Genomic DNA, 72,089 nt, shown 5'->3' on the forward strand with positions numbered 1-72,089 from the left:
AACCTAATCAGGTTTTGAATTCAATTTTTAATTTTCATAAACTGATTGTGTTATTTGGATCCAAAAAATTTGAATGGGTTATTGCTTGGTGATAACATAGGGAAATGACCCAAATGCTTGGCAAATTGTTTTCCCTCCAAATTATTTCCTGTAGATGTTTTCTCATCTACTAAGTTAAATTGTCATCCTTGACTTCATTAGGTTTACTAATGGAAAAGTGTGTATCTAAAAAATTTCCACTATGATCTTACAGATCTTTATAGGTTTCTAATAATATAAATTTTTCTATTTTTAGATAATATTAACAAGGTTACCATGGATTTGACATTTTTTGCAAGTCTTAACATGGTTGATAGAATCCTTTTCCATGGTTGGCCAAAAATAACCCATTCTGAGAATATTATTTGCTAATGTAAAACCACTTGAGTGTGATGCACAAATCATTGCATATAATTATTGTAGAGAAACTCTTGACTCATCCTTCTCAAGATATATAAACAAAGTACCATCAAGACCCTTCCTATATAGTGTATTAGCCACAAAAGTGTAGCACAAGGTTTGTCAAATGAAATTATGTTTTTGGTTGCATGAAAGGTTAGAGGGGATGATGTAATCATAGAGGTAATTGATGATGGGGTTATACCAAAGGGAATTGGGAATGTCTAAATGAAAAATGATAAGGGAATTAGGCTGAGTAAATGCAAGTTTAACCACCTCTTCTACTAAGAACTCATACTACTCGTGTTGCTCTGGTAACTAAAGCGAGGAGGCCAAGGTGGCCATGGCATCTGCTACTATGTTCTTGTCTCTAGGATTTTTTTCAAAATTAATATGAACAAAACATGACTTAAGTGTGTCAACCATATATTTATAAGTTAATAAATTTTCATCCTTTGTCTGATATGTGTCTATGACTTGATTCATAATCAACTAGGAATCTTCGTAAACTTCTAGCACTATTAGTTACCATTCTAAAGCTAGCTTGAGGCCTAAGACCAAGGCTTCATATTCTACCATATTTTTGGTGTAGGGGAAAAGTAGTTTGTAGGATTTGGGGATGGTAACACCTAGTGGCATGATGAACAAAATACGGATGCCTGAAGTATGGTGTGTGTCAGAACCATCAAAATAGAACTTCCAAGTTATCAGATCTATTTGAAAAATTTACATATCTGGAAAATCAACTAAGATAGGATTTGAGCTATCTATAGGTGCATTTTCCAATTGGTTAGCGATAGTTTATCCATTTATTTCTTTCCTATAAACATACTCGATATCAAATTTACCTAAGATCTTCACCCACTTGGCCCATTTGCCTATTAATGCTATTTTTTTGAGAAGATATTTGAGGCGATCAATCTTGGAAATGAGCTTGACCTTGTGTCAAAAGATAGTGGAAAATCTTTTGGGAAGTAAAAACTATAGCTAGACATGATTTTTCAATAAATGAGCAATTTAGCTCATAGTTAACTAGGGTGCAACTACTCTAATAAATGGCCCTTTCCTTTCCTTAGCCATTTTCTTGTGCTAAGAGGGCTCTAATTGAATTTTTAGTTAGGGAAATATACAACAGTGATGGTTTGTGTGATACTCAAGGCACAAACAGTAGCAAATTCATCAAGTAGGTTTTGACTAAATGAAAACCTTTCTGACACAGATCATCCCATTTGAAAATTATGTCTTTTTGTAATAAGTTAGTGAAAGGAACACACTTGTTTACTAACTAGGAAATGAAATGAAAAACCAATTGAATCCTTCCTTGGAGAGAATGTAGCTAACTCAGGTTCTTCAGTGGTTGTATGGTAACTATGGCCTGTTCCTTTTTAAGATCAACTTCTATCCCTTTGGACAAGACAATGTATCCTAGAAGCTTGCTAGGTTTGACACCACAAGAAAATTTATTTGGATGGGGAGATGTTCTTCTCAAGTATGGAATTTGGCAAGGATATCATCTACATAGTGTTCCATAAAGATGTGCATCATATCATGAAAGATAGTGGTCATGACCAACTGATAGGTGGCCCTTGAGTTCCTTAGCCCAAAGGGCATCACATTACAACAAAACATGCCACATGAGTTCTTTAGAACATGCTTTATTTACATCCCAAAAATCAATGCAAATGCATATGCTACAATTCTTTTTGATATAGGCATAATGTTTGATATCCATGATGCATACACTAGGGGCCAAATGAAATAGATCAATTTCTCCAATTCTACTTTGACTAGTAGAGCTATGTGGGAATGCATTTTCTCAATTTTTTGTTTGACTAGCTTGACCTCTAGAGAAATATTGAGGTGATCAAGGATTAAAGTTGGATCTAATCTTGGCATGTCTATGTAAGACCATGTAATTTTTATTTGTTTTTCTTCAAAGAAGTGAATGAATGAGATTCTTTCCTCTATGCTTAAAGACTATGCCAAATAAATGATCCTTGGTTCCTATTCTGTACTAATGTTGACTTTCTTGGTTGGTTTGATTAAAATGGAAGATTCTTTCCTTGCAGTGCATAGGTAAGGTATCAATCATCTCATCCATGGGTGCCACAGTTGGTTTTTCACTATTGGATGCGTGACTTCCATTTTTTTCCAATTTTTTCTCAAGAATGGCTATAACTTGGTAGTGATCCTTGAGGCCATGAACTGCTTATGTTGTTCTAGTATGACTAAGAGGATTGATGTTAGACCCCATTGTGTGTATTTCTTCAGTTCTTCACAGATGAGATGGTTTGACCACAAAAAGGTCGATGAAGACATCGTGGTCACTATCAAAATGGCTAATATGGTAAGGTTCAGTTGTATCCCAGGTAATGAGTTCAAGATGGACTAGGAAGAGTGATTCATAATACAAAAAGGGTTTTTTAGGGTTCAAAGACATGACCTTATTAGATGGATCATATACTATATCAGTTAGGTCAATGACATGTGCTTCTTCTAAATTCTTAGGAAAATTAGAGATTGCGAGCAACTTGTAATAGGCATCTTTGACTTTTGCTAGAAATAAGTTAGGAAATAGGGTTTGAAACTGGAACCCTTCAATATGTTCATCATCCTCATATGATATTATGTGACATGTTTGTTCTGTAGTATCCCCTAAGTTGTTTAGTTGCATTCTGACTCTTGGTGAAGTAAGATCCAGATGAGAGGTTGATCCTTGTGCAGTGAAATCATCGGATACATGAATGTGAACAACATCACATTCTTTGTCATGGATGGAGTCTTCAGATAATGATTCAAACTCCCACTTAGTGGTGTCATCATTGTCTTTATTATTGGAGGTGTCCTTGAGCCATTATTTTGTGTGGTGTGAACTAGGGAGAGATAAATTTATATTTATTATATCAGTTTCCTTCTTGCTATTACCACCTTTGTATTTTGTTACCCATGCCTAAGTAGAATAGATGGAATCATTGTGTTTGGAAAGAGACTCAGGGGTGCTCTATGCTTTGCCTTGTTTGCTATACCCTACCCTTGTTTTGGATTTGCTGCTTCAAAACTATTCTACAAGAGGTTCAAAAATGCCTATCCCTTTTCCTAAGGGACCTTCTCTAATATATCTGATATTTTTCATTAGATTGAAACCCTTTTTGTGTAGATGGGGGGAGATGTCAATATTTTATTTACTAATTTATTTTAATGTGATTGGGGGTACTCCAATTTCCTTAACAAAATATGCATGATATGGTCTAGTGGTGGATGATGGTTTTCCATGAGATCTTGGAGAGAGTGGGGGATCAAATAAGGAGACCGAGTACTCACCTACCCCTTTGCATTGCAATTTAGATTTCCTATCAAACTCTTTCATCAACCTATCCATTTCTTCATAATGTGTCTATTTAGGGTCCTTTGGTGATGATGGCGAATGAAGGGAAGAACTTGAACAACCAACTTTCTCTTTACCCTTACTCGAAGTAGATGAGTGGTTGTTATTTCAGTTGGTAGAACATGAAGTGTTGGTCAATGTGGACTAGCTGATGACATCTATTGGGGTGTTAGTGTCTTCCTTGTTATGTAGAACAAGGGAGTTACAATATTGTGGAAAGTTTTGGTCCCTAGGTATGGTCAGGTCTTGACCCATGTATGGAAATTTAAGACATTGATGGTAAGTGGAGGGAAAAACTTGCATGTCACGAATCCATGATCTTCCTAATAGGATGTTATAAGCTAATTAAAATTTTGAGACTTGACAGACATTTTCTTTCACAACTGGTCCTACCTTGATCAATAAAATAACCATGCCTTTGGAGGATCTCTCCTTGCCATCATAAGCTTTGACTATGATTTTCTTCCTTGGATTAGCAACATCTTCTATATATCCTAGGGATTTCACTAAATTGAGTGTGCAAATTTTGAGACTTACCCCACCATCAACCAATTCTCTCTTAACCCTATTTTTGTGGATAAAGACTTCAATATACAAAGGGGAATTTTGTGGCTAGATGATAGACATGTCATCTTTGGCTGAAAAGGAGACACAACGAGGAGCTACAAGATCTCTAACCATGTTTTGAAACTTGCTTACATCTAGGTCATTTGGCACTAAGGATTTATTTATGCCTTGGAAAGATTTGCAACAAATAAAAATGGAGATATGAGTGAGAGGCTTAAGCAATTGGTTGACCAAGTTGTATTTAGGCAAGGATGAACTTGTAGATGCATGATCAAAATCTATCATAGGTCTTGGTAAAATGAATTTAGAGGCTTGGCCTTGGATAACAATATTTGATCAATTTTTCTTATTTTTATCCTTAATTATGATGACATTTTTGGTGTCAACAAATCTGGAGATCATGCCAATGGTGTTATTGTAGTGATGTACGTAATTAACCTTATTGTGAGGAGGTTTTTTCTTATTAGCTCTAGACGATTCACCCTTTTTATGGCTCATGAAAGGGTTCTTGAAGGTTGTATGGTCTTCATTATTGCTAAGATTATTCACTTTGATAGTTCCATCATTGATAAATTTTTGTATGGCCCCGTTAAGTGCAAAAAAATTGTTTGTTAAGTGCCCCATATTTCAGTGATAGGCACACATCTGCTTGCCATTCAACTACTTTGGATTGAATTGGGTTTCATAGGTTTTGGCCTTAGTGAGTACAAAAAGTTTATCAGCCAAGAAGGTTTGTAAAGCACTCTCATAAGACACCTTGATAGGTGTATACTCCTTGGATATATCAGAAGATTGAAATCTTCGTTGGTGAGGAGCTTGATTATAAGCAACTTGTTGATTAGATGTAGAGGGACTTGTTGTATTACATCAATAAAATGGATAGGCGTTATCTTGTTGAGGTGTGTTTGGATTGGTGTTGTTCATGATAGGATCCAATTGATTTAGAGGGGGTTGAGTTTAAGGTTTGACATGGTTGGCTTCAATGACCCCATCATTAGTAGTATTTTTGTTATTGTTTCTCCACCACAATTTTTTTTTGTTAGTGGACCAATTAGAGGAATTTTTATTCTATGTGGAATTATTGGAGAAACCCTTACCATCTTTAGAAAATTTAGTAATGTCATTGCTTATCAATGTTTCTTCTACCATAGCAGCAATTTCTAAGGTAGTCTTAAGGTCTTTAGGCCCTTGGAGTTGGAGCCATTAATTCATAGGTTTTGAGAGACTATTGATGAAGATGTTTATCTTCTCTTTCTCTAGTATGTCTCTATGATACTTGGAAAAATTATGTCTCCACCATTGTAGGAAGACCTTGAATGATTCATTCAAAAAAAAATTGTGTTACACAAATCAATCATTGTAACTTCACTTTCAATGTTATAAGAATATTGGGTGATAAAAATGGAGGCCAATTGGTCAAAGGTTTTAATGTTGGAGGGTAGCTTGGAGAACCACTCCATAGCTTGCCCCCCTAGGCTTCTAGGAAATAGAAAAATTAGGTAAGTTGTGTCATGGACAAAATCCATACTTAGTGTAGAGAATTCTCTAAGGTGATCTTGTGAATCTAATGTAACAAAATATTTATCATATTTTGGTATCTACATATTTTGAGAAAAAGGTGTGAAGGTAATTTTTTTATCGAATGGTAAAGGACACACCTTTTTGAGGCTAAACTCTATGGGTTGTATTTTTCCTCACTTCATCATTTCCATTTCTAATTGTAACTCTTGTAATTTTTGTGTGACAATATCTAAGGGTGACTTTTCTTCATCTCATTACAGATCGATCACATCAAAGTCTGATGGTAATTTCACACCTTGTTGTGCTAATGCTAGTATGTAGCATTCTTTGTGTATCTCAAGTATCTTTTCAATGATATCGACAAGTTACGAATTTTTTTGAAAGTCTTCAATTTTAGATTCAATGCTCTTTTCATCCCATATGTTAGATGAACCCATTTTGGCAAAGAGTTTTGAAATTTGGTTGAACAAGGGTGACTTGTGCATAATTGCATTTGGTAAACAATCTATTGGGTAATAGGTTTGATGAAATCTAGAGGTTTTGTGCATTTGATGCTTCTAGTGGCTATTCTAGCACTCACCCATATAGGTGGTCATTTTGGCTTTGCTATAACACTAGTTTTACATAGTGACATGAGAAGTGAATATGATTCCTCTAACTCTTATGCATTTTCACAATATGAGGATTTCTGTTGACCATGATTTGTTAGGAGTAACAAGCTAGGATATATAAGGAGTTTGCAAATATTAATAGGATAAGTTCACTCTCATGAAGTTAGGTAGGGAACGAATGTTGTTTCTCAAGATATTTCTAACTTGATATGCTAAATGAAGTAATGAGGGTTTTTGGATTAATAATATTACTCATAGCTTTGTTTGTTTCAAAAATGGTTTTGGTCAATGTTAGGATCTCTCGGTCTGGAGAATATCAATGGGAAAAAGTTTATCCAAATTCGTCATTCATTTGCAAATGTCTAGTAGATATATAGCCTCTGTTTTAGGTTCTTTCTCAGATGCATCATAGGATTGATTAAATTTTCTATCTCATTGATCATATGTGCTATTTCACTAATGAGAAGCGCTATTTAAATGTTCAAATGTGCTATTTTATTTATCATATGCATTGTTTTGTAGGGAAACTATGTTGTTTAAGGATTTAAATGCACTATTTTGTAGTTATACACATTATAATAGAGTTAATAAGAATCATAGGATTATCTAGATGCATTCTTTGGAGTGGTAGATGCGTTATTTTAGAGTCTTTAATTGAGGTTCTAGGTTTGAAATTGGGTTCTTGTTATCAATTTATAGTCATGTCTTTTGGAAGGACTATGATTCAAACTAGATTTTGTTATTAATTTTTTTTTAAACACATCCAATCACAATAGTAGAGGCCACAATAAATAATAAAACCACATGCACCTAGAAGATGGAAGAAAATGGCTTCCTAAGAAGGTTATCTAGAGCAGGTTACTAGTGGGTTTTATTTTTTAACCAACAATGTTTGGATTTACCTCTCCTATAATAGAGAGCTTCTCACCAACACTAAGGAGGTTTGGCACAATCCCTTTTGGGATTACTAGAGAAATGCTATGTTTTAAACATGGGTGGCTTGCATTGAATTAGGAATGCAATATTAGGAGGCATTCCCTCTTGACAACCCTACTAAGGAAACTTGGGAGGTAACCTTTCTATGTCTGAGTAATCCTACCTAGTAGAAATTAGGAAAATGGAAATCATAAATAGGTTAGGGAATTTGATCATTCTAGGAGAGTGAGACAATATCCCTATTATTTTGAACTCCCAAAAATAGAAAACAAGTTTTTTTCAATTCCAAGCCCTTAAGTACAATACACAAATGGGCTCCTAGTTTAACTATGTTTTTATTCTTTCCCTGTTTGACTATTACTAACCCTCATAGAATGTTTGGCATTCTAATCAACTTTCATGAGTTAAGAGAATAGGCCTACTTTTATTAGACCAGTAAGGTCAAACATACTAATTAGAGTAGGTTAGGGACTTATAATAAAATTTTGCAATCTAATTCATGAGGGTTTTAATCTACTTACCTATTTCAGAGCTAGCAAAGGCTAGGTGCATTTTTGAGGGTCTTCATTCACATCAAACATTTCTAGCAGCCTAAGAATTCTTGATAGCTTAGATGAGGCCTAAACAACACTAATATTTGATAAGACCAACACCATCATTATAGGCTCGTAACCAACTTTCCAATGATATTTCATTTTTTGAAAACAAAGTCTGGGTGCTCAAGTTATGAGCAAAAAATTAAACATTTCTCCTTATGGATTAAGAGGGCATGTACAAGGTTGTTGATGTAGTGATGGAATCAACAATATGTGAGCATGAATTTGATGGCCATATAATTGTCACTTACAAAAGGAAATTACTTGCCAAAAAAAAAAAGTCCAACTGCCTAAAAAAATAGGTGTTGATCCCTTGGAAATCTAGTTGGTTGCTAGGAAATAATCTTGGTCATCATATTTGTTTTGTTTTGGTGGTGGTGGTTGAAGGTTGGCCATGAGTGGTGGAGCAGATCATAGTGGTGAAAATGAGCAGTGCATAGAAGGATGTGGGGAAGAAATCAGAAGGGAAGATGTGGGTTGCAGAGGTTTTGTGGCAGTGACAGAAGAGGCTAGGGCATGGAAGGACAAATAGTAGTGGTCGCGGTGGAAGAATAGATGGTGGCGAGCGGCAATAGCAAAGGAACAATAGAGCGGTCGTAGAGAAGAGAACTATGGGCCATGGTGGTGGTACGACCTATAGTAGTGGTTGCATGATCTAGAAATTTTTTTTGTTTTTTTTTAAGAAATAATTAGGCAAAACAATAGCTCTCAAAAAAAAAATTGCTATTTTTTTAAAATTTCTTTTCAAAAATATATATATTTGCATCTATATATATATGAAAAATAAAACTCACATAACAACTAATGTAATGAACAAAAAATTTACAAGAAAATGATAAAATAATAAAGTAAAAATGGAAAAAAAATTTACCTTGTGGTTGTGGTAAAAGTGCTACTACATCAGGGGAGTGGCCAATCTGATCTTTGTGAGTTTAGAAATGTCTTTGAAAGTTTTTTGATCTTGTTATGAATCTTCTCACATGCTATAAAACCATTAGAAGATTAGGTCTACACCAAAACCAACGAAAAAAGTAGAACTAAAAGAAAAATAATAACATATGTAAAAAAAAAATAATAGATTAGCAAGAAAACTTGAAGAATAGTTTATATCTACACATATGGTTTTGGAAGAAAAATTTGGTCACCTCACTCAAATTCACCCATATAATAAAAAATGAATAGTTTTTTTATTAAAATGCTCTTTGTTAATTGTACAATATACAATGCTCATTATACAAAATTTAATCACCAAACTCATCACCTTGGTATTTAAATGTTTGTCTATAAAAAGTTTATAGTTAGCATGGTACACATGAGATCTCGTAACAATGTAGAGGTCTTCTAAAAATAATTGTGCCTATGAGGAGTACTTGAACTCACTCAAGGAGGACATGTTAGCCCAACTTTATAATAAAAATGTTTGATCTCTTAGCTCCTCAAGTACTACTACACAATCTGAACATTTGTATTCTTACTCTCATTCAAATCTATGATAAATTCTCATGGATAGTTATTTAAATTGTACCTCTCCATGTTGAAATGAAATTTTAAAGTTTTGCCAATGTTGCTTCTCACTAAATCCTACATTCATATCACTCTAAGCTTTCCTTTTTGGTGAAAATTAAGAAGAAAAAAACATAGTAATGAATGCAGCCCTATATATTGAACTAATAAAGAATTTTAGATGAATTTATTATACAAGTTTAAGATATAACTAAAGCTAACCCTAGAGTGCCCCTATATTTTATTACAAAATTGGCTCTACAGTATTTTTTAGTTATACATACTTTTACGATAACACAGTGATGAAATATAACTAATTATTGGTAATTTTAAAACACAAAAGTACACTTCTAGTATTGAATTTCCATTGTGAGATGTTGAACTAAATAAGTACCAAAAGAGAGAGAATGACAATATGCAAAACTAGAAGGTCCTAGGTTGAAATGTTAGAAGAAGCCAAAGATTTCATTACAAGTATCACCTCCCAAAATCCAATCATAGAAACAAAAAGAAAGAATTTGTAGAAATGAAAGATGGAGAAGCAGAAGAGTTGGGCAAGGTTCCAAAAAACTCAAAATTGTTAAATCTTCCAAAAAATTGAAATTCATATATGATGGATATACCAAAAGCCAAAGTGGGGAACTGTGTACAACATAATAGATGCTACTGTTAAAAAAGAAGCAAGGGTAAAATATAGCACAAACCATAACTAAGATACATGTAGGAACTAAACTTGTGTATCAATATTTCTTGCAAACTTAGATGAAGAGAAATATAATCCCTTGATAATTTTGGGTAAAAGATGCCTAGAGAATAATTGCAATCTAAGAAGAAATATCATGAGAAATTTTAATGACCCCCATTTCTTTAATGCTAGGATTATGTTACTAAGATGATGATTATGAGCTCATTTAATATCAAGCTAATATAAATAATCTAAAAAGTGTTATAATAATACTTAGCCTACAAAATAAATGTCTTCCATTAAAAAATGGACTTGTTGCCTTAACTTTACATAGTTTTACTATGGCTGAATGTCATCTATCTCATTTTCAATCTAACTACTTCTAAGAAGCTTTTTAATTTCTCAATTTTAAAACTATTTAGCATTGGATCACATAATTTTGAATCTACCCACTTCTATGAATATGTTTGAACGAAGAAGATTGGTCACATAATTCTTAAGATCCAAATTAAAAAATAAGGTTGATGAAACACTTGTGAGTCTATTTTCATATGTAATTTACATGCGGCAAGAAAGAATATGCATAGACTCATCCCAAGCTTTAACTCACATGTTGGTAATAAAAAATTATGGATTTCCTTAAGATGAAATGAGGAATTAATATTTTCTAGAAATATATGATTTCTTAAAAAATCCAGTTGTTCTAATGACATTTAATACTATCAAAATAGTTGAGAAGCTAGAGATGATGATGCTAATGCTAAAAATCATCTACCTATAACCTAAAATTCATTGTTGGTGTTCATGATATAAATGGTCGCAAAGCCATTCTTAATGTTCATGCAAGCAACAAGAAGCTAGGGAAAGATGTTTTACTCGATGTTGTTTCCATGAGAATACCTAGGTTTAGTGGTGCTTGTTCTAGGGCACCTAGATGACATGATAGGTCATCTCATCAAATTGAAGGAGATTCATTATGCAAGAACAAGGTAATGTTACATTTCAGTAAAAATGGTTTTTTCTTATTGTACCTAATTTAGGTCCTAAGTGTTGCAAAAGTCTAGATGATTAAGTTCTACGAAGCAATAGTGGAAAAATTGCATTTTCCAAGAAAAGTTGACATTTTCTACAAAATCATTACAACTAGTCTTGTAACTACTCAAACAAACTATTTATTGATTAGGGATGATGTATTGGGATTCTAATACTCTCTATGAAGTTAGTGGTGTAAGTACATGTATGCTCAACAAGGTTTTGAGACCAAATATACAAATTTTCATAGCATTTTGTTGTTGAATGGAACTATATGAATTGGGGGACCAAATAGAGCTGCATGATTTGAAAGTGTTCTAATTATATGCTACATAGAATCTGATTTCATTTTGATTAGTCTAGTATAAATCAAGTCAGAACATTTTCATTGCTAGTAGGTTAAAAAACCCTTAAATTAAGGGTTTCAAGCAAGATGTGGCCCTAACCTACAATTCCACAATTGATTTTTTATCGCCTTTTGGGATTTTAAATGTTAGGGTATGTATTTTGAGATTTCAAAGTTATATATTTTTTCCAAGTGATTCATGGGTTCTAGAAACGTGCCCTAGATTTGTAATTACTATGCATTCAGCCATGAAAATGTTGATTCTATGGACAAAACTTGGAATGGAGCCCTAAAAATTGGTGGGTGGAAAATTCTTGGAGAAAAAGGTTAGGTAAGACATCCTACAACAACAAACAAATCCTAAGGACCCATCCTTGCTCATTTGCAAGTGATCTAGGCATGACTTGGGCAACTAGGTCTATGAGGCTTGTGTAGGTTCATTGGTGTTGGAGTAGGTTGGAGAGTTGGTGCTTTGGGAATTTGTGTAACTTCTAGAAGTGCATATGAAACCATAGTTTATTTATCAAGTATAGTGGAGAAAAACTAAGTTACTCTCCTAAAACCTTAAAAAAGGCTATAAGGTGAATTAGGCCTCTTAAGAGAAAATTTGCAAGGTAGAATTGGGGGAGTCAAGAAATTGTAGAAGTCCAACCCTTGAGTGTTTCCTTGAGAGGTTCTAGGTGTTAACTTGATCCAAGGAATAGGTTGGAGTGCATTTCTTAGTTTGATCCATTTTACCATTGTTGATCCCTAGAGTCACTAATACCTGTAAAGATGTGTTGAAACTAAAGAGTTGTGTAGAAATTTGGTATTGTGTTGAAACAAGTTGGTAGGACTCTTGAAGGAATCTAGAAGATTGGGAAATGTAAGTTACCTTAATCCTTGGAGTTGGGGTTCTACCAAGATTTTGGTGAGAGCACTTTGCATCAGTATTGATCTTGCAAACCTCTTGAATGAAGTAGCAATTCTTGAAAGAAGATTAGGAAAACAATACATATCAAGTAAGAAAATAGATGATGCAATAGACAAGATTGTGGCTAGTATGAAGGGCACATCAATGACTAATGGAAAGAGTAAGAGTTTGTTGGCTTACCATGAAGTTGGTAAAGCAATTTGTGTGTAAGTACACAAAACTAAACATCTATTGGTACTTTCTTGTATTCTTTTCTATAGACCCTTCACACATGTATGGACCACAAGTTGGAAGTTTTATTCACAATAATATATGATATCAATGTGTCTTTAAGAGGCAACTAGATCTCCTTTTGGCAATTGTTATGTAATAAAGGTCAGCATAATGAGCCATGGACATGGTTAAGTTCAAAAAGTTACTCTTGTACCTTGAGGAGAAGCATGTGTTCTTACATTTTTTTTTCCTAGAGATGACCAAAGTCTTATTACCAAGCAACAAGTATTTTCTGAGATTGTAGGGGCACTTGGTGGTAGAGTTGCAAAAGAAGTCATATTTGGTGAACCTAAGGTCACATCAGTTGTAACCAATGACTTGTAGCATGAAATGCAAATGGAAAAAAAGGTATTATTTTGTAAGTGAGGATTGTAAAGCATTCCCAAATGCACATAAAATCTAGAGCTGAATTTTGTTAATCATTAATTCTAGAACTGATTTTTCTAAAATATGAAATTATATCTATCTATCTATCTATCTATCTATTATGAAATAACATCTATCTATCTATATGTATGTATATAGATACACAAATTTTGAATATTTCATTTCTCATTGCATTGTCATAAGGATTTTGTTTCACATTTCTCATTTTTGGTAACATAGGTCAACTCAAATTTTGACCTTTCTATTTGAAAATTTCTATAAGTGAGGTGTCTATTTGGGAAATTAGTATATTTTTTTCTATAACTTGTAGATGGTTAAAAGGCTTCAAATGTTTGAAATTGGTCCATGAGTTTTGTTTGACCCTTTAGTCCAAAGTGGTGATATTCTTTTACGCATAATGGCAAGGAATTCCATGTAAGACAAGCTAGCATAAGACATTGATAGAGCAATGAGACGTATTTTAGATAATGCATATGAGGTGGCTAAGAGTCACATCAAGAGTATCCATGTAGTAAAGGATAAGATTTTGGAGATCTTATTAGAAAAAGAGACCCTTTAAGGGGATGAGTTTAGGGCCATTCTATTTGAGTTTACAGAGATCCTAGTTAATAGGAATGATGTACAAGTTGCTCCCCAACTAGCATCACCTTGATGGATATGGCTAAGAAGATTCAAAAAATATATTGTAAAGTTATACAATGAAATGGTTTACAAGAACCCTTGTAGTTTTTTGATATGTAGAGAGATTGTGTGTATCTTGTTATACATGTGTGCCATTATGTAAAGTATGTATATATTTTGTTATAATAAAAACATAAATATTATTATAAGTGATTTGCAAAGAGCTGTTGGTCTATAATAAGTAATTATTTTGGGTTTGAACAAAGAGATCAAAGCTGAAGTGGATATGTTTATTCTTAAAGGGATGAATCAAGTGCTACAAAAGGCTCACAAGAAGGAACATAAACTTCAATCTTTAGTAGCTTCTAGGTGCTCTTTCTAGGATAAGAAACCTCCCTTCAAAAGGAGAGTAGAACATAGGGACTCTAGAGGACAAAATGATAACATCAAGAGAGTGTTTATAGGGCCAACACCAAACTGGAATCAAGGAAGTAACTATAATGAGAATTCACAACAAAATAGGAAAAACACGTAGCCCCAACCTCTTAGTCGACCTACTAGAGGATGTTTTACATGAAGGGGAGACCATTTTTTTAGGGACTATCTAGGGGGATTTTGACTACAAAATGTTGTCTTGTCCAAAGAGCTAACCACACCCAAAGCTTTTATAATTTCTATTAGTCCTGGATGAATTCGTAACAAGGTTCTAAATTTGGGCACATTCCACAAATCATAGGCTCTCCAGGTAGAATCATTTCCATGATTTCCAAGTATTTGCCAAGACCAGGTATGTACCTATTGTAGATGTTAAAATTTTTTTCTCTTAATCGCAAGAAAGAAAGAAAAAAGGTAAAAGAATCATGTATACACATTTTTTTAAACAACAAGTGCATTAGAAATTTTTTCTATGATAGCATAGATGAAGAAGATAAATGCCCACCTATTCCTTCTAATCCTAACGTAACACAATTCCACCATAGGAAATGTTTGAAGTTTAAATTAGAGTGTGATCTTGAATGCTATTGCAGGAAATAAAATTTGATTTGAATAATTATGTCAAAATTAAAAATTAGATAAATCTGAAATCTATTTTCCCTTACAGTTGGAAATGACGAGGTATATGAATTGATGTATATTTTATTTTTAAAAATTTAATAGAACAAAGGTTATAAACTCTCTTTAGTTATTGGCTCTAGTGGGAACCCATAATGTTAAAATAAAAACAATTAGTTTATTCTAGAATTGAATTAATCTTAATAAGCCTTACACTTCTACACCATCTACTGCTATGAACATTTGGTTGGAAGCTATAAATATTACGCTATGTACTTTTTTATCTTCATCTATCATGAATTGGCTTGCTAGAAACATCATGCACCTTCTTCCCTTAAGAAAGGTTTGATATGAAATGGGTGAAAAAATGCTTGTTGTTGTAAGTTATTGGTTGGGACATATTAAAACAAAAACTAGGCATGCCTACCACCATCATGCAATAAACCTACTAGTTAAGAGTGACTTAAGAGTAAACTATAATAATTTATAGGAGTTATATGCAATAAAAAAATGATAATACTTATAAAAAAACTATGTTGCTAATGGTTCTCTTCTTTACCATATTTATAGGTAGTACTAGATATGAAGCTTGATTTTTGATTAATGCTTTATTAGTTAGTAATATAGATGCATATGTATAACCCCAAAAAATCTTTTAAAAGTATACATAGAAAAATAGTTCTAGATATAACCTCCTATATAGGACATTTAAGGAGAATCTTGAAAGAAACTCTTACAAAAGAAATAGAACACTAATTTATTTGCAGACTTTAGTATTATTGAACCTATAATTAGGATGATAATAGATTGGTAAATCTTTCCACTTGGATCAAAAATATTATTTCACTTAAGTATAACAAAAGCTTCATTGATTAAAATTTGAACAATAATTTACTAAACACCATGTTGAACTACTAAGCAAATTTAGTAAAGAATAAGTTTGAGAAAAGAAAATGGAGAGGAATAGGACATGTGCACATAGGAAAGCCTTCACACAATTTTAACTAATTTTCAAAAAATGAAAGTTTAGTTGAATCTAGGGAAGATAGTATGGGTTACCACCTGATTCACCTGAGTGGGTGTATGATGGTGAAGAACTACTTGGAAATGAAACAAGCCTCGAGGGATCTTGAAATTTCTTGTATTCGTAGAGATACAATTAAAATTAATTATTTCTAATATATATGTTAAAGTAATTTTTTCCATATAATAAGGGTCTTTGATCAGAAAACTAATATATTTATAATGAATCTTTATTTTTTACTTAAAACAATAATAGATATATGAATATTAAAATTATATGTATTGCAATGTAGAAGTAGTCTATTCTTGTGGTTAGAGCATCCAACATAGTTGATTTAAGGAAACATGGTAAGAATATATTTAACTTATTTCAAGAAAAATAAAACTTCGTATACATAGTCCCACAATATCAAATCATAATCACCAAAAGATTTGATGATCTTGCTAGGCATACTAATTTAGAGTGTGAATGCACACAACAAATTATAAAAATAACCCCTACTAACTATGAAAGCTAACAAAGTGGTTGGATCTAGATGAGGCAGAACTAGGGCATCAAAGTATACATGTATCCATTGGAAGCATGAATCCTATCCAATCGATGATATACCTCCCATGAGATATACCCAAAATCCTCAGCTCTAGCAATAGCTCCCACAATCCTAAAAACCTTATGATTATTTAGCTCTCACAATCCATATTTCTAATAGCTACAATAGAGCGTGGAGATGGAATAATTAATTAATAAACAAAATTTTCACTATTTTGTTATTTTTGTTGATCTCAATTGGTTTTGACAAGTGAGTGTCAACACACTTAAGTTATTTACTTAGTCCATGCTAAACTAGGAATACATGTTGAATACAACATGTAAATAAAAGACTATGCCAAGTTGCAATGAGTGTTCGGTCACTCATATGCCAAGTCAGTTAATTGCCAAGCAGACAAACCATGCCAAGTGATTCAAGTGTCAAGTAAGACAATTGATGTTGAGCAGTTCAGAAACTGAGTTAGAAGTAGAAATATAGTATATGTTGAGCATCAATAACTTCATATGCCAAGTAACATAGATTGGACTTTTTTTTTATGACACAAACAACTATGTAAACCATTTTCAAGTTGACTTAAAGATAGATCTCAATCTTTTTGGAGATAAGGAAGAATCTACATGTAGATTCCCTATGCAATTATATGCAACCAATTAGAAAATAGAAAGGTTTAAGTGGTAATATGTATGAATATCAGCCATAGATTCATACCTAACCCTAAGCCACCAAAGTCTTTATAAGGAATATGAAGCCCTAAATTTTTTGTAATGAAAAAGGAGAGAAAGAAGATAACAAGGGGTGAATGATTGAATTGTTCATAGAGAATTCAAGGTGACTTCATAGTGAGAGTGAATTGTAGAATCAATTAAGTGTAGAATAAATGATAGATGATACATCATTGATGCATCATATCATAAAGGGTCAATAAGGATAGTGTATAGGTTTGAACTTTAATTAGGCAATCTAGGGCCATTCACAAGATCTATGCTAAGACATTTTGATATGTGATTTTAGTTAAATCTCCTAGGTGGAGTAGTCCTAATAGGCTATACTAAATCCATTAACAGGGTGGCATTTGAAGTGAATGACCTAAAGTCCTTTAACCAGGCACACTTCTAATAGGATCTTAAAATCCTCTAGCAAGGTGGGACTTAAGAGTCTCTATAAGCCTTTAATAGGGTAGGCCTTTCATAGGGTAGATCATGTTTCATGGTCAAACTATTGTAACCTTAATTGGCTAGAGTTTATTGCTGCAGGAGTAAATATTTGTGGGTTTCATCCCCACCCGAGTTTTACCTTCTCACTTGGAGGGTTTCTGGGTGATCATATCTAGTGTCAAGTATGTGTGTTTGATTACATATTTTAGATGCATTTTCTTTACATGTTATTTCAGTTTATATATTGAATGCATCTAATGAATGGTGAAAGTTGTATCTATTTAATGTTGGAACTTTTGATTCAACCCCCACACCCCACCTCATCAGTTTACCTTTCCATTTAGAATTCCAAAAATTGGTATCAGAGTTGAGTTCTCAAAAGGAGAAGATTTGTAGCTTAGAGAAAAAATCTTGAAATGGAAGTCTACAAACTAGGTGTTTTTGTCTCTTTAGCTTCAACTTGGTGACCATCATTTCTAACACCATATTGTTATTACTTTCACCATCAATGATCACATCACAACACTTATCTTCACATTTGCACCTTATGCAAAACAATATCCTTTTTTGATCAGGTTCATTCTCACCACTCAGTAGGGCTCTTCTATTAACTAGGACTTCTCATCTTTTAGCATCTTTAGAATTTGAGGATTTGGTTGTTGGAAATATTCAAGACTAGCTAAGTTACTAAGAGGGAAGGGGTGAATCAATAATCTCAAAAACTTTATCAAATTGAGAACTTAATTGCATAATCCAATTACCATTCAATTCATCATAACAGATCTAACTACATGCATGAGAAACTAAAAGCATAAAACATTCATAGCACATGAACACAATAATTTTGGTGACCCATAAACCTTTCAAATAGAAAGTAAAACTGGGGTGGGGATGATACCCACAAAACTCCAATACTATAGCATAAAGTTGGCTAGTTAAGGCTTACATTGATCACTTCTGATGATCTGCCCTATTAGGAGAAATTAGGACTACTAGGTTGACCTTGTTAGAGGTTTTACAAACATACAATGAAGTATGCACTTGGTAAAGAGATTTAAGAAAAGACTACTAAGTCTACGTTGTTAAAGGATTTGAAGTTGATTCACCTCTTAGGATGAAATAGTAGATCTCTGACTTACAACTCAATTGCTAATAGAGATTCTTTGAAGTACTAATCACCTTCATATGATAAATATTTCTCTACTACTCCTTATATGGCCTTACAATACACTTTGTTTGTTGTTGATTCACATTTTCATGCTTACATTCACATTATATTCATATCATCATACTTCTTCACACTTAGATATGATACAATACATTACATATATATCAATCCATTTCACATAATTACAAAGTTGGCCCATATGTAGATACTTAGGTTTTGAAGACTGACTTGCTAAAGTTCTGGTACTCAGTATCCACTGCCATTACTTGGCATCGTCATGCTTTTGGTAGAAGTAGAGGCTTGGTTCATACTAATCACTTCAATGTAGTCTCAAACTCAGTATACACTAGTGACTCGGTAGATACTGTGTAACTTGATATAAACTAAATTACCTGTTTACCATGACTACACTCGATAAACACTAATCTTCATACAATTTAGTTAACACTAGCTTCACTTGACATAAACTGCTAACTTGGTAAAAGCTGCAAATCTTGGTGATCGTTAAAATGCTTGGGTTGAATTGTTTGAATTCAGTTGGTAACCACTGGAATGCTCAGTATAAACTATAGTGTTTGGTGGCTACTGAAGTACATAGAAAACGCTATAGACTATTCATTGAGCTCAGTAGCTATATAGAATCTAAATAATTTATGTCACTAATAACAAGCTTGACTAAATGTCAACAATCCCCCCCTTTGGCATTAGTCACAAAAACACATAATGTAGTACTTAGCTTGGTATGGTATACTACTTTTTGAGATTTTTCAAAAAAATTCTTTGTAACTCTGCTATATACGCTTTTTCCTTTTGCATGATTCTCCCTCGTATAATATACAAGCATAATAAGTGTCTCTCCCTATATACACTTCCTCCCCCTTAGCATATACAATGTCTCTCCCCCTTTTTGATAGTAATGCCAAAGATTTATTCATAATTTATTTACATGGAGACACCAAAATATGAGAGAAAATTGTAATGTAGCTTTAGAATTAGTGCTAAGGTCTTATCCCAGTTGTCTTACTAAACTTTGCATGTTTGTAGAGCAACTAGCACCTCTGCAGAGAGTTGGATCATGTGATCTGCAATGAGAAATTTCTGTCAAGGATCAATTTTTTGGAATAGATAATGTGCTTCTGCATTAAGTCCATGATAGGAAGGACCATTTTTTGAATAAATAGTAGTGTAGACCAGATCCTTGCTTCCTCTCTCAACAACTCTTCCTACACATCTAATAAGAATCTTATCTTCATGTGACGTGCAGAGCTTGAACTGGAATCAAGTTGCAACTACTTTGCACTAGCCATTAGATCTTCATCAATCTTATTCAGTTTGCTCCTTACTTCCTTTGTAAACTCAGTTACATCACACGACTTTGCAAAAAGTTATGCTACATTTGTGCAAGATATTTCAAGATTAGTCAAAATTGAAGAAAGCTCTACCTGTTGTATTGCTATTTGCTAAGCAATGTGCTCAAGCACTTTATTATCAAATTTCTTCTCTGCTTTCTCAATTAACTTTTATTGACCATTGAAATCCTCATTAAACTTACTGGCTATCTCTTCCAGTTGTAACAAAATGTATTGACAAGTATCTACTTCAACACCTATAGCCTTAATCAAAATGTTCTTAGCATCATCAATAATTTTATACTCTTTGTCTCTCTCCTCTTTGGGTTTCTACTGCTTAGCCTTTTTCTGAAGAATTTCACAAAATTCATGTATTTGGTCTATAGATAGATTATGAATATCCCACTTGGGAATTTCTATCTCCTCATCCAAATCTATATCATCCTTTGTTTCTTTTCCTTTACTCAAAAATCTTGTACTTGGGTTTAGTTGTCCTTGTACTTAATACCTTAGAATCTAGTATAGAGACAATAGTAGAAATTGTAGGACTAGCAGTAAAAATCTATATAGTACCAACTAAGGGAATACTAATTGGTATACTTACTAAATCCAAAACTGATGTATTTATAGAAGTATCCAAAAGTGAAGTACTTACAAGAGTATTCATAACTAAAGTTGCCAAAACTATAGAATCCAAAACTGTACTTACTACATAAGAGCACAAAATTGTAGAACATACTGTATTCATTATTGTTGATGCTGACTCAATTGCTAAAGGATGCTCTAGCTTGTTAGATGAAGTGGTAGACACTTCTATCAGTGATGTGCTAAGCTGAGAGGTAGCAAAGAGTGATTGGACATTTGATGTGTCAGTAGTTGTCACAATCAAACTTGCTGAAGCTATCTCCAAGCTTGATGATGTTGCAAGTTTTATTCGAGAGTGAGGAAGTAAGGCAATGATAGTCATAGAAATCTTCACTAGGTCAGTCTCCTCTTCATCTTCCTTGGCTTCCTCTATAGCTTCCTCCTCCTTTTCTTCTTCATCATCCTTCATCAGCTCCTGATAATCCTGATAATCAATTGTGACAAATTAAGTGGGCTCTTCTTCATTATCATCATCTTTGTCACTATCATCATCATCATCTTTGATTTCTAATGGATACTCACTCAATTTGTGAAGATGGCCAGAACACATTTCTCCATGTGTTGGTAGCATTCTTCACAACATACTCTATATCTTTCATCCATACTAAACAAGTATTGAATTTAAGAGTCATTATATTCTCATGATCTTTCAATACCTTTTTTACCACTACATCACTCAAGGTGGGTACCAATTGTCTTAAGGTTTGTGCAAAAATGTCTTTGACAGACTGCTTGGTGTTCTCCCATCTTACCTTGATCTTATCTAAGAAAACTATAGGGATTTGTGATGCCAACTAGTCTGGAGAGAATTTCCATTTGCCCATCTTGTCCATGACTAGATCTTCAACTTCTTTTTGCTCTACTGGAGTCCTTGTCTCATACTTGAGTGCTTTAAAGTTAAGCATAGTAACACCTTCTCCCAGCACCTTGAGCCTTTCCTAAAATGTAGGAGGAGGTCAGTTGAAGATTACATCACTACCTTTCTTGTCTGCTTTATTCCTAGATCTCCTTGTAAACACAATAGTGGATGGCTTCGGTGGCTTAGTGATAATCACCTTACCTTTCTTCTTTACTAGCTCTTCTTCATTTTCTAACTCCTCTTCATCCTATGCTTCTTCCATATCTTCTCCTTTTCCCTCGGTTAGCATAAGAGGGGTGCTTAATGTTTTCAATTTGGCTAGCCTCCTCTTACCTTTGTTTACCAATTGTGGAAGCTTGATCTCAAGCTCTATTCTTGCCTTTGCCTCATCATAGGTTCCAAAGCAGGGTTTCTTTAGATCTATAGGCTCATTCACCAGGGCCTCAATGATGTCCTTGATCTCATCAATGTTAACCTCATAGGGAAGAGAATTTACCCACACAACTCTGGGCCTTACTGCCTTGATGTAGACTCTGTCACTATCTACCATCAAACAAACATCATTCTTATAGTCTTCAACCAATTTCTTTGGAATCTTGAATCTATTATTCATCTTTTCCTTGAAGACCTCAAAATATCTAATCATTATGCTGAAAAAAATTCTCACCCATTTCCAAAATATATTCATTTATCCAATACAAAACTAGCACATCTTTTCTCCATACTACCATGCCTTTTGAAGGGGAAAACTTTTGCACATAGAAAAATAAACATGTCAACAATGAACCAAATTTACATGGGTTATTCTTTGAATTTCCTTCACATCCTTGTAGGCTAGATCAACTACTTCACACGACACACTATTAAGTTAGCTTGAACTATAAATCTTATGTGTTATGACATGGATGCCAAATTTTAGTTATGCATCAGTCACACTACTAATTTTCATTCCTTTTTTGTCCCACTCAGCTAGGGTTTTCTTTTCTAGCTCAACCCCACCTAGGGTTTTGGTGGTTTTACCTTTGGTGAGCATGGGGAGGCCAGTGATGTGATGGATCATTTTATTTGTGAGTAGAACTAGTTGCTCAAGCCACAATTGATCGTTATGAACTCAGTTGAGGATATACCTAATCCATTTTATTTGGAAGCTCTAGGGTAGGTGAGGAATATGAGTTAAATCCTTTTCTTCCAAATGTTTATGCTCAAGCTTAAGAATTTTGTTCACATAGAGTTCCCTTAGGGCATCATCCATTTCGAGGGTTCCTATCTATTGAATTGAACATTTAAAATGAGTTCAGATATTCTTTATGAGTAATACCTTGGGTGGGATTTGAGACTATGCTCTTTTTAGGTTGAGTGACACAAGTTTGAAATCAGAGGCTTTCCATTCAACACCTCACACCAACATCTCAGAACCTTTCCTTGCCATGCTACTTCTACTGGATGCCATGATAACTCGGTAAGCTTTGAAAAACTTCTAAGAACTTCGCTAAAAATTCTACTTAAAGTCACTTGGATGCTCTGCAAGTTGCTCTTTCACAATAACACTTAGAATTCTTGATGAAAATGAATTTGATTTCTTTCCTTTTTGATAAAACTTTTCCATTAATGCTTGCTATGATGGTACCTATGATAACATAGTGTGCGACAACCTATCATCCACTATTCCTTCAAATTGCTCGGTAAAGGCTTTGTAACTTCACAACCAAACATGTCCATGTAACTCTTGACTTTGCTTGGTAGAGTCTGTGACCCAACCTTGCTTGGTAGAGAAGTCAACTCAGTGATAATTGTTACTGATCTCACTGATGATCCTTTTATATCTTGAATACTGATATGGATCTTAGCTTCCTTTCAATTGGTACTATTAGGATGTGACCTTGACAACATAGTTCTAGTTTTTTCTTAAGAACCTAATTGGAAATGGTAGAGTCACCCACTTCTTGAGTGACATGACCATCATTGCTTTAATTATCATGCTTGGTAGATTTAGGAATCCATTGCTATCTCATTTTCTTCCTGATGTTATATACTTTTTCTTTCTTTTCATCTTCAATTCTTCTTTTATTCATGCAATTTTTGGCTATATGACCAAGTTCAGTACATGTGTAACATCTTATGGTGGTATCTTTTCTTCTCAAGTGATGTTTAACACAATTCATGCCAATATGTCCACATTCTCCATAGTAATGACATCTACCCCAAGTGTTATAGTCCCAACCCAATATTGCCTTCACAATTTGTTCTACTGATCTACATTTAGATGCCTTGTGACCTTATTTCTTGCATTTTTGACACTTGCCCTAAAATTTTGGTTTCTCTTTGCATTCATTAGCCCTATGACCCTGTTGACTACAATTATAACATTTTCCATTGAATTTAGCTTTTCCATTACTCCAACATCTGTTTGATGTGTGACCTATCTTACCACAGTGATTACAAGTAGGTTTTTTATTCTTTTGTACACCTTGTTTGGAGGATTCTCCTTCTTCCTTGTATCCAATTCTTGCTTTACCTTTTTTCCTATAGAGATTCTGCTCATTTAACTAATTCAATTGATCCATGCCTACTTGGTATTTCATTATCCTTTCATTGAGTTACTTTTTAGAATTTAGGTCATTCCTCAATCTTTCATTGATTTTTCTTTCAGAGTTCAGATCATTCCTTATCCTTTCATTTTTAGATCTCAAGCTCATGATTTCTTCATTTGCAGTGAAGAGTTGATCAATAAGGTCTTCTTGTTGAAGGGATTGGTTTTGAATTTCATTGTTCCTTCTGTCCAATTCTTCTTTAACCTTATTTATGTATTCCAAGATTTCACATAATCTTATTGACTGAATTTCTTGCTCTCTTTTCAATTTCCTCACCTCTTCTTGTAGGAAACCATCCTTTTCTAGAAGTTCTTTGATTGCATCATTTGCTTCATTTGAGCTTCTTGAAGGGAAAAAATCTTTAATCTTCTCTTCAATGTACTGATGATCATTCATCTGATTGGCAAGTTCCTTCCTTCTTTTTAGAGATTGGGAAACATGCTCCTTTGCTTTCTTGAGTTGGGCTATGGCCATCTCTAGATATAGCTTTTCATTGTCAATGGCTTTGTCAAGTCTGAATATCTCCATTGTACTTGATATTTTCTTATGTTATCAAACTTTATCCTGAGAACCACAATGCTCTAATAACAATTGTTGGAAATATTCAAGACTAGCTAGGCTACAACGAGGGGAGGGGTGAATCAGTAACCTCAATTTTTTTTATCAAATTAAGAACTTAAATGCATAATACAATTGCCATTGAATTCATCATAATAGATCTAATTGCATGCATGAGAAATTGAAAGCATAAAACATTAATAACACATGAATACAATAATTTTTGTGACCCAAAAACCTTTCAAATAGAAAGTAAAACTAGGGTGGGGATGATACCCACAAAACTTTAATACTATAGCATAAAGTTGGCTGGTTAAGGCTTACATTAATCACTTCTGATGATCTACTTTGTTAGGAGCAATTAGGACTGCTAGGTGCAACTTGTTAGAGGTTTTACAAACATACAATGAAGTATGCACTTGGTAAAGAGATTTAATAAAAGACTACTAAGTCTACCTTGTTAAAGGATTTGAAGTTGGTTCACCTATTTGGATGAAATAGAAGATCTCTGACTTACAACTATATTACTGAGAGAGATTCCTTGAAGTATTGATCACCTTCATGTGATAAATATGTCTCTACTACTCCTTATATGGCCTTACAATACACTTTGTCTGCTATTGATTCACATTCACATGCTTACATTCACATTATATTTATATCATCATACTTCTTTACACTTGGATATGATACAATACATTACATATATATTGATCCAATTCACATAATTACAAACTCAGTCATCATACAGGTTAACACCAATATTACAGAGTTGGCCCATATGTAGATACTTAGGTTTTGAAGACTGACTTGGTGAAGTTCTGATACTCAGCGTCCACTGTCATTACTTGGCATCGTCATGCTCTTGGTAGAAGTAGAGGCTCAACTTATACTAATCACTTCAATGTAGTCTCGAACTCAGTATACACTAGTGACTCAGAAGATATTGTGTAACTCAGTATAAACTGAATTACCTATTTACCATGACTGCACTCAGTAAACACTAATTTTCATAAAACTCAATTAACATTGGCTTCACTTGACATAAACCACTAACTTGGTAGAAACTACAAAGCTTGATAACTACTGAAATGCTTGGGTTGAATTGTTAGACTTCACACTTTTTGAATTTAGTTGGTAACCACCAGAATGCTTGGTATAAACTGTTATGCTCGATGGTTATTGAAGTACATGGAAAACATTGTAGACTATTCATTCAGCTTGGTAGCTATATAGAATCTAAATAGGGGTTGTCACTAATAACAAACTTGATTGAATGTCAACATTGACATCTTCATCAACATGTGCAACTCTATCCTAGCCTTCAATTCTTTGATTTGTCCTTCCTTAGCACTAGGTACATTCAAATTCTCTATGCCCTTCTTCTCCATAGTGAAAACATTTCCTACAAAAGTCTCCTCTTCTAGATCCTTGTCCTCCGTCTCTTCCTCTTTGATCTCTATTGTTGTGGTCATGAAAATGATTGGAATTGTTTCCCCTCTGGTTCTGACTGCTACTTCGAGCCTCATCCTTGTTCTTCTAATCATCATTACAACCTCCATAAGATTGTCCACCAAATCTTCAACTATAACCTCTTCCATTATTATTTTTGTCAAACTTCTTGTTTAGTTTCTCCTTAACTTTTAGGGAAAATGGTAAGCCTCCTCAATACTGTCCATTCAAACTAGACTAAGCTCATCCTAGATACTTGGCCTTAACTCATAAAGATAACAGGCCACTTTCTCATTATCAACTTTTGCATGGCTAGTTCTAATGAGAACTCAGTAGAGCTCTTTGGTATACTCTTGAACCAATTTTATCCCTTGCTTCAACCTTGACATTTTGTTTAACAAATGAAGCTCATAATCTATGAGAATGAATTGTCTCTTCAGTATAGCTACCATCCATTCCCATTTGATGATTTTGTCCTTTCCCTTTCTATTTCTCTCAAACTAAACCTCCTACCACTAGATCTTTGCATGTCTCTTCAATTTTTGCTTTGCAAACTTGACCCTATTAGGATCTTTAATATCTTCATACTCAAAGTCTTCCTCTAGTTCATTGATCCAATCGATCAACTCCTCTAGATTAAGAATTCCTAAAAATGTTAGAACTTCAAACTTAGGTCTTTTTCCAATCTTGAAGATGGCCCTAAAAAGCCTCTCTTCCTTTGGATTTAGAACTACCTCTACTTCGGCATTTTCTTCTACTTTGTCCTCATCCTCAATTTCATCTCTTACAAGAAGATTTATTCATCTACGCATTTGTTCTTCCAATGCTTGCATTCATCTTCGGAGGGCTAGGAAATCTTCATGTGTAACACCTATAGCTCTTTCACCATGCTCTCTTCATGGAGGCATTTTCATGCTTTCGTTGAAACCCTAGTGCAAACTACCTCACAATTAGTGATTTGCCTACACACTTAGCCAAAACCCTAGTCCTAGTGTGAACTACCTCACAGTCGGTGATCTATCCACACACTCAAGAACTCTAGCTTTGATACCACTTGATGAAGGGTTCTCCCCTTAATACCATAAACACATAACAGAAACAAAGAAACAACAACAAATGCAAGAACAAAATATGGACTTCTTACCTAATGAAGGGTGCTCCCCTTGATACCATAAACACATAATATCTAAACAAAGAAAAAAAAAAATGGGAGGAAAAAATATGGACTTCTTATTTGCACCACAAATGTGGAATTAAAAAATCCACAAGTACAATATGCTAACCCAAATGGGTGGCTTCATTACAATAATCTGCAAGACTAAGTTGCGAACTACCATATAGAGTTGTCCTAGACAATGTTTGGGCCTTTCTTAAATAGGCAATTTTATGTCACCCAAGAAGGTTCTAGATGCTCAAACTTAATACCTAGGTTTGAAAAAACCCTAAAAATACATATAAAGTTGGCTAAATACATCTTTAACAAATTATTTAAGAAATTTCAATAGCGCAACTTCGGAAGGCCATAACTCTCAAACTGTTACTTTGATTGGCTATTATAACCACTTTTTAGAAATGCCAGCTCCTGATCTATAGGCACTTAATTGAGTAAGTGCCCTTTTGTTGAATCTTCGAACCTCATTTGGGCACTCTAAGGCCTCCAATGGTGACCTTGAAGATTTTTGTACAAATTTTTCTACCAAAAATCTGCAATAACTCCTTTGATACTTAACCTAGAGCAATGAGATTTTTATGGTAGGCTGATAAGTCTAAAATGAATCTTCATGTAGAAAATGAGAACATTCTAAGCTAGTATGTGATAATTATTAAAAATTGAAAGTTCCCATAAATAGTAACCACCCTATGTACTAGTCATTATTAAAATTAAAAAGACTGAAAAGAAAATGTTTTTTGGTGATGCAGGATTGCTCTTATACCTAGAATGCTCCTACATCAGAAGTAAACTAGTATGTAGGTACAAAATAAATGATATTTTTAAAAAGAGTGCTCAATTGCTCTAATAGTTCTAAAATGAAACTTGTAGTATAATGATAAATAGTTCTAAGATATAGGGAGACATCCTCATGATAAAGAACAATGTATGGTAGAGATTAAGAGGCAAAATCAATAGTGGAGAATGATCCTCATCTTGACTTTTAAGAACAAGAATCACAAGTGTAAACATTAATGGTTATGTTTAAGAGGCAAAAAATGTATGGAGAAAAATATGAGGCAAAAGAAATTTTATTGCCTTGGATAGTGTTCACATAAGTGTATGCACAAAAGTTTTTTTTTAATTTTTAAATTAGAAAATTATTTTTTTCATGTGCACACATAGAATAAAAGGGTGCAAGATCTTCTAATTGAAAAAAAAAATTAGGATAAGGTGATCAAGAAATCAAGTAATTCAACAATTGATAAAAGATGATAGATAAAAGAGATTATGCATAGTTGACTAGAAATAATAGATTAAAAATCTTGAGAAGGGGGCTCAAAATTTAGTAGCTCATTTTGGGTGATTACACCTCCTAGTAATAAGACACCTTCTTTAATCAAGTTACTTATCCATGGGTTTTCCCACCTTGACTTTTCTATGTATAAAATCTATTCTTATGTGTGTGCGCACTTTTTATTGTTTTGATTTCTACACTTAATCAATGTTGAGTGAAAGGTTTCTCAAAAGTTTTATAAGTTTAAGGGTATGCTAATTCATCACCTCTCCTCTTCGTATCCTAGGTGTTCAAAAATTGGTATTACATCTTGGTCTATTGAAAGAGTCTTATAGCTTGAATGCGATCTAAACAAATGAGCTTATGAGTCAAGAAAGACATCTAGATTTTCACAAGGAACTTGAAAACACTCTTGAAGATCTAGAGAATATTATATGTGAAAACCATTAATTTTTATCTTATAAATAGAGATATAAAAATAAAAATAAAAGATGAACATAAAAAAAGACACATAAAAACATAAAAAATTATTTTGGGAAAACCCTCAAAATTGAGCAAAAAATCTAGCCACACTATAAAAATGTCAGACTAAAGTAGTCATAGTGGCATGTTGGATTGACAAAATGGTCATGAATAAGATGTAGCACGCCATTGACTTAAATGTTACCAAGACTTAGAGTGTGTCATTGATAGGAAATCATTTAACAAGATATAGAAGTATTGCAAGATAGTACATCCACCAGTAGTCTGACATACCAATTAAGACCAAGAGCACAGTACAAAAAAAACTACAAATGAAAGATAGATGTACATTCTAATTGATCACAAATAATCTAAGCTAAATCACCATGGATGTAATAAGACAAGTGGATAGTTTGACATTGATGTCATGGATGTGATGAGACAAGTGGATAGTTTGACATTAATATCACACACACACACACACACACACACAGATGTGATGAGATAAGTTACCATTTGAAAAATTCATGTTAATTAATAGGTTTTTAAAATCTCTTTTAAATATTTTATTACCAAATCTATATCATCTCTTCTTTTTATGGATATAGTAGTAATATTCATAAATATATTTTGATAATTTACTTGGGCATATTAAAATAAAAAAAATCTAAATCTAATATAATACATCACATAAAAATCAATCATAAAAAGTGGGTGGATTTATGTTTTTTTGTAATGTCATTCATATTTACTGTTATTGAGATTTGTATAAACTTAAATATTTTTAAATCACTTCTTGAATAATTTTGTTATTTTTGTTTCTAAAATGTGTGGTGACTTTATTTGAGAGTGATTTAATAGCCTCCAAACACTTTTCACTAGTTTAATTTTCTATATTAATATTAATAAATAGCTCAATCTTTCTAGAAAATCTAAAGTATGTATACCTTAGAAGATGCTTACGGTGTATGCAAGTATTAATTTTACATACATAAAAAAATCCTGAACAATAATTTTTTTAATTTTTTTTTGTGATTACGGGATCACCTTGGGGTCAAACTCAAGCCGATGAATGACAAATATCTATTCTATAGCTGAACTCTTTGTCATATAACCCAAACTATAGCTACCAAATTTTGTGAATATATTATGAAGAGTAGAATTTTTGGGAAACCTTTATTAATATATAGTATTATAAATAAAATGATAAATTAATAATAATTAACATATCTATAATGAAGTTCAATATTTGAAAAAAAATCAAACCTTCTTTTAAAAGTCAACAAAATTCTAGCTCTTCATAAGAGCACAGTTTGAGCACCAACTCGATGTCAATCACTTATATACAATTTTGAATTGATTGTAATTTAATTTTTTTTCTAGTTTACAATATCATAAATATATATAATCAAGTTATTATAGTAAAAATATTGCCACCATTCAACTATTTTATGTAGGATTGTTTAGTTTTGATTAAAAAAGATTCTCTAAGACAACTTCTAAAAATTAAATGTTGCAAACTGTACTATGAATTTGAAAAAGAAAAATGAAATCATATTATTGTGAAATCATTAAACACTTGGAGAGAAACATATAGAAAATATTTGTTACAACACTTAAAAATCCTTTCTTCGTAGATTTATCATGTACTTTAAAATGAAAATAACTATATTTAACACTCATCACACTCTCATTAAGCTTGGACAACATTTCTTAATTCAATAATCCCTACACTTACTTGGAATGGACCCTTCATCTCAATTGACATCATTGCATCTTATGAATAATGTCCACTTGCACAAATGGGTGGAAAGTAAGTTTGGAATGCTACATTGAGATATGGCTTCAATTGATTTTCGTCACAACTAATGAATGTTAGTTGAAAGAAATTCTAACTTCCAAGAGTTAAAAGTATTACTTTATTGATAAAAGATAATAAACCAAAATAATTGAGTTAAACAAAAAAATGTTTGTAGAGAGTGAGATAACAATGATTTCGAGTGCATAACCAATACACAAATCACAAGATAAGCATGTTAGGTTTTGATAGATCCAAAAAAATATAAGAATAAATAGTTGTATGCATAAACAAAAGAAGAATACCCAAAGAACACTGATAACATGGTTCATTCAAAACCTAGGCTATGTCCACCTAGACAGCCTTCAACCTTTCTATTATCCAGCAAAAATATACACCAACATTACAATGCATTATGAATCTTAACCACTTACAACAACATATTAGGGCAACCTCTAAAATTGACCATTTTAGGGTTTTTAAAATTTTGATTTTATATTACTGAAAAAACATATTAAAAATTCAGTGTTGCACGCCGATTGGAGGTTCTGGGCTACCGCCTCTCACCTTCAGTAATTGCCATAGAAGTCACCACAACATCAACACCCACTCATGATTAGTCACCCCAATATCAACAAACAAACACATCTTGACATTTTAAATTTGGACAAGTGTCAATGTTACATTATCAATATCTAAATGATTTAAAAATGATAATATTAAATTCAGAAAATAAATAATGAAATAAATATATTGTATATTGAAAAACCTTAAATCATTAAAAAATGTAAACATATTAAAATAAAGTCTCTCTACTATAACTATACCACACCCTTCATTTACAAGATTATAGGGACCAACATACATATGTTCCTCATATCCACACCTATAAGTTACGGATCCCTAATGTTGACAACTATAAGTTACAAGCTATGGAAAAAATTAATTTTCTATTTAAAATATAAAATAGTTCACTCTTTCTTTAAAAAAACTTGAAGTTTATATAGCTTAGAGGATTCTTATCATGTTTGTAGGTAAACTTGATATACATTAAAAAAATCCTTCAAATATTTTAAAATTTAGTTTTGGGTATAAAATCACCCTGAGGTCGAACACATGTTGTGGGTTAACAAAAATATGTTCTCTATTGTAGAACTCTTGGTTTGTCATATGATCTAAAATAAAGCTATCAAATTTTGTAGATATATTATAATGAGTATAATTTCTTGGAAACTCTTTTTAATATATAAAATGACAAATTAATAAGAATTTAAATATCTATAATAAAACTTAATATAGAGAAACAAAATTTTCAAGTCTTCTTTTATAAGTTAACAAACTTCTCTTTATAAGAGCATTGTTTGAGAATCAACTCAACACCAATCACATGTCCAATTTACAATTGATTGTAGCCTAATTTATTTTTATAGCTTACAATATTAGAAGTATACACAATCAACTTATTACAATCATAATACTGCCAACTTTCATTTATATTATGTAGTATTGTTTAGTTTTGATTAAAAAAGACTTTGCAAACCAACTTCTGGAAAAAATGAATGCTATCAATTGTACCCAAAAAAAATTGTAAAAGAAAACTAAATTCTTCTTACTATCTCATCATTAAACACTTGGAGACAAACATTCACAACATACGATATTTAACCTTCATCACACTCCTATCGAGCACATACAACATATCTTAATTCAATAATCCTTACACTTGCTAGTAGTAGAGCCTGTTAATTATTGTTAGTTGGACAGCTGTTATTTCTGACCCAGAAATAGCAGCACTATTTATGGGTAGCTTGGATAGCTGTTCATCCTTATCTATGAATAGCGGTTGTATTTATGGGTGGTTTGGACAGTTGTTTGTCCACTTGCCAAAAATTAGTAAATGGTTATTATTTACTAATTTTAGAGATTCCCTTTTGGACACCTTGCAACCAATTCTATTATTGGCTGTTGAGTTGTCTTAATCTCAGCCGTTGGTTTGATTTAATCTCGGTCATTGGTTTACCAATGAGAGTAGTATAAAAAGGGGTCTAGGGGGCATTTGGAAAAGATAGAGAAGAAGCTTTGTAGGGTTAGCAAGGAAGCTTTTGGAGAAGCAGTTTGCAGTGTTAGCAAACAGTCTTGCAGTGTTAGCAAGGAAGCTTTGGAGAAGCAGTTTGCAGTGTTCAAGGGCAAGGCGGTGATGCTTTGGTGAAGCTATTTGCAGTGTTAGCAAATAGTCTTGCAGTGTTAGAAAGGGCACAGGAAGAAGTGTTTTGGAGAAGGAGTTTGCAGTGTTAGCAAACAGTCTTGCAGTGTTAGCAAGGGCGCAGTGTTAGCGCAGGGATAGCAGTGAGAAATATCAGCAGGAGAAATTAGGAGGTTGTCGGAGTTCTGTCAGTGTGAGGCAAGGAATTTTGTATCTCTTGATTTGCTGAAGTTTAATATAATTTCTCATCTGTAGAACTGGTTTTCCCTTAGGGGTTTTTCCAGGGACAATTTGTCCGAAAATATTGTGTTGATTCTGTTGCGCATTTCTTTCCATATTTTAAGTGAAGTTGCAGTTGTGTTATTTTTCGATATTAGCTGAGAATTTATTTTCAGCAGTTTAATAATCATTTGTGATAGGAGATTAATAATCAGTGACTGCAATAGTTTGATTTTTCACATGGTATCAGAGCATTGTTAAGGGTAGAAGAGTTTTGCCCTAGGAAAGAAATTTTGATCTCTTTAGATTTATTATTGCTTTAAACCCTTGAGATGGCTTCAGCTGGTTTGAGAGATCAGGATAGATTGGATGGTGCCTCAAATTTTGGTGTCTGGAAGGCCAGAATTTCTTTATTGTTGGAAGAGAATGGTATCAAGGATTATGCTACCAGTGGTGTACCTGTACCAACGGATGCAACACAGCTTGCAGCATATAGGAAGGACGATGCCAAAGCGAGGAGGATTATCCTTGATGGTGTCAAGGATCATATTGTTCCACATATCTCGGAGCTAGATACAGCAAAGAAGATGTGGGACGCCATTCTAAATCTGTACCAGAATGCTACCACTAACAGGAAGTTGATTCTCAGAGAGAAGCTAAAGAATACCCGGATGAATCAGGGAGAAGCCGTCACAAGTTACCTCACCAGGCTCAGACTTGTCAAGGATGAGTTAGCAGCTGTTGGAGATAGCCCTAGTGATGATGAGCTAGTGAGAATAGCCCTAAATGGGTTTACTAAACAATGGATTGTCTTTGTTCAAGTTGTCAGTGGACGAGATACTTTATCGAGTTGGGATCGACTATGGACTGATTTCACTCAGGAGGAGTTTAGACTAAGTCTTGTCAATGGGGCCAACAAGAGTCAGAAAAATGAGGTGGAACAAGAGAACGTTGCCCTAGCGAGTAAAGGGAAAGCAAAGAAGGGATCTAGCAAAGGATCAAATTCACAAAGTGAAAAGAAGAAGAAGGACCTTTCTTTGGTCAAGTGCTTTGGATGTCACGAGTTTGGCCACTATGTCAGTGATTGCCCAAAGAGGAAAAAGGGTAAGAAGCAGGTAGCAGCTTCAGCAAGTGCAGAAGAACTCTCCAGCAGAATGGAAGATGAGTTTGCACTCATAGCTTGTATGGTTAGCTCAACCTCACTGTGTGTTTGGTATATAGATAGTGGGGCATCATTTCATATGACAGGAGTTAGAGAGTGCTTCTCCAGTTACAAGGAGGAGGACACCAACATTCAGATTTCTATGGAAAACTTGTCCAAACTCAACCCTGTTGGGAAAGGGACTGTTCAGTTTCAGAGGGAGAATGGAAAGATAATTCCTCTTCATGATGTGTTATATGTGTCGGGCTTAGGTATGAATTTGATTTCTGTATCTGTTCTTTAGGATAGGGGGTATAATGTACTCTTTAGAGGGACACATATGTTGATTAAGCACAAGGATTGGAAATCACCCATAACTATTGGAGTTAGGAGTGGTCGCCTTTATAGATTGCATTTTGATACTCCTAAGGCACTTATGAGCAACAATAATCTTAGAGATCTTGGAGAGCTATGGCATAGGAGGATGGGCCATATTCATCATGGAGCACTTAGATTGCTTCGTGAGATAGTGACAGGTGTTCTGAAGGTGAGCACAGAGCATGACGATGTCTCTAAGGAGAAGGATGTAGATCCCACTTTATATAGACAGTTGATTGGTTCGCTTATGTATTTGGTCAACACTAGACTAGATATAGCATTTGCAGTAAACTCTCTTAGTCAGTTCATGGTTGAACCAAAGAGAATGCATTGGATAACGGCTAAGTATGTGCTACGTTACTTGTGTGGTACAGTCGAGTATGGGATCAGATATGTTCGAGGTGAAGGTATCAGGTTGATAGGCTATACTGACGCAGATTGGGAAAGAAGTACAACAGACAAAAGGAGCACTTCAGGGTGTTGCTTCAGCTTGGGATCAGGAGTTGTATCTTGGTTCAGCAGGAAGCAGAAGTCTATGGCTCTAAGTTCAGCAGAAGCAGAATACATAGCAGCTAGCATGGCGACATGTGAATCTATATGGCTTCGGAAGTTGTTAGTAGCCTTGTTTGGTCAGAAGGTTGAGACTACTATGATACATTGTGACAATCAGAGTTGCATCAAGTTGTCTAAGAATCCAGTGTTTCAAGATAGGTCTAAACATATAGATATCAGATATCACTTCATCAGAGATTGTGTACAAAGGGGAGTTGTTCGACTACAATACATACCTACAGATGAGCAGGTAGCAGACATTCTGACGAAGGCTTTGGGAAAGGCCAAATTTATCTTCTTCAGAGATAAGATGGGTGTCATGCAGAACAGCTTCCTCGCTAAGAGGGAGTGTTAATTATTGTTAGTTGGACAGTTGTTATTTCTGACCCGGAAATAGCAGCACTATTTATGGGTAGCTTGGACAGTTGTTCATCCTTATCTATGAATAGCGGTTGTATTTATGGGTGGTTTGGACAGTTGTTTGTCCACTTGCCAAAAATTAGTAAATGGTTATTATTTACTAATTTTAGAGATTCCCTTTTGGACACCTTGCAACCAATTCTATTATTGGCTGTTGAGCTGTCTTAATCTCAGCCGTTGGTTTGATTTAATCTCGGTCGTTGGTTTACCAACGAGAGTAGTATAAAAAGGGGTCTAGGGGGCATTTGAAAAAGATAGAGAAGCTTTGCAGGGTTAGCAAGGAAGCTTTTGGAGAAGCAGTTTGCAGTGTTAGCAAACAGTCTTGCAGTGTTAGCAAGGAAGCTTTGGAGAAGCAGTTTGCAGTGTTAGCAAACAGTCTTGCAGTGTTCAAGGGCAAGGCGGTGATGCTTTGGTGAAGCTGTTTGCAGTGTTAGCAAACAGTCTTGCAGTGTTAGCAAGGGCACATGAAGAAGCGTTTTGGAGAAGGAGTTTGCAGTGTTAGCAAATAGTCTTGCAGTGTTAGCAAGGGCGCAGTGTTAGCGCAGGGATAGCAGTGAGAAATATCAGCAAGAGAAATTAGGAGGTTGTCGGAGTTCTACCAGTGTGAGGCAAGGAATTTTGTATCTCTTGATTTGCTGAATTTTAATATAATTTCTCATCTGTAGAACTGGTTTTCCCTTAGGGGTTTTTCCAGGGACAATTTGTCCGAAAATATTGTGTTGATTCTGTTGCACATTTCTTTCCGTATTTTAAGTGAAGTTGCAGTTGTGTTATTTTTCGATATTAGCTGAGAATTTATTTTCAGCAGTTTAATAATCATTTGTGATAGGAGATTAATAATCAGTGACTGCAATAGTTTGATTTTTCACAGAGCCCCCTTCATCTCAATCAATACCTTTGCATGTAGAAATGATGTCCCCTTTGCACAATTGGGTTGCAATTATGTTTAGAATACTATTAAGAGATTATTTTAATTGATTTCTATTACAACTGAAGGTTAGTTGAAAGCAATTCTAAATTTCAAAGAGTCATAAGTAATACTTCATTTCTAAAAGATAATAAACTAAAATAATTGAGTTAAACAAAATAAAATTTGCAAAGAATTTTAAAGTGAGATAGTTTTAATTCCAACTACATAACCAATTCTTAAATCACAAGATAAACAATACATCATGACATTTTAAATTTAGACAAGTGTCAATGTTGCATTACCAATATCTAAATATTAAGTTGAAATACAAAATACTAAATTAAAAAATAAATAAGGAAATAATTAATGGGTTACAATTTTTTTGAGGAATAAATTTCTCCAATAATGCACAGACCTAATTTTATAGTCAAGAGGGTTCTATAGAAACCTCTAGAAATGCTTGATCAAAAGTAGAAAACTTTTGATTGAAAGTACAAAAATTGGCTTGAAGGTAACTTCTGATTTAAAGTAAATAAGTACTTTCGATTGATAGTAATGAGGTAAACATAAAAGCCACTTAAATTGCCTCCACACTCACTTTCATGCTAACGATGAAGTTTTGATTAAAATAAGCATTTGACTCATCAACCCACGAAATATATTAGATTTCTTTTAGTTTTTTTTTATATTTCAATAACTTTTTGTATACTTTAGATGGTTTTAAGTATCCTAAACATATATACATATGCACATGTGCAATTAGATATGATATATATTAACATTTAATTTCTATTTAATATATCAAACCGTTCACAAATTTAAACATATTAATAAGGCCTCTCTACCATAATTATAGGAAATCCTTTATTTAGAAGATTACACGGACCAGCATATGTTCGTGATCTTGGTAACCATAAGTTAAGATTACATGGACCAGCATAAGTTCATAATCTCGACAACTATTAGTTACAGGGCTATATATAGATAGATAGATAGATATAAATACATAATAGCCTTAACATTATATATTTTTATAATCCTTCTATTTGATAAGGTTCTGGATCTTCCAGAGCTGTTTTGGATTTCCGGCCACCATGTTCTGCAGCTTAATTTTAATACCGTTGCAGCTCTCCTCTGCTGTCCAGACCTTGCCATCTTCGTCATCTTCGCCATCTTCGTCATCTTCGCCATCTTCGCCATCTTCGTCATCTTCGCCATCTTTGTCATCTTCAACATCTTTGTCATCTTCGCCATCTTCGCCATCTTCGTCATCTTCGCCATCTTCGTCATCTTCGTCATTTGCCCTACTTATGTACGCGTACTCGCTTTCACTGCAGACCTTGCCATCTTTGTCATTTGCCCCACTAATTGCTTCCCACGTCACCGCCTCATTCACGTCGACCAAAGCCACCTGCCACCGAACACCACAATACTTCATATCATCGACTGCCATTAAAATCAAATTCACCACCTCATATTCAAAACCACCTTCAAATCTGAAAACCAATTACTCAATAATACTCAAATAATACCTCATCCTTATCAGTACCAACGCCCTTCACAGGGAACTGTTGGAGAAAGATGAACTTATTATTACTCCCTTTCTCAACTTTTAGCCAGGTCTGTATGTATACACACAATTCATATATCAAATCAGTTATCATTCAAATAAGTAAGAAGTAAAACAATTGATGGATACCAATTTTTAGACATACATACAATATATCAACCATCCTTAAACATCATATTTTGATGAAGAAATTAAGCTTTTAGAATTAAATCAATTATGACTATTTAATACTAATCAAACTTTAATATGTAACATTTAAAACATCCACAATGTACCTGAGTAGGGCGGGTGGAACTCAGCGGAACAAGCCTTATGTGCTTCAAATCTACGACACCCATATCTCGATGAGGATATGCCTTACAGCTCACACGGACAATCCGTCCCTGTGGAAGTGTGGGCTTCCTCTCATACTGCTGGCGGGATGCCATACTTGTTTACTGCTTAAGAAATATGAAGCAAAAAGCAAAGAAAATTACGAATGACTGAGCACCTTGTTTTTGTGGTTTGAGGATTGATGGTGTTTATATAGGGCCAAAAAGGAATACTAGCAAATAAAGTTGTTTGAATTCCTTGATCTTTAGAGCGGAAATTGTTCTAGATGTGATGGAAGAATCAATGCGTTGTTATGCATTTCTGTAGTTTTCTTCCAACTTTTACGTCCGTTTTATTTCAAGCGTAAGCATGCCTACATCATTTATTCCCTGAGGTCTACCATCTTTCCCATACAGCAAAAGTTTTTGGTCTATTTATCTTATTGATATATTTGAAAAATTCATGAAACTTCTGGCTTCTACCTTGATCACTTAGTGTAGGAAGATATTGAAATGAATTTAACTTCAAAAAATATATATGTCCAAATTAACAGTCAGTAAGATAGATTCGTCCATACCTATAGAGTGGAGAATAATGTTTTGCAGTATCAAGACAAACAAATAGAAAATACATATGTGAAGAAAAACAACATAAGGAAGAATATAATTAAGCCAAGCATAGAATTGATTAGATGGAGTCTAAGGTTCTTATGTTCTACTTCCAAGTTCATCTACAAAACATGTATGGATATTGGCAGTCATTGGCTAGGATTTCTGTGGGGTATTGGTAGTCATTGGCTAGGATTTGTGTTGCTTACTAACTCTCATATGGTATGAAAATTTAAATTTATCCTTTTGATTCTATTAGTTCTATTTTCAATTCGATCACTTATCTATATTATACTCAAACTTTTCATCAAACATTTCAATATATATTTTGCATCATTTAGCGGAGTTTTAAAAAATATAATCTTATTTTTAGTGTTCAACCAATTAGCTCTGACTTTATTTAAATCAACCAACGTGTTTTCTTCAACTATTTTTTCAAGTTAAATTCATCCTAGTCACCGTGTCACAAAATATCTTCCTTAACCATAATGTTCGTGTAAGAAATATGCTTTAACAATATATGTGAAACATATATCTGATGACAATGCCTCTTGACTTTGTATAGATTAAAACTTTACTTGAAAATCAATTAGAGAAGTTATCCTCTACATAACTAAAATAGAAATTAGTGATTGAAAAAAAATACACACAAAGAAAAATATTTGTATATGTGTGTATATGTGGAATTGTTTTTTGAGATGATGAGCACTTGCCTGAAAAGTGAGATCACTAAAATAAGCAAAGTGATTCCAATAGTGCTAGAAGCTCATTGCTCCACAAAAGGTTCTCTTCCTTTGTAAAAATAATATAATAAGATCACAACTCCAAATTTGCATGCAGGGGCTCATTGCCAAAGTAACTAAATACATTAAATTATTTATGTACCAAAGATTTAGACTTAAAAGATGCATACAACTCTTGAAAGTAGATAAAGTGGAACCCTTCTGATAATGCAATTATCCTATATAACTCTATTGAACTCTACAAAATTTGATTTCTCTCTTTACTTTTTTGGTACAAATACTAAATATATCCTTGTGTTACTCTTCTTGTAGATTTTGTTATTTCCTCACCCTCTACTTCATCTTTTCTCAAGATATTTAGTTAAACCCAAACCATAAATATATAGAATGTAGATTATTAGACAATCCAAAAAGTTCAACCTACCTAAAAGAGCATACTATCTTCAAACTATATATTAACTACCATATTGTAGTTGCTCCTTAAGTCATGTTGTCTATTAGTGTGGAATATTTTAAGTCATGTGTCAAGAACTAGTTACTGCTAAGTGAGCTAATAGTTGTTGGGTACTCTAGTGATTTTAAAGTTTGTTAGGGATAGTAGTTGACATTGAGTGATATAGAGGTCGAGTAATTAAGTTCATGCCAAGCACAGTTAAGGTCAAGGGACAACATGAAGAAATAGTTTATGCCATAGGCTAGTGTTCTATAAGTGTCAAGTAATACATTTTAACATTTGTAAACTATTTGTATTGAGTTGGAAGCATGTTGGGAAGATTGAGGAGGTAATCAAGAAGGTGATTACATGTTTAAAGGAAGAGCATTAATCCCTATGTGAGGCAATCCACCAATCAAATAATGAAAAGACTAAGAAACAAAAAGATTGATTCTAGATCATTAAATTGGATCTAGAAGGGTCACCCAAAAATATATTTAAGGAGGTTCTATGACCTAGCTCATATGTATGAGCATATGAGTGTGCATGGATGAAGAATCTATTCCCATGCAATGTTTTGGAGGTGAATCAAAGTATTGAGAGTGAGTAGTTTACTGAAGAGTTTTGAGAAGAGATAAAGAAGATCTATCATAGTGAGGTGATATTATATTGCATACAGGAGATCTATTACTAAGCATTAATGTGCTAAATGAAGGATCAAGTACTGAACATTCTAGCATGGGTTTCAGGGTTTAAATATCTCAATAGATTAGGGTTAAAAATCTTATGTAAATCTCTTGATAGAGTACTTGCTTAGTTGTGATGTAAAATGCTCTAACCAAGGTAGAAACTAGCAATTCTTTTATCCTTTAACAAGGAAAACCTCTCATAGGGTAGATCATCGAAAGTGATCAAAATATGGTAGCCTTAACGAGCACAACTTTATTGTTGCAATAGTAAATATTTTGTGGGTCTCATCCCTATCATAGTTTTACCTTAACCAAAATGGTTTCTATATTGCCAAATTTGTGTGTTTATGTGTTATGTGTCTATGAGTTTTCATTCATGCAATTAGAAGTTAGATCTAATATTATATTGATGTCAATGGTTACACTGATATCATTTAAATGTTAAAATTAGACTTTATGTGGTTATATCAAATATGTTTCATGTTTGAAACTTAAAATAAGTTTTATAGATCTTGATTCACCTAGATCTATGGGTCAAATTAATAAATCATACATTAGTTCTAAATTCTATGAATGAAAATGCAAATCAAAATAATGATATATGCATAAGGAGACTATTCAATGTTTGATCTAAGATGAATTGTGGTACCAAGTTGAAAATTTGGTAGAGACCAAGTGCTAATTTTGAACGTTAGCATGAACCGAGTCATGCTACTCACCAAGCAAAGTTGAAAGCCCCTTTTATGTCAAGTTTCATCGATTAAGCTAAGATAGTTGTTATGCAATTAGTGCATACCTAATAAACACCTATATGATAGATTTTAAACTTCATTTCAACTCACTAGGTTTTCAAGTTTATAGAGAAAAGATTTAGGCGATTACAGAGTGAATTTGTGTGAAGTTGCAAAGAGATTCAAGTGCATGTCATTGGTTTAATGAGTAAGTTGTGCAAAGTTATTTGAGCCAATTTGTGAAGTTGTTTGATTTAGAAACCCTAGATTGTGAAGATGGCATCATCTGCATCTGTTAGGGAGAAGGAGGAGACATTGAAGGATAATAATGCATGCCCTCCACTCAAAATTTAAGGCATAACCAAACATTGCATTGATATGAGATTCTTCAAGGATTTTGTTTACAATTCCACCCAAGGTAGTCATGGTACACGACGTTAGGTCATGTTATATGTTCAAGATCGAAGAGATCGATTACTTCAAGCTGAGGAATGCTTATGATAAGTTTTGTGACAATGACATAGTAGTATGTGTTTGAAAGAGGAATCATAATTTTATAATTTTTACAGAGGGCCCAATAATAATCAAATCTTTAAGATTATCCAAACAACATAGTTATTTAATTGTAATAACAAAGGGAGCAACTTGCAAACAAAGGGAGATATGATCTAAAATAAAGCTATCAAATTTTGTAGATATATTATAATGAGTATAATTTCTTGGAAACCCTTTTTAATATACAAAATTATAAATAAAATGATGAATTAATAAGAATTTAAATATCTATAATTAAATTTAATATAGAGAAACAAATTTTCCAAGTCTTCTTTTATAAGTCAACAAACTTCTCTTTATAAGAGCATTGTTTGAGAATCAACTCAACACCAATCACATGTACAATTTACAATTGATTGTAGCCTAATTTATTTTTATAGCTTACAATATTAGAAGTATACACAATCAACTTATTACAATCATAATACTGTCAACTTTCATTTAGTCTGTGTAGTATTGTTTAGTTTTGATTAAAAAAGACTTCACAAATCAACTTCTAGAAAAATTGAATGCTATCAATTGTACCATAAAAAAATTGTAAAAGAAAACTAAATTCTTCTTACTATCTCATCATTAAACACTTGGAGACAAACATTCACAACATACGATATTTAACCTTCATCACACTCCTATCGAGCACATACAACATATCTTAATTCAATAATCCTTACACTTGCTAGTAGTGGAGCCCCCTTCATCTCAATCAATACCTTTGCATCTAGAAATGATGTCCCCTTTGCACAATTGGGTTGCAATTAAGTTTGGAATACTATTAAGAGATGATTTTAATTGATTTCTATTACAACTGAAGGTTAGTTGAAAGCAATTCTAATTTTCAAAGAGTCATAAGTAATACTTCATTGCTAAAAGATAATAAACTAAAATAATTGAGTTAAACAAAAGAAAATTTACAAAGAATTTTAAAGTGAGATAGTTTTAATTCCAACTACATAACCAATACCTAGATCACAAGATAAACAATACATCATGACATTTTAAATTTAGACAAGTGTAAATGTTGCATTACTAATATCTAAATATTAAGTTGAAACACAAAATACTAAATTAAAAGATAAATAAGGAAATAATTAATGGGTTACAATTTTTTGAGGAATAAATCTCTCCAATAATGCACATGGCTAATTTTATAGTCAAGAGGGTTCTATAGAAATCTCTAGAAATGCTTGATCAAAAGTAGAAAACTTTTGATTAAAAGTACAAAAATTTGCTTGAAGGTAACTTCTGATTTAAAGTAAATAAGTACTTTTGATTGATAGTAATGAGGTAAACATAAAAGCCACTTAAATTGCCTCCACACTCACTTTCATACTAACGATGAAATTTTGATTAAAATAAGCATTTGACTCATCAACCCACAAAATAGGTTAGATTTCTTTAAGTTTTTTTAATATTTCAATAACTTTTTGTATACTTTAGATTGTTTCAAGTGTCCTAAACATATGTACATATGCACATGTGCAATTAAATATGATCTATATTAACATTTAAATTTCTATTTAATATATCAAACCGTCCACAAATTTAAAAATATTAATAAGGCCTCTCTACCATAATTATAGGAAATCCTTTATTTAGAAGATTACATGGACCAGCATATGTTCGTGATCTCGGTAACCATAATTTAAGATTACATGGACCAGCATAAGTTCATAATCTCGACAACTATAAGTTCCAGGGCTATATATATATATATATATATATATATATATATATACATAATAGCCTTAACATTATATATTTTGATAATCCTTCTATTTGATAAGGTTCTGGATCTTCCAGAGCTGTTTTGGATTCCCGGCCACTTTGTTCCGCGGCTTAATTTTAATACCGTCGTAGCTCTCCTCTGCTGTCCAGACCTTGCCATCTTCGTCATTTGCCCCACTAATTGGTTTCCACGTCACGGCCTCATTCATGGCCACCAAACACCACAATACTTCATATCATCGACTGCCATTAAAATCAAATTCACCACCTCATATTCAAAGCCACCTTCAAATCTGAAAACAAATTACTCAATAATACTCAAATAATACCTCATCCTTATCAGTACCAACGCGCTTCACAAGGAACGGTTGGAGAAAGAGAAAATTATGATGATGATGAAGAATAGTACTCTCTTTCTCAACTTTTAGCCAGGTCTGTATGTATATACACAATTCATATATCAAATTAGTTATCACTCAAATAAGTAAGTAGAAGTAAAACAATTGATGGATACCAATTTGTAGACATACATACAATATATCGATCATTCTTAAATATCATATATTGATAAAGAAATTAAGCTTTTAGAATTAAATCAATTTTGAATATTTAACATTTTTAGTCTAAGAATCAATCAAACCTTAATGTGTAATATTTAAACCATCCACAATATATCTGAGTAGGGTTGGTGGAACTCAGCGGAACAAGCCTTATGTGCTTCAAATCTATGACAATCTGCCTTACAGCTCACACGGACAATCTGCCCCTGTGGAAGTGTGGGCTTGTTCTCATACTGCTGGCAGGATGCCATACTTGTTTACAGCTTAAGAAATATGAAGCAAAAAGCAAAGAAAATTACGAATGACCGAGCACCTTGTTTTTGTGGTTTGAGGATTGATGGTGTTTATATAGGGCCAAAAAGGAATACTAGCAAATAAAGTTGTTTGAGTCGAAGAGAATGGAATAATTTTTATTTTTTTTCATTCCTTAATCTTTAGAGCTGAAATTGTTCTTGATGTGATGGAAGAATCAATGTGTTGTTATGCATTTCTGTAGTCTTCTTCGAACTTTTACGTCCGTTTTATTTAAAAAAATTCAAGTGGAAGCATGCACACATCATTTATTCCCTGAGGTCTACCATCTTTCCCGTATGGATATGTTAGAAATATTCGCAAAAGTCTCTGGCCTATTTATCTTATCGATATATTTGAAAAATTCATGAAAGTTCTGGCTTCTACCTTCACTTAGTGTAGGAAGATATTGAAATGAATTTAACTTCAAAAAAATATATATGTCCAAATTAACAGTCATTAAGATAGATTCGTCCATACCTGTAGAGTGGAGAATAGTGTTTTGTAGCATCAAGACAAACAAATAGAAAATACATCTATGAAGAAAAACAACATAAGGAAGAATATAATTGAGCCAAGAGTATTGAACTGATTAGATGGAGTCTAAGGTTCTTATGTTCTACTTCCAAGTTCATCTACACAACATGTATGGATATTGGTAGTCAATGGCTAGGATTTGTGTGGGGTATCCACTATTGCCTACTAACTCTCATATGGGATGGAAATTTAAATTTCTTCTTTTGATTCTATTAGTTCTATTTTCAATTTGATCACTTATTTATATTATACTTAAACTTTTCATGAAACTTTTTAATATATCTTTTTTCATCATCTAAAGTAATTTAAAAGAAGAAAAATCTCATTTTTAGTGTTCAACCAATTACCTCTGACTTTATTTAAATCAACCAATGTGTTTTCTTCAACTATTTTTTCAAGTTAAATTCATCCTAGTCACCCTGTCACAAAATATCTTCCTTAAGCATAATGTTCATGTAAGAAAGATGCTCTAATAATATATGTGAAACATACATCAGTTGACAGTGGCGCCTGACTTAGTATAGATTAAAACTTTACTTGAAAATCAATTAGAGAAGTTATCTTCTACATAACTAAAATAGAAATTAGTGATTGAAAAAAAAACACACAAAGAAAAATATTTGTATATGTGGAATTATTTTTCGAGATGACGAGGACTTGGCTGAAAAGTGAGATCACTAAAATAAGAAAATTGATTCCAATAGTGTTAGAAGCTCATTGCTCCACAAAAGGCTCTCTTCCTTTGTATAACTAATATAAAGAGATCACCACTCTGGATTTGCATGTAGGAGCTCATTGCCAAAGTAACTAAATACATAACAACATTTATGTACCAAAGATTCAGACTTAAAAGATGCATACAACTATTGAAAGTAGATAAAGTGGAAGCCTCCTGATAATACAATTATCCTATATAATTTTATTGAACTTTACAAAAATTGATTTCTCCCTTTACTTTTCTAGTAGAAATACTAAATATATCCTTGTGTTACTCTTCTTGTAGATTTTTTTATTTCCTCACACTTCATCTTTTCTCACAATATTTAGTTAAACCCAAACCGTAGATATATACATTGTAGATTACTAGAAAATCCAAAAAGTTCAACCTACCTAAAAGAACATACTATTTTCCAACTATATATAAACTACAATATTGTAATTGATCCTTAAGTCATTTTGTCTATTAGTGTGAAATATTTTAAGTCATGTGTCGAGTAGTAGTTACTACTAAGTGAGCTAATGGTTGTCGAGTAATCCACTGATTGCTAAGTTTGTTGAGGATAGTAGTTGACATTGAGCAATATAGAGGCCGAGTAATTAAGTTCATGCTAAGCATAGTTAAGGCCGAAGGACAACATGAAGAAATAGTTAATGCCATGAGTTAGTGTGATATAAGTGTCAAGTAACACATTTTAACTTTTTTTTTTACAATGATACAAAATCTTATGTAAACTATTTGTATCAAGTTGGAAACATGTTTGGAAGATCAAGGAGGTAATCAAGAAGGTGATTACATGCTTAAAAGAAGAGCATTAATCCCTATGTGAGGTAAACTACCAATCAAACAATGAAACAACTAAGCAACAAAAAGATTGATTCTAGATCATTAAATTAGATCTAGAAGGTTCCCCCAAAAATATATTTAAGGAGGGTCTATGACCTAGTTCGTATGTATAAGCATATGAGTGTGCATCGATGAATAAGCTGGTCCCATGCAAAGTTTTGGAGGTGAATCAAAGTATTGAGAGTGAGTAGTTTAGTGAAGAGTTCTAAGACGAGATAAAGAAGATCTATTGCAATAAGGTGATATTATATTGCATAGAGGAGACCTATTACTGAGCATTAAAGTTCTAATTGAAGGACTGGGTACTAAACATTCTAACATGGGGTTTAGGGTTTAAATATCTTAATAGAGTAGGTTTAAAAATCTTATGTAAATCTCCTAATAGAGTACTCACTTAGTTGTGATGTAAAATGCTCTAATCAAGGTAGAACCTAGCAATTCTTTTATCCTTTAACAAGGAAAAACTCTCACAGGGTAGATCATCAAAAGTGATCAAAATAATATAACATTAACAAGCACAACTTTATTATTGCAATAGTAAATATTTTGTGGGTCTCATCCCTAGCAAATTTTTACCTTAACCAAAAGGGTTTCTATATTTCCAAATTTGTGTGTTTAGATCTAATATTATATTGATGTGAACATTAATATCAGTTAAATGTTTAAATCATACGTTATGTGGTGATATAAAATATGTTTCATGTTTGAAACTTAAAATAAGTTTTATAGATCTTGATTCACCTAGATCTATGTTTCAAATTAATAAATCATACATCAATTCCTAAATGCTATGAATAAAAGTGCAAATCAACATAATGATATATGCATAAGGACACTATTCAATGTTTGAGCTAAGATGAATTGCGGTACTAAGTTGAAAATTTGGTAGAGATGGAGTGCCAATTTTGAACGTTAGTATGAACTGAGTCATGCTACTCACTAAGGGAAGTTGAAAGGTCTTTCTATGTAAAGTTTCATCAATTAAGTTGAGATAGCTATTATGCACTTAGTGCATACCTAATAAACACCTATATGGTGGATTTTAAATTGCATTTCAACTCACTAGGTTTTCATGTTTATAGAGAAAAAATTTATGCTATTATAGAGTGAATTTGTGTGAAGTGGCGAAGAGATTCAAGTCATGTCATTGGTTTAACAAGTAAGTTGTGCAAAGTTCTTTGAGCCAAGTTGTGAAGTTGTTTGATTTAGAAACCCTAGATTGTGAAGATGGTATCATTTGCATCTGCTAGGCAAAAGAAAGAGATATTGAAGGATAACAATGCATAGATTATTTATAATAATGCATGTCCTCCACTAAAATTTAAGGCATAACCAAACATTGCATTGATAGAAGATTCTTCAGGGGTGTTCTTTGCAATTCCACCCAAGGTAATAATGGTACACAATGTTAGGTCATGTTATATGTGCAAGATCGATGACTTGAACTTGAGGAATGCTTATGATAAGTTTTGTGATAATGACATAGTAGCATATCATAGTAGTATGCATTTGAAAGAGAAATCATAAATTTATAATTTTTAAAGAGGGTCCAATAATAATCAAATCTTTAAGATTATCCAAACAATATAGTTGTTTAATTGTAATACCAGAGGGAGCAACTTTGCAAACAAAGGGAGAAAAGGGAGAAACCTTCAAACAAATCAAAAAACAACCAAATTGTACAAAAGAAGATAAAAGTTTCATGCTTTAATGCTGCTAAGCTAATACAGAAGAAAATAATTAAATATCATTTTATACTTGTCAAATGTAGCATTAAGATCCGCTCAAATAACATGAACAAAATAATGGAAATGGTTTATTTTAATTTGTAAAAAGACATTACAATCATCTTAAATTAGTTGAAATATTTAGATTTACAATTACATTTACCTTTATAATATTATTATTGGCAAAAGTCCACTTAAATATGAAAGAAGCCGAAATATAATATACAAATTAATTTATAAAGTGAAAAAAAAGATTAACAGTATGAAAATGTGATACTCTTCCAAAATCCTAGCCAAAACCTATTCAATCTTCCTATAAATCAAAAAATGGCTAAAAGGATCTAAACCCCATCAATGCATAATTTTTTACTCACAGGGATGGCCTCAATGGAAAATATAATAGCAATAGTAAGGGTTTCTTCTCTGCCTTGGACATAATTTATAATTTGCTCGATGACCATAGTTTAGGAACGTTGAACTATATTGAATGATGCCCATACCATCTATATATTCCAATTACCAATCCTTGAAACATAGAGAACAAGATGAACTTCATCTTCAAAAATTTGAAACCATTAGTAATCACTCTAATTTACCGTCAGATCGTTGTAAAACATTGGGTATTTTTCAAGTTGAAGTTGTCATGGTATTTCAAATTTTGGCTTTGGGCACTGATTAAGGGTCTCTTGCAAAAACTAGGCAAGTATAGTTAAATTAGACCTTTCAAATTCCCTTGGTTTTAGGCACTCATGGACCTGTATCGAGTACCTAAAACATCTTGGTGGATGACCCCCATAACATATATATATATATAATATTAAAAGAAAAATCAATGTATGGGACTAAAATTCTTTGTAAAGGTCTTTAATTTAAATTCTAATTTTAACCAATCAAGAATTAAGATGAGTTAAACATTAAAGAAAATAATAACAATTAAAATAGTTTGGAGAACCATTTCTAAATTTGGAGTTCCCATCTTCCTATTAGATCATTTCAAATCGAAAATAAAATTTCACCTTTACCCTTCAGAACCCTTAACATCTCTACCTTAAACAATAAAACTTATCAATGTATTTCTCTAATTTTGAATCCTTGCAACCCCAAATCAAGATATCACAAAAACCATCTCAAAAATTTAATAATTAATGATAATAAGATGAATCCCACACAAATCACACTAGCAGATCTCAAAAAACATGAATAATGTGATATAAAGGATGACTGAAATAACAAATCCTCTACATATCAACCATTTTTAGAGTTTGTTAATATTTTTAGTGTTTATTAATATATTTTTAAAAGTGTAGCAAATTTGGTTTTAGTTTTTATTAATATTTTTTATTTTAAAAAATGTAGTAGTACAAAATTCAGGTTTTTACTTTCTGGAAGATTTTAAGATGCAATTTAGAAACATGTATAAAACAAGAGATGCAAAGTGTCCACATTCTTAACAATAGTACAATATAGATAAAAGTAAATGGATATTGTAATGAAACATAAGTATGGGAGATAATAAATATCTATTATTTTTAAATTTTTGCAGGAATGTGAGAAGGGATACGTATGTATTAATTAGTATGCACTTTTTTTTTAGTTTTCATGCGCTTATGTGTGAATAGTGACACATATAGTTTGAAGTGAATATTGATTGTTTTAAGGAAAAAAAGGTATTTAAGAGAAGGTAAATTTATGAAAATAATATGCTTCTAATTTGTATACTTATTAAAAAGTTCAAGTCAAATTCATTGATCCATGAGAATTGGTCTTGTAGATTAATGGACAACTATGTTTTCAAGTCTTATACCTATTCATTTGCACATCAATGGGCTATTATGCTTCTAAGTGTTATACATTTTAAGATCTATTGAGTTTTTGAGCTCATAAATTTGGATCACATGTTAATGTAGGGAAATGATATTGACTAATCAAAAAGGGAGAAGAAAAAAAATTCAGTTTAAAAGATGGTCAATAGAAGATTAAATAAGCTTGTTTATATTCAGTTATAATTAAACAGCTTATTCAAATAATTAGTGTGATAGTTGAGATGAGATATGTTGATAAATCTATAAGATGTTTTATTATTACTGTGTTCTTTATTTATGACTATTGTGCATGTCTCAGTGACAATATAAACATCCTAATACAAGTCTAAGAAGATCATGTTAATATGTTAAATTAGGCCACAAAGCTTAAAATTTACCTAATATACAAATTCATTAAAAAGAATCAAAATATCCATATGAGGAACAAAGCCTTCAAGAGCCCACGATTAAATAGTAGAATAAATGTACCTAATTGAGAACCACTATTCTATACCTTTAGAATGAATTAATTAATTAAAAAAAGAGTCAAATCAGAATTCATTTACTCTGCTAGATAGACATGACCTGTTAAAGCTTATTGTGGATGTATTTTACCTTTAAAAAGTGCATCCAAGCCAAGTATACTTTCTAGATTTTTGAGAAATAAGGCGACTCTTTTAGGAGTAATGAAATCAGAGTACAACTCATGAAAGTCCTTTACCAAAGTGAAAAGCTAAATATTTTCAATTTTTCTTTTAAAATCATTAACCATTAATTTTTTATTGACTACCTATATCTTTCTATTCTAAGCTGAAATTTGAGGGTCACCCCTATCTTATTTCTTTTTAATGAGGTTTGGTCATACTAATGTCTTTCATTTTACGTCATAAATATTAATGGTCAAAAATAAATATAAATTAGTTATATTTACAAAAATATTATATCTCAAAGATTCTAAATTTATACTTCTACAAAATAATATAATTTAAAAAAAATAAAATTATAAATCAATTATATAAAAAATATTTGTAAGTTTATATTTAAAAGTATTATCTATTATGAATTATGAGTGTTTATTTATAAACTTTGACGATTTTATAAAAAATTAAACAACTCAAAAGTGGAAAAAAGGCACAACCATCAATTTCAACTGAACATTCGAGTACTTCTATGAGCCCACAAGCTTCAGAAAAATTTTGATCCATTAGGCTAGAAAAAACATCTGCTTGCAAATTAATGATGGAAATTATATCTTTACATAATTCAAAGATTTGAGAGAGAGAGAAGGAAACCAAATTATTTGAATGAAAATAATTCTTGGGAACGATTTTTGTTGCTTTTATGTAGTAGCACAATACCCTTTTTTTATTCCAAGATGTTAGAAATAGATAAATTTTATTATTTGAAAATAAAACCATGTGAGGAGCAGAACCATCTACAAAATCTCATTTTCAAATGCATATAATAGTTATAGGGCATAAAAATCTAATGCACTACAAAAATGGAGAAATATATGGCATGTCAAAATAAAGTCCACGAGAAAATGATAGACATTTAATGCAATATAATCTTTTAAATTTTGTTATGGGAAATTGATTTTTCCTTTCTTTGTTTTCTTTGACTCAATAGATATCACAATAAGTAGATTTTTTTAAAAAAATATGTAGATTTAATAAATTATAGTATTTTTTAATATAAAAATGTGTTTAATTCTTTAAACTAATAGAATATTAAAATTATAAATGGATACAATATACTAGAAGATAGAAACTAATAATAATGTATTACTATTTATGAGCCAATAGGTTAATTACTATGAGACTTTCGGCTAGATTATTATGATAATCTAGTACTATCGATGTAGTGAAAAGAGATTATATTGTGAAAAGTGGAGTTCTCAAAAACTATTCTCACCACTTGAAAATGAGTAAATGATAAACAATAGAGTTTTCTGAGATGCACAAGCTTGTTTAGGGATACCGAGTTGTTTCTAGATGCATTGTATTGCCAACCTCCATAGAATTTTTGAAAGTTATGTGGGAGACCATAGACGAGTTTCTAGCTAAAGAACAAAATTTGGTAGAGGAAGCTCAATGCATTAGTCCTTCGAACTTCCTATCACATTTTATTTTAGTAATTTGTTTATAAAGATGGATTTATTATGTTTCAAAGAGGAGCAAGGATATAACCATAAAGGCTTTTGAGTAATTAAATGGCCAATATCATACAATATAAATTGGGATCATACTCCATTGCAACTTCTTTTGAAATATTAATGTTTGATTTGTACTTTTAACATTAACATTGGCTTGACCTTATTGTCATTTTTTTTTTTGATGAATAGTCCTTTTCTATTAATAAATAATATACTCAGAGCCAATTCACAAAAAAGTGTCAGGGGATACAAGATCACCCCGTGAAAGTCCACACAGCCGAAGCTAGAAGCAACATCTATTCATAAAACAAAACATATTAGAAGCAACCTTTAGGTAGCTAAAGAAATACCAGCTAAGGGGGGTGGTCCATCCTGATCATGAAATTGTTAATCATTCCTGGGATTGGCAAGCAGGTTGGGAACAATCCAGCTATCAGAAGCATTTTCCAGGGCATGGTCAACATCTTTGGTATTAGGACATGGAGGTAAGATGGCCAATTCTAAGTGAAATGGCCATTTTTCAGAAACAACATGCACTTGAGTTTTATTATGCTAAAAATGATGCAATTTTGGCATGATCTAGCAATTAAGAGACCATGACAATAATATGTTAAATAGGGAAATACCTTTTTAGATGTAAATTTCTGATAAACTATATATTCACTGAGCAATATTTAGGATAATGTATTCAAAGTTCTTGAATTGACTAAAGATCAACTTCTTTTCCAATATAGTTCATTTGAATCTCAAAGTAGATCCTAAACATCAATCTCTGCTAAAACCTTATCCAAATGTGCATTAAAGCTTGCATAAGTAATTAAATGATCTTATTGATAAATGCCACACTGTACCATAGTAAAATGACCTTTCCTTGATACCATGTCCTAATAAAAGTATCAAGTTGTGCTTGAGGTTTTCTTGATTTACAATGGATAATGTAAGACCTCTTTTAGATACTACAATCAGTTAAGTTCTTTCATCAAAGATGTTTACAATTGTCAGACCACATGAACAAGCATGCTAAATAGGCTTAACAAGTCTATCCAATGTGCATATCTGATTCCACTATGTGGAATATAGCATCTTGAAAATATCTCTAGCCATCCTCTAAATGTGTTGAAGATAATTACATCTCATCCAAAAGATACAACTAATTTACGAACACCCTCTTTTGATAAATTCTCTCTAAAAGGTACCTCTAGAAAAAATTGCATAATTGTGTCATTAACTCCATATCTCTTTCTACGTACATAACTATACCTAACACATATTTAAATATACGTCTACAATTACACAACCCAAGGCATTTATTGTTGACTGTGCCAAACACATCTACCTCTGAAACTCTATTAATCTTCATAGAAAAGGGTGTATGTTGACATCAATGACAAACACTATCATGAATGTAATGCATATGCACCAAATCATGTCCCCCACAATGCTAGTATACTACCCCATAGGAATGCCATCAGAGTTCATGCTAATGACAATCACGTTACAAATCAACATAAAATAGATGTTTACTTTTTTATCTTCTTCTCTTGAAGCTTTAGCATTGCTAACGCTGTGTTTATTTCACTTCACCAAGATCTTTTCATTTCCTCATACCAACACAAGTTCAACAAATATCTATTTCAAAACACTCTCCTCTCAAATAGAATCCATGAATGAAAACATGAGATTTATGATAGATAAAAGATCTATGAAGGTAGAGGGAAAAAGAAAAAAGAAAAAAAAAAGAGGCAATTTCCTAAAAATAGACATTTAAAGTGGCTATTAAAGAAGGAAAAAATAGAAAATCTTAAAAAATAAAGATAGAGGAGAAAATATGAATATAAAAACAACAAGAGGATTATACTTACAATTGCCAAACATGTTGAATAGTTCACTTGGATGTAATTGACCATTTTAATTATAGCTATTTTATTAAATTGAGTTACTTTTATTGGTGATACTTGATTTTCTTATTAGAATAGCGACTCGATATTTTAGTTGTCATGGAATTGGTTTTGTTTTCTCATTTCTACAAATTTAATGAGAAGGACCTTTATTGGTAACATTCATAGTTTGAGAAACATAAAGTCTTATATTAGTATGATGATGATAAGCTATGATATATGTAAGGATAGTAGAAGTAGTCATAGGTTGTGTTTTGATGTCGGTAGTCACTTCTTTCGTATAACTTTTTTGATAGAGGGGAAGGTGGGGGGATGGAGGTGTCCAAGTGGAGCTTCATTCTATCGACTCTAATTCCTGAGAATGTGTTAAATTTCTATCATGTTGCAAATTTGAAACAGTGAGTACAAATCACAACATATCAATAGTAGCGGTGCACTTTATTTATAAGGTAGACTCACGTATGGTTATGAGAAGTAGGAATAGACTAGAAATATACGTAACATAATTAGGGACAGCACAAACAAAACAAGACGTATAAGGCAAATGATAATACCAATAAGTGAGTGCGTTGCCTTCACCGTTTGAGGTTTCATGGAGTTTATATACGGCAGTCAAAGGAATAAAACTTTTCTTTTCATCTTTAGAAGGGAATTAGTTCCTGACGTGAGTTTCTCTTAAAACCTATCTGATTGAACTTTTTCAGTACCATACACGTGTCATTTATTCCCCCTTATCTCTTCATTGGATATTTCTACTCTCTTGGGTTGTACTGAAACCACTCTTCAGATCTCTCATCTGCTATTTCCCTCTAGGACTAGTTTTAGAGATGAAAAAATTATTTGTTAAATAGACAATTCATACTTAGAAGTAACAAACCGCATCTTATTATTCATAGGATTCTACTATAATGATTGCTTTTTAAATATAATCACTAAAGAATACATCATCACTTTTCACACTAAAGGGCTTCCACAAAATTCTCACAATATTTACTAGAAACGCAAATGATGTTCAGTTTCAAAACTCTCTTCAAATATCTAGACATTATACATTTTTAACATTATATGTACACTTAATTATTATTTTTTCACAAGGGGTTGATGTCAAAAGTTCTTTTCATTTATTTTGAAATTCAAAATTAACCAAAGATTTATTTGTAAATTTAAAGAGAACAAAAGTCATGTCAGTTATACCATTATAAGAATAGAATCTAAAGTTTGATGTACTATGTCTCTACCATCATCTTCATAACTTATAGAAACAAAATATTGATCCTACAAATTTAAGATGAAAATAATATTCTTTAAATTTTTGAAGAATATCAATCTTAAATAAAGAAGAAGAAATGTTAGGCCACTCCCCTAAGAATGTCTTTCATTGAAAACTATTAATATTTTTGTCAATAAAATTGAAGGGGAAAAATGTAAAAGAAGCTCATACTACTATATAAAAGGTACATACAACAACACTTAAATTATATGCATCATTCCCTACCTATGGTTTAAATGGAGTATTGAAGGTGATGAAAGAATGATAGGAATGCACTCTCTATAAAATATTCTTAAAAGGTTCACCTCCCACATGTCAACCCTAACATCTTCTGCATCTAAAAGCTTCCAAGAATACAATGTAATTCCTTATCTAACCTATTCCTTCATTTTTCTTTAGTTGGTATAATTTAATAAGAAATTAAATATTATCCATGATATACAAAAAAAAATGTCTTCAAAGGATTTCTCATCTTCAAAGACTAGGATAGAAAAATGCAGAGGCAATTTTCTACTTTTAATTAACACTAAGTGATCTATGGGGAAAGAGATGGTCAAGGTGGTATCAATATTTGTAATGGCCCTATCTAGGTCAACCAATAGATTCTCCTTGAATTTTTTCTAACAAAGCTTTAAAATGGAAACTGATTCAAAAAATGAACAAGGTAATCTTGAGGCCTCCCAAGGGTTGAGTAAGACAAGGCCTTTTGATCCCCATAACTTCTTTTCATTGGATCAGTTTAAGCAATTGTAAAGCTAATGAGATGGTCCTTGTTCTGGTTCCTCCAACTATTGCATGTTGGGTCCTTGTTTTGTGTGTGCTAGTTCTAGATGGTGTAGGATTTTATCTATTGAATGGTGGTTATTGTTTCCATTTTGTGCAATGGTGGTACTATTCAATTTCAAGGCTTAGTAGTGCAGTAGAATACTATAGAGTCAAGGTTTTTTACTTTTTGATGGTGGTAGCATTGTTTGTTTCTTGAACTCTTGCTAGTGGTTAGATTTTTATTTGGCTCCCATCTTGGTTGGTAGTGTATACTTCTATTTTAGCTTCGCAATTATTGTTTGTTTCTAGCTTATATTACGTCCAATAGGTGTCACTTCTAGTGACCTTATTTTATTTTTTATCAACACGATGCTACCTTATCTACATTGGGTTTGTGATCTTCCCTCTTTACTTAACTGGAAAGAAGCTTTACTATATTTCCTCTTTCCAAATAAAAAATGAAAGGGTGTGTATTTGATGATACCACAAGGATCTCCATGTCTAAATAGTAATTTGTGATCATAAGAGAATACACTCTACAATTCACATATGCTACAAGAATGATCTTTGAACAAAACTTTGATAGTTTACATTAATCAAGATTTTCATAATTTTTACAAAGTAGAAAACCAAGTCAAAAAGTACATTGGATGTTATTTTTACTCAAGTTTCAGTAGTGATATGATAGTGTTAACTATGGACACTAAAATAATATTATGACAAACATTTGTGTGCATGCATCAATATTAGCATTAACATTAATAAAAAGTTGATTGTTGCTCATAGTCTTCAACAGTTGAAGTAGGTCTAATGTTTAAATGAAAAATTTATTGTCACTCATACTTGAGGTAGGCCCATTAAAAATTATTAATAAAATAGAGAGTTCTAATAATACAAACTTCGAAAAAAATTAATTTTCATTAGATTGTATAACGATCATCTAAACCTGTCACATCATCAAAAGATGCCAAAGATAAAAGTGTTAGAATATATATAGTGCAATGATATAACTGAGAGGGGGGTGGGGTGAGGGGAGTAGGGGAGTAGGGGGCGAATTAGTTATTCAAATAATTTGTTAAATAGACAATTCATACTTAGAAGTAACAAACCACATCTTAGGATTCTACTACAACGATTGTTTTTGAAATATAATCACTAAAGAATACATCATCACTTTTCGTACCAAAGGGCTTCCAAAAAATTCTCACAATCCTTACTAGAAACACAAATGATGTTCAGCTTCAAAACCCTCTTCAAATATCTAGACATTATACATTTTTAACATTATATGTACACTTAATTATTATTTTTTCACAAGGGGTTGATGTCAAAAGTTCTTTTTATTTATTTTGAAATTCAAAATTAACCAACGACTTATCTATACATTTAAAGAGAACAAAAGTCATGTCAGTTATACCATTATAAGAATAGAATCTAAAGTTTGATGTACTATGTCTCTACCATCATCTTCATAACTTATAGAAACAAAATATTGATCCTAAAAATTTAAGATGAAAATAATATTCTTTAAATTTTTGAAGAATATCAATCTTAAATAAAGAAGAAGAAATGTTGGGCCACTCCCCTAAGAATCTCTTTCATTGAAAACTATTAATATTTTTGTCAATAAAATTGAAGGGGAAAAATGTAAGAGAAGCTCATACTACTATATAAAAGGTACATACAACAACACTTAAATTATACGCATCATCCCCTACCTATGGTTTAAATGGAGTATTGAAGGTGATGAAAGAATGATAGGAATGCACTCTTCTATAAAATATTCTTAAAAGGTTCACCTCCCACATGTCAACCCTAACATCATCTGCATCTAAAAGTTTCCAAGAATATAATGTAATTCCTTATCTAACATATTCCTTCATTTTTCTTTAGTTGGTATAGCTTAATAAGAAATTAAATATTATCCGTGATATACAAAAAAAAATGTCTTCAACGGATTTCTCATCTTCAAAGACTAGGATAGGAAAATGCAGAGGCAATTTTCTACTTTTAATTAACACTAAGTGTTCTATGGGGAAAGAGATGATCAAGGTGGTATCAATATTTGTAATGGCCCTATCCAGGTCAACCAATAGATTCTCCTTGAATTTTTTTTAACAAAGCTTAAAATTGGAAACTGATCCAAAAAATGAACAAGGTAATCTTGAGGCCTCCCAAGGGTTGAGTAAGACAAGGCCTTTTGATCCCCATAACTTCTTTTCATTGGATCAGTTTAAGCAATTGTAAAGCTAATGAGATGGTCCTTGTTTTGTTGCCTCCAACTATTGCATGTTGGGTCCTTGTTTTTTGTGTGCTAGTTCTAGATGGTGTAGGATTTTATCTGTTGAATGGTGGTTATGGTTTACATTTTGTGCAATGGTGATACTGTTAAATTTCAAGGCTTAGTAGTGTAGTAGAATACTATAGAGTCAAGGTTTTTTACTTTTTGATGATGGTAGCATTGTTTGTTTCTTGAACTCTTGCTAGTGGTTAGATTTTTATTTGGCTCCCATCTTGGTTCATAGTGTATACTTCTATTTTAGCTTCACAATTATTGTTTGTTTCTGGCTTATATTACGTCCAATAGGTGTCACTTCTGGTGACCTTATTTTATTTTTTATCAACACGAGGTTGCCTTATCTACATTGGGTTTGTGATCTTCCCTCTTTAATTACTTGGAAAAAAGCTTTACTATATTTCCTCTTTCCAAATAAAAAATGAAAGGGTGTGTATTTGACGATACCTCAAGGATCTCCATGTCTAAATAGTAATTTGTGATCATACAAGAATACACTCTACAATTCACATATGCTACAAGAATGATCTTTGAATAAAACTTCGACAGTTTACATTAATCAAGATTTTCATAATCTTTACAAAGTAGAAAAGCAAGTCAAAAAGCACATTTGATGTCATTTTTACTCAAGTTTCAGTAGTGATATGATAGTGTTAACTATGGACACTAAAATAATATTACATTTGTGTGCATGCATCAATATTAGCATTAACATTAATAAAAAGTTGATTGTTACTCATAGTCTTCAAAAGTTGAAGTAGGTCTAATGTTTAAATGAAAAATTTATTGTCACTCATAGTTGAGGTAGGCCCATTAAAAATTATTAATAAAATAGAGAGTTCTAATAATACAAACTTCAAAAAAAATTAATTTTCATTAGATTGTATAACGATCATCTAAACCTGTCACATCGTCAAAAGATGCCAAAGATAAAAGTGTTAGAATATATATAGTTGAATGATATAACTGAGAGGGGGGTGGGGTGAGGGGAGTAGGGGAGTAGGGGGTGAATTAGTTATTCAAATAATATCACATTATCAACCTTAAACAAACTTAACCATATGAGAAATATGAACTAGAGCCACAACAAGATACTCATACATAATAACACTAGATATGTTAACTAGGGTAGCCCTTGGTCAAAGGGAAAACCCCTGTGGGGATGGTACCCACATGATAATGTACTAATATAAATATTTCTTATTAGAGGACAGACCTTGTTAGGAGTCTATGATTACATTTAATTCATATGAGTCCCTCTTAGGAGACTTTGAATCCCTATTAGGAGATTCCAACCATGCTAGGAGTTGTGCCAACCTTGTTAGGCATTGTAAAAGATACCTAGATCCACTGCCTAGACAACTTCAAGGCCAAGACTAATGAACTCACTATCCAAATGATCTTTGTATTATTCCTTGCATAATAATAGAATGGTATTGTATTGTTCGTTCCTCTTTCTTTGTTCTATCAACTAGACCTCTTCTCCTTTTGATCTTGTAATCAGATCAAAAATCTGACATCTAATAATCCCTTGATCTCTTACTCGCATTCAGTAAGCACGAAGTCCTTCTTGCACTCCACATTTCAACAACGATTGCAATACATGAATACACACTTTACATTCATGGAAAATATCTCTCCTTTATACAATATCTTTATAATAATATCCCGAGTTGGCCTTGAGGCTTTTCCAATTAATTATAATAAGATAATTAATTAATTACAATTACAATAGCACTATCCGCTCACTATCTATACAAAATTGTGCATGTGCGATACTAGGGCTTGTGCACTTGCTGACATTATCAGCTGACTATCCTCTGTTAGTGTTGGACTTTGCATCTCCTCATCACATCTCAAGTGTAAGATAGCTAAAAAACATTAGGAACTACTTTCCCAATACTTTGTCTTGAACTACTCTTTGTAAATTAAGTACATGTTCCATATGTCTATGACTCAAACACTATGCACTTGACCATGTCATCAAGATACTGTGTCAAACATGTATATAACTGCACATCACCAAAAAAACAAAGCATTGTCCGTACCATCAAGATCTTTGTCTGCTACTTAGCCAGTCTTTACAAAAAGTGTACGATGTTAACATCAATGAAAAAAATAGTCATGAATTCAACATGTCAATACTCTCCAATGCTGAGGATACTCCCCCAAAGTAGTATTATCAACATTCATGCTAACAATCACCCCATTTGGCATTGATCGTAACATAGATGAAAAAACATCTAAGTTACAAGAATACCAAATAGTGTTCATTTGTTATTGTTGACTAGCATCAATTTCCCACATGCTAAAAGGAATCTCAAACACAATAGATGAACATAGGTGCATACTCCTTCTTAGATGTCAATTTTTTACATCACACTAAACAATTGACAATACATGACACAATGCATCAGATGCATATTCCTTCTTTCTTACATGAATCTTTCTAAATCCCTCTAAAGAGATACCTCTCCCCCATACTTATGAGATGTTCTCCCCCATATCTTAGTAGATTTTTTTTATGCATATTCTCCCCCATTGACATTAATGTAAAAGACCTCAATCTCAATACCAATTGTTAAATGCCAATTACTAATATGTTGTACTAGTTCATCAACTAGCTTGAGTGTCCAAAGACACTATTCAATACCAAATACCAAGTGTCCTTAGTGACTCAGATCATTATAGATACTCCCCCATATGTGAAGCATAAGCAATCATTCTAGGCTAACAATAGTACTCTGTACCACTAGACTAATGCATTGTTTACATCATCTACTCAGAAATAGGCAGGGGCATAACCCCAAACATACCTCTCAAGTACACAAATGTATCTTTAAGAAGAGGCTTCAAAAAATATATTTGCAATTTGATCTTTACTACTCACATACTCCATTTTGATCTCCTTTTACATTTCTTCCTCTCTTTGTACATGATACTTAATAGATATATGCTTAGTCCTAGAATGCAACATAGGATTCTTGGACATACTCACTGTACTTATGTTACCATAGTAAATGATAAAAAGTTCTTCAAACTTAGTTGTGATATCCTTTAGCTTCTGCTTCATCCACATAACTTGATTACAATTATTTGTTGTTACAACATACTCTACCTCACGGATACTCTACAAGATAAAATCTTGCTTCTTGCTTAGCCAAGAAACCAATCTTCCTTCAAGAAAGAATGCTCCACCACTATTGCTCTTTCTATCATCCATATTACCCGTGCAATCTGCATTGGTATATGCACATAGAGTGAAATCACTCAATCTATCATACCAAATTCTATAATTAGATGTCCCTTTAAGATATTTGAATGAATTTCACTACTACAAAATGATATTCCTTAGGATCGGCTTGAAATCTAACTACAATCCCAATTGTATTTGCCACATCTGGTCGGTGTGAGTCAGACACTATAAACCTCCAATCATGGATTTGTATTTCTTTTGCTCTATACCAACAAGTTTACAACTTTCCAAATCAGATCTTTTGAACAAATCTTTCAAGTACTTAGCTTGTGAAATGAAAATACCATCACTATTATGTACAATATGCAATCCTAGGAAAATCTTAGTTTCTCCTATGATGTTGATTTCAAACTCATTTTTCATCTCTTTGGAAAACTTATCACTTGCTTCATGATTACCTCCAAAAATGATGTCATCAACAAATATTACAATAATCAGCAAACCATTTATAATTTCTTTCAAATACAAGTTACTATTTGTCTTACCTTTAGGAAATCCAAGTTTTTCCAAATAACTATCTAACCTTGCATATCAGGTTTTAGGTGATTTCCTTAGACCATATAAAGATTTCTTTAATCTACATACCATGTCTTTGTTTTTTGATCAAGGAAAACCTTCAGGCTGCTCAATAGATACCGCTTCTTTAAGTTCTTGATTCAAAAAGGTTGATTTAACATGCATTCGATAAACCTTGAACTTCTTATTCACTGCATAAGCTCAGAATATCCTTACTACTTCCATTCTAGATATAGGTACATATATCTCCTCGTAGTTTATGCCTTCTTGCTATGAATATCCCTTGTATAGAAGTCTAGCCTTGTTGCTCACAACTTCACCTTGCTCATTCATCTTGTTACTGAATATCCATTTGGTTCATATCACATTATTATCTTTAGGTCTAGGAACTAACTCCCATGTATCATTCCTCACTATCTAATCCAATTCTTCCTTCATTACTTGAATCCAATGATCATCTTTAACTACTTCATCTATTCTCTTAGGTTCAACTTGAGATATTAGATATATCTCCTTATTTACTCCATTCTCTGTCATCACACCTTTGTCTTTACTTCCAATTATCTACTCAAGAGAGTCATTCCTTGTCAAATTCTTGTCTGGGGTAGGACTTGACATTTTAACTCTGATTTCTTCTGTTGGTTCATATATGTTCTCTCCTCTTTGTTCAACAGTTAACACATCATTATAAAAATCAATGTTAGTCTCAAAGAAAACTTCAACATTTTGTTTAACAATTCCATAGTTATCTTCTTCTTCATCTGAATTATAATCTACTAGCTTTTCTTTAGTTCCAAACTTTTCATCAATTGTTACATTTTTGCATTCAACTATTGTCCAAGTTCTATAGTTGAAACATCTATATGATTTTCTTTTCAATGAATAACCAAGAAACATACCTTCATCACTTCTTGGATCAAACTTACCAATGTTGTCATATCTATCAATATAACATTTTCTCCCAAATATTCTAAAATACTTAATTGATGGTGAATGACCAAACCATAGTTCATAAGGTGTCTTGCTCATACCTTTTCTAATCTCTACTATGTTCAAAGTATATACTATTGTATTTATTGCTTCTCTCCAAAATATCTTAGAAACATCATTCTCAAACAACATCACTCTTGCTAATTTTGTTACTGATTTATTTCTTCTTTCAGCAATCCCATTTTTCTTAGGTGTTCTAGGTGTAGATAGCTTCCTTTTGATTCCATTCTCTTCACAGAATATGTTAAAGTCTCTAGAGGTGAATTCTCCTCCTTTATGAGATCTCAAAAAATTTATCTTAACATAAGATTCATTCTCAACTCTATTCTTAAATATTTTAAACTTCTCAAAATCTTCAAATTTCTCTTTAAGAAATGCTACCCACATCATTCTAGTGAAATCATCAACACAAATCATAAAATACCTTTCACCATAGAATCCTCTTGTTCTAGAGGAACCACTCAGGTCTATGTGAATGATCTCTAGCTTCTCTTTGGTAGTGAACTTCTTGCTAGAAAAATGATACTTTCTTTTGCTTAGCCAAAAAGCATTCCTTACACATAACATTAGTAAGTTTTTTAATATTAGGCAAGTCTCTAACTACAAAAGTTCTACTAACTTTCACAATATTATCAAAGTTTATGTGATAAAATTCTCTATGCAACAACCAACTATTATCCACTTTAGCTACCAAACATGTCATTTTAGTAGGATTCAATTGAAATACATTACCTCTAGATCTAGTGCTAGTTCTAATAATTTTACTATTTTTTTCTTTCATAATTTAGGCCTTCTCAGTGAACTATAATAGATAACCCTTGTCCACCAACTGTCCAAAACTCAATAAGTTATGCTTCAATCCATCAACAAAATAAACATTATCAATGCTAGCTTTACCATAAGGAGTAATGGAAGCAATTCCTATTATATGAAAGACTACATTGTTACCAACTCTAACAATTCCTCCATTGTGATTCTTGAACTTAACAAACTTATTCATATCACTAGTCATGTGATGTGAATAGCCATTGTCAATTATCCAATCAAATTTATTCTCAACTTAGGAAACTAGAGCTCTTTCTTCTCTAATTTCTCTATCAAGATCATCTTCCTTGATAGCCTATAATGACCTTTTTTGGGACATTAGAGTTTATTACTATAAATATGTTTTCTCCTGGGTCCTTCCATTTGTAATGACTTTTTAGGGGTCATTCATTTGTGACATTTCCTTTAATTTGTATCCCCTTTTTCCTGATGTATTTTCCAATGCATTGATATATTATATATATATATATATATATATATATATATATATATATATATATATATATATATATATATATATATATGAGTATATACATAGAGTTGTGTCCTTTCAAATTAATATTAATTATATTAATAAGGTATTTTATTATTTTATTAATTATATATTATTTTTAATGATTATAAACTATATTATTATATTAACTATATTATATAAATTATGTAAAGACTATTACAATATTATGTAATTTTTAGATATTATGATAAATTATAACTATATCATTATTAATCATACCCTAAGATCATTATATTAAATAATTATATACATATATCACGTATATTTAATATTATTTATTATAATTTAAATATGATAATAATTAGATATATTATCGTCTTATTGATTTACATTGTAATTATAACGTTTATTCCTTATATATATTGATATTATTATTATGAATAGTAATTTCATTATATTCATATAAATAATATAAATAATTAAGTAAAATAGATCATAAATATTTATAGTTTATAAATATTATTTCTTTAGGAATAGTATATGAATTATTATTATATTTTATCTCATAATTATAGGATTCTCTTTAGGAGGGGTCATGACAAGTCCACCCCTCTTGAATTTGCTTGTCCTCAAGCAATAAACATTTTCATATTTATTTCACCTTATATAATGAAATTGAACCTATTCAAGTTTTTACTTGTAATCTTACTTCGTTTATTCTATAAAAGAGTCACATATGTAGTATGTATCTGAATGCAAAGTATACACATGAATGTATGAAGACACAAAGCATGCATGAAGTAGACACATGTAAACACAAAGCATACATGATGAAGATAGATGATGCATGAACGAACGAAGTAGACACGATGTAGACAGATGAATACACAGAGAAAACACGATGCAAACACATCATACATAACCTTGATTAGATCTAAAATTAACAATGCGCAATGACTATACTTCTTCATTAGACTTATGAACCCTGCAATCACAAAATAAGCATAAGTACATGCATATAAATATATATAAACTTCAAAGAAATTTGAATAATAATAAGTTAATCCAAAGCCAATTCCATACTAAGCCTAAGAGCAAATTTGGTCCCCTTGGCCTCGGTGGTAGGTGTTAGGCATCCACACGAGATGGTCTACTTAATGGATTGCTTGTTTGGCTAGAAATGTTCTTGTGAAAAGGAGCCATTACTATCTTTTCCTTAACTAGCACTACAATAGGATGTTTTCTCCTATTTGCAAACTCCATAGGAAAGTGTTAGGGTTCCCTTTTCTTATTTACATAATCCTTTGGAAGGAATCTTTCTCCCTTTCCTTATTACGATCATCATAAGATGGTAGATTTATGGTGCAAAAGGCTCATGAAACAACCTCCAAGCGTATTTGACAAGTGCTCAAAATTACTCCACCTCTCCCTCCACCAACTCCTTACCTTAGGATATCATAATATGGATGAGAAGATGAGTATTAAATTTAATTTACTTAGTTCATTTGAAAGATTTCTTCTTATAGTACACAAACAACTTTCTCTCTCCTTGTTACGATCAAATTGATGGTAGAATGATGGTGTAGAGGGCACGTGAAACAAGCTCCAAGCGATTTCGAGAAGTGCTCAAAATTACTCCGCCTTTCCCTCCACCAACTCCCTATCTAAGATTACATAATTTTGGTATGAGAGATAGACTCTTTGTACTATAATTTGAAATGTATTCTAATTACTATGTTTTCCTCAAATCAACATTTATTTATATTTCATTTTTTTCCCTTTTTTTATATATATATTTCCATTTATATTTCATTTTCATATATTCTTTTTATTTTGTAACTAGAATCATTGATAGATTATTCAATATTCTTCACAATAACAAATCTGTCAATAATAAGAAGACACTAACAATTATCTCTTAATAAAACATATGAAGAAGATATAACTTACCTCATTACCATACCTTATTACCATTATGTGTTTGAAGTGGTGATTTGGGAGTATGACATAATCCTCATATCCACTTCCCACATTAAAGTCTCTTATCTGATGTTGATTAGTATGGGCATAGACCAACTGAGTTGGGAGTGTCGATGGTCTTTTAAAACTTCATTTCTTAGTTGAGTTTTCCTCCCCTTTATTTAATTTTCCTCTTTGAAGACATGCGTGTGTTTCACCTTTTATCATAGGGTTCTCTCTTCTTCATAAGTTTCCTTCCTTTGACCTTATTCAATACATATGACCTACTCACTAGTACTGAGTCCATGGTGCTAAATAGTCTTTACAACAAAGATTGTCCCCACGATACCATTTGTTGAAAAATTTGTCTGTAAATTCTTCTTGGTCATCAATTATTGTTCTTAATCTATGCAGACCATCTTCTTTCTTGAAGTCAGTTAGGGCACAACTTCCCTCTCTGCTCAAGAGCTTTTTTGCACTTTTACTAGGCCAGTGATGGAGTGATTCTTCTGTAGTATATACCTCATAGACATGGAAACTTATTTCATCATGGAACATCTTTCTTGCTTGTTGGAACCCAAATAATCCTTTATTAAGCTGACACGTGAAACAAAACACAATGCATTTGATGCATGCATTGTCTTTCCATACTTTGATGCTTTATTTATTTTCACAAGACTTGTACATCATTCCTATGAGATCACAGACAATTCAAAATGCTACATCACTATTTCGAATTGTACAAGAGAATTTCCCATTATAACATCTGGCAGAAGAATGTCTCATTACGCTTCTATTGATGCTCATGATCTATTTCAAAACATTTCATTTTGGCATACTAGCTAGGAAAATGACGACAAAGGTTGTTAAATCTGCCTTCGCACCTACCAACTGCATTTGCTAGAAAGATTCAAAGCACTTCTTTTGAAGATTTATATGCATTTTTTTAAAGAAATCTACTTGCATATCGTGTAGACATGGCTTCCATCTTATTTGTGAAAGCCCTCCCAAATATTTTAAATCTTCGTCTATAAGTTTCAAAAATAATATAAGAAATTTTATGCATAACTCTTTCGATAATGATCTCCTCCAATGTGTCCACTCAAAAACATCTTTCTATAGAATTGGTTCCAGCATAGGCATAATCTTACAGGATGGTAGGAGAACTTACTTTGATATCTACTCGAGGATCATTATTTTTGATATGTTAATTCATAACTTGAGCCATTGTACTAGGTCTTCCTCTAGTTTAATCCTTTATACCTAATATTCTTCAATTGTCCAAACCGCTCATGTACCCTGATGATGGTCTTAGCGGGCGTACTGTGGACGGTATAAGGTGACGCACAGATTGTGTATTTGATTGTATACGCAGAGGCCATAGAGGCCGTGGATAGTAAGAAAAACTTCTGCCACAGATCCTCAAGTATGGGATGGAAAATGATTTTCACGTCTTTTCCTGTGTTTATTCCAAAACTCACCTTAAACTATATAGCTTGATCTGATCTTGCTTATCCTCTCGTACTTCCATTGTAGAGGTGACACTTTATCTGCTACCAATAAAATGCTCATTGTCACCTCTATTGAACATCAATGTCACTATGATTTTTGATAAATGCATATTGATCTGTAATTGATCAAATGTTTTAACAAATTATATGCACCATGTGAACTCTTGGTTTGGGTGATATCATGTGTTCGTATGAATATTGCCTATATGTTGAATATGAATATCATATCCAAAAATTTAATTATCTTTTGTTATAAAGATATGCATCTCTGAACTTCTATCGACACCAAGGTTGAACATTTCAATTTATTATATCTTAATTATGATTCTCGAATCTGATATATCAAGTGTTGCACCAATCATTCCATATTGAAACAACTATCCAACTGTCACTACACAAATATAGTTATTTTTACTCTTCATAGAATATATTGTTTTAGTCTTCATCCCTCTTTTTCATTTATAACCTTTCTTTGATAACGTGTTGTTTTTCTTAGGCCATTGCAAAAGGCAAAATTAGTGGTGACACCTATAGGATCCATTTCAATTCGAGAGATCAATCATTAAATAACTAGAATGAATTTGTTTGGTGAGTTTTCTGTCATAGGTGCCAGCGGCTATTACGTTTGTGAGCTAACGCCTTCTTTAATAATTTTTTCCTTGCTCATCGATCCATGTTGGATATTATAGTGATGTTGTCCATCGTTATCACTGCATATTCACATGTTTTCTTGTTCCAATGCTGGTATTGAGCATTTGATAATACTCAGCATGCCATTCAATGTAGTAATAACTTAATTTCCTGTCTTATCAAAACTTAATCTCCTCTAGAAATCTGTTCACCTCTATCCTCGAGTTTATTTGATACTAACCATATGAGAGATAACAAAATCCTTGATAGTCATGGACAAAATAATTTTTACTATCTCAATCTTAAGTGACAGGTGGAAACATAACTGATTTATCCTCAACATCATTTATAAGAAGTAGAGTATTATAATTTTTCATTAGAATTTACATCTCAAACTTCCAATTATTATTTTTCGATCCATATGGCTGGTTCCTGTGTATCATTCACAGGTGTGGATACCCGATTTCGTACTTCTCTGATGTAGAGCTTAAAAATTGTCCATTTGTTCTGCTTTCTTAACATTCATCACAAACATTAGTTATTTTCCAAATAATTAGCTTTTGCTTCCAAGGATATGTACAATAAAAAATTTCTTCAATGGACCAGGATGAATAATTACTCTTTTGCTCACTGTATAGCAGATTCATCGCTGATGGAGATTATTGTTTGTGGAGTTTGCTGATTGGTATCTTTTATTTATTTATTTTAAGAAAGTTAAAAATAATGATATCCATATCTTTATCCTCATTATCTATGTGATGTATAACCTGGCTATTGAGGAGTCTTTGATTTGAAACCTGTCATCGATGTAAGCCCCCGACTTTGCTGCTACCACTTCATTGATTAATTTTCCAAATTCGCAATTCAATGTCCTTTGTATCTTCTCAATTTACCTTTGAACACATTACACATGGATTTTTGTGTATTAATTTCTTAATTTCTATCACTCTGATTTATTGGTTCACTTACGATTTCCTATTGCTTACTGTCGAGCATTGGAATAGAAATAATTCCTTCATGACAATTACTGTCATTTCATATTAAAGGTCTAATTGAAAGGAAGTAGTCCACACAATTGATGAAATAGAGCAGCTTACTTGTAACTGCCATTAGGTGTTTTGATGTGCCCTGAGCTGTTATTCTTGGCTCCTGATGATACTAGGCTTTTGGTGTAATATCAAGCATGACAAATATGTTCTAATGGTCATCAAAGAGAGAAATGTCTGATGATATGCCATAATTTTGTCAATTAAAAACTACATAGGATGGAAAGATCTAAGCTCTGATACCATTTGTAATGACCCTTTTTGGGACATTAGGATTTCTTACTGTAAATATGTTTCTCCCAGGTCCTTCCATTTGTAATGAGCTTTTAGGGGTCATTCATTTGTGACTTTTCCTTTAATTTGTATCCCCTTTTTCCATATCTTTTTTTTGATGTATTTTCCAATGTGTTGATATATTATATATATGAGTATATACATAGAGTCTTGTCCTTTCAAATTAATATTAATTATATTAATAAGGTATTTTATTATTTTATTAATTATATATTATTTTCAATGATTATAAACTATATTATTATATTAACTATATTATATAAATTATGTAAAGACTATTACAATATTATGTAATCTTTAGATATAATGATAAATTGTAACTATATCATTATTAAACATACCCTAAGATCATTATATTAAATAATGATATATTATTATACGTATTTAGATATATACTATATATATCATGTATATTTAATATTATTTATCTTATTTATTATAGTTTAAATGTGATAATAATTAGATATATTATCGTCTTATTGATTTACATTGTAATTATAACAATTATTCCTTATATATATATTGATATTATTATTATGAATAATAATTTCATTGTATTCATATAAATAATATAAATAATTAAGTAAAATAGATCATAAATATTTATAGTTTATCAATATTATTTCTTTAAGAATAGTATATGAATTATTATTTTATTTTATCCCATAATCATAGGATTCTCTTTAGGAGGGGTCATGACATAGCCACCAATCCTAATTCATCATCACTTTCACTTTGACCTTTTTCATCTAATTCTTCATCTTCATTTGCATACAAATAGTCTTTATCTCTATCTCTTCTAGGTTTGAACTTTCCCTTATACTTTTTCTCTCCTTTAGGACGTTTAGATGCATAATGACCAAATTCATTACAAGTCCAACATTTTAAATTTTTCTTACCATCTTTTTCTCTTCTCACAAGAAAGGCTATTCCTTCCCCAATCTTCTTCTCTTCATCAAATCTATTGCTACCAAAAAAATCTCCACATGAGCTTGCACTCCTTGTGAAATTAGGTCAAATGTTCAGGGCACTAAAAGCTATTTTAACTCTTGCTAGATCTTTAGATTGTCTCAAATTTTATTTTTCTGATTTAATCTTCCAAGAAACATTTCCTCTATGAAATCCTTAGTGTAGTGCATTACTAGCTGAATCATATGAGCTACTGGCTTGAATGGTGGTGTCAATCTTTCCAAGATCTTCCATATAACTGCATAATTTTCCTTAGTTCTACCATGACACTAAATTCTTGCAATGATTTCTAGTATTCTACCAACATAACTTCTTAGAGATTCATCTTTCATCATTTTAGCATCTTGAAATCCACATGTCTAATTCTATAATCTCATTCTCTTTGCATGATCATCACCTTCAAAAGTAGATTCTAATGCTTTCCAAATTTCATAAGATGTTACAAGGGACTTTACCTGGATGTATTCATTTACTAAAAGAGTTGTTAGTGAAGCTTCTCTTTCTCTTATGTTACACATGAATAGATCTCTCTCTTTGTTATTACATCCTTCAAGCTTTTCTTCTTCAACGATTGTCTTCTTTCCCTTTGTCAAAATCCAATATCTTGGAGCCATGCACAAAAGATGAGTCTTCATCTTCTCCTTCCAACTATCATAGTTGG

The 72,089-nt window shown here is 32.3% G+C and overlaps 1 protein-coding gene and 1 long non-coding RNA gene across 2 annotated transcripts; both read right to left on the reverse strand.

The window, feature by feature from the left end:
• Positions 1-37,522: 37,522 nt before the first annotated feature.
• Positions 37,523-38,815, reverse strand: LOC149528990 (uncharacterized). The gene is made up of 3 exons (XM_089810362.1): positions 38,593-38,815; positions 38,280-38,369; positions 37,523-38,158 (listed from the first exon to the last, which is right to left on the reverse strand). Exons 1-3 carry the CDS (start codon positions 38,743-38,745, stop codon positions 37,790-37,792), a joined length of 612 nt encoding a protein of 203 aa, XP_089666488.1. The 5' UTR covers positions 38,746-38,815; the 3' UTR covers positions 37,523-37,789.
• A 5,443-nt stretch (positions 38,816-44,258) lies between these two features.
• Positions 44,259-44,983, reverse strand: LOC149528991 (uncharacterized). The gene is made up of 3 exons (XR_016359192.1): positions 44,754-44,983; positions 44,443-44,547; positions 44,259-44,356 (listed from the first exon to the last, which is right to left on the reverse strand). It is a non-coding gene; the product is annotated as an uncharacterized LOC149528991 (long non-coding RNA).
• Between the last annotated feature and the right edge of the window lie 27,106 nt (positions 44,984-72,089).

Source organism: Cupressus sempervirens, chromosome 11 (assembly GCF_028749045.1).
Source record: "Cupressus sempervirens isolate cs-2001-9-10 chromosome 11, ASM2874904v1, whole genome shotgun sequence".
NCBI classification, from domain to species: Eukaryota; Viridiplantae; Streptophyta; class Pinopsida; order Cupressales; family Cupressaceae; genus Cupressus; species Cupressus sempervirens.

Bases quoted from the DNA above. Each gene is read 5' to 3' on its own strand.
- LOC149528990 (XM_089810362.1), bottom strand. From the start codon at position 38,745: ATGGCATCCCGCCAGCAGTATGAGAGGAAGCCCACACTTCCACAGGGA. The intron at 38,370-38,592 runs GTACATTGTGGA...GTATACATACAG, and splicing joins GTTCCACCCGCCCTACTCAG to ACCTGGCTAAAAGTTGAGAA. The intron at 38,159-38,279 runs GTATTATTTGAG...GTTCGGTGGCAG, and splicing joins TTGGTACTGATAAGGATGAG to GTGGCTTTGGTCGACGTGAA.